The 72089-nt window shown below is 35.2% G+C and overlaps 4 protein-coding genes across 4 annotated transcripts; 2 read left to right on the top strand and 2 right to left on the bottom strand.

The window, feature by feature from the left end:
• Positions 1-34953: 34953 nt before the first annotated feature.
• LOC110904825 (transcription factor MYB1) lies at positions 34954-37405 on the top strand. Its single transcript, XM_022150694.2, has 2 exons — positions 34954-35361; positions 36564-37405. Exons 1-2 carry the CDS (start codon positions 35031-35033, stop codon positions 37229-37231), a joined length of 999 nt encoding a protein of 332 aa, XP_022006386.1. The 5' UTR covers positions 34954-35030; the 3' UTR covers positions 37232-37405.
• Positions 37406-41312: 3907 nt separating this feature from the next.
• On the bottom strand, positions 41313-41789 carry LOC110907793 (proline-rich receptor-like protein kinase PERK2). The gene has a single exon (XM_022152722.1). It carries the CDS (start codon positions 41787-41789, stop codon positions 41313-41315), a length of 477 nt encoding a protein of 158 aa, XP_022008414.1.
• A 4400-nt stretch (positions 41790-46189) lies between these two features.
• LOC110904826 lies at positions 46190-49663 on the top strand. The gene is made up of 2 exons (XM_022150695.2): positions 46190-46861; positions 49234-49663. The coding sequence occupies exons 1-2, from the start codon at positions 46443-46445 to the stop codon at positions 49475-49477; spliced, it is 663 nt and encodes a 220-aa protein (XP_022006387.1). The 5' UTR covers positions 46190-46442; the 3' UTR covers positions 49478-49663.
• Positions 49664-65987: 16324 nt separating this feature from the next.
• Positions 65988-67840, bottom strand: LOC110904827 (protein ALP1-like). The gene is made up of 2 exons (XM_022150696.2): positions 67057-67840; positions 65988-66966 (listed from the first exon to the last, which is right to left on the bottom strand). The coding sequence occupies exons 1-2, from the start codon at positions 67556-67558 to the stop codon at positions 66116-66118; spliced, it is 1353 nt and encodes a 450-aa protein (XP_022006388.1). The 5' UTR covers positions 67559-67840; the 3' UTR covers positions 65988-66115.
• Positions 67841-72089: the final 4249 nt, after the last annotated feature.

The raw sequence follows: 72089 nt of genomic DNA, 5'->3' as shown, positions 1-72089 counted from the left end.
GATTGAATTTTATAATTAAACTAAATAATAAGGGTACATCAAAATATTGGGTTGTAAACGAATATGTGCTTTACTTATAAATTACTAACGGCATATGTGTGTGTATATATGGTGGATCCCAAATTTAAAATTAATATAACTCTTGAAATGAGAATTATAGGAAACGTTGATAACAAAAATAAAATAAGTAAATCAAGATAATTTGTGCTAAACATCATACAAATAAGGTTACAACCTTTTTGCAATTTTATCACATAGTTGATGAACATCATATGAAATAATAACAATAATAATAATAATAATAATAATAATAATAATAATAATAATAATAATAATAATAATCAAAATATAAACAAACTTAATCAACGTTATTATGAATTTAATTATAACTATAAATGGTTTTAAAACTTTAAAGATGCTAATCAATTTGAAACGACAATTACTAAAAGGTAATGGTTTTAAAACTCAAAAGATGCTAACCAATTTGAAACGAAAATTACTAAAAGGTAATTTCATATGGTATTATCTATAATACCTAATAATTGCAACGCTATTGTGCGACTTAGAACCGAAAAGAAAGAGATAAGTTGATATGAAATTGATTTATCTTGGTGGAGAGACACTTCATACTTCAGCAAGGTACCCTCGCATGACTATAGTATCTGGAACCATTTACCAATGTATTGTTTAATTGTTCATAAATTTATAGTATTTTTCCTTTTTGCAGCTTCATGTATATGGAGGTGTAAAGGGGTGGGTACGAGAAAAGTTATCCATTTGGAGATAAGTCTTTATTTGGCCTATTGGTATTTCCTTTTTTAATTTCTAATTGAATATTTTTTTAACATACGATGCTTTTGTGTGATTTAATTGATACTAGGAAATATTTGAGGATGTATTGTTTGACAGGATTGGGCAGCAAATTTTAAGGGCTCCGATGTTTTCAACACGCACAAGAGATTTAAATTGATTGCGTTTATCTATACAATCATATAAAACATTTCACAAGGGTTCCAACCAAATTTAAATAATTGCAACATTTTATGTTTATAGTACAACAACTCAATGAAGTTAGTAAAGGGACAAATTAGTCTTTCTACATGAGTATAAATTGATAAATACAATTAAATTGATAACTTTATAAATTAAGTATTGTTAAATACTTGATAAAGAATTAAATCATTTGACTTAATTAAACATCATCACCTTCCTCATATTTACATTACTTTTCCGTTTCAACTTTTCCGTAACCGATGAGTTGATTGAATTTTATAATTAAACTAAATAATAAGGGTACATCAAAATATTGGGTTGTAAACGAATATGTGCTTTACTTATAAATTACTAACGGCATATGTGTGTGTATATATGGTGGATCCCAAATTTAAAATTAATATAACTCTTGAAATGAGAATTATAGGAAACGTTGATAACAAAAATAAAATAAGTAAATCAAGATAATTTGTGCTAAACATCATACAAATAAGGTTACAACCTTTTTGCAATTTTATCACATAGTTGATGAACATCATATGAAATAATAACAATAATAATAATAATAATAATAATAATAATAATAATAATAATAATAATAATAATAATCAAAATATAAACAAACTTAATCAACGTTATTATGAATTTAATTATAACTATAAATGGTTTTAAAACTTTAAAGATGCTAATCAATTTGAAACGACAATTACTAAAAGGTAATGGTTTTAAAACTCAAAAGATGCTAACCAATTTGAAACGAAAATTACTAAAAGGTAATTTCATATGGTATTATCTATAATACCTAATAATTGCAACGCTATTGTGCGACTTAGAACCGAAAAGAAAGAGATAAGTTGATATGAAATTGATTTATCTTGGTGGAGAGACACTTCATACTTCAGCAAGGTACCCTCGCATGACTATAGTATCTGGAACCATTTACCAATGTATTGTTTAATTGTTCATAAATTTATAGTATTTTTCCTTTTTGCAGCTTCATGTATATGGAGGTGTAAAGGGGTGGGTACGAGAAAAGTTATCCATTTGGAGATAAGTCTTTATTTGGCCTATTGGTATTTCCTTTTTTAATTTCTAATTGAATATTTTTTTAACATACGATGCTTTTGTGTGATTTAATTGATACTAGGAAATATTTGAGGATGTATTGTTTGACAGGATTGGGCAGCAAATTTTAAGGGCTCCGATGTTTTCAACACGCACAAGAGATTTAAATTGATTGCGTTTATCTATACAATCATATAAAACATTTCACAAGGGTTCCAACCAAATTTAAATAATTGCAACATTTTATGTTTATAGTACAACAACTCAATGAAGTTAGTAAAGGGACAAATTAGTCTTTCTACATGAGTATAAATTGATAAATACAATTAAATTGATAACTTTATAAATTAAGTATTGTTAAATACTTGATAAAGAATTAAATCATTTGACTTAATTAAACATCATCACCTTCCTCATATTTACATTACTTTTCCGTTTCAACTTTTCCGTAACCGATGAGTTGATTGAATTTTATAATTAAACTAAATAATAAGGGTACATCAAAATATTGGGTTGTAAACGAATATGTGCTTTACTTATAAATTACTAACGGCATATGTGTGTGTATATATGGTGGATCCCAAATTTAAAATTAATATAACTCTTGAAATGAGAATTATAGGAAACGTTGATAACAAAAATAAAATAAGTAAATCAAGATAATTTGTGCTAAACATCATACAAATAAGGTTACAACCTTTTTGCAATTTTATCACATAGTTGATGAACATCATATGAAATAATAACAATAATAATAATAATAATAATAATAATAATAATAATAATAATAATCAAAATATAAACAAACTTAATCAACTTTATTATGAATTTAATTATAACTATAAATGGTTTTAAAACTTTAAAGATGCTAATCAATTTGAAACGACAATTACTAAAAGGTAATGGTTTTAAAACTCAAAAGATGCTAACCAATTTGAAACGAAAATTACTAAAAGGTAATTTCATATGGTATTATCTATAATACCTAATAATTGCAACAATAATGATTAAATAATGAACTTAGTTAGAGATGGTTTAAAACTCAAAAAAATCTTCCTGCATCTTACCCCAAGTCTCATGGAATAAGGTTAAAATGATAACCATTGCATAATTAGGAACCACTTTTTAGCCCTTGGATCATATTTTGATGGTTGAGATTTTCTTGGCTTATGGTGTGGATTGAGAAGGGAATGGTTGACCCGAAACACTTTCTTATCCCAACATTTTAATCTTTTATGTAGATGATTAGCGTAAAATACAATTACAAAAGGTATTAACTTCTATAATCATCTAATTTTTAAATTAAATAATTGAAGGTGCACGTTGGAAAAATTTTGACCCGTTTCCTATTTAATCTACCTCTTTTTGTAGTTGCAAGCGTTCATTTTGAGTATCCCGAGGCGTAAAATAATGGACGAGACACAAGAAACCATGAGAACATCCGCCTTCCCGAGTACCCACGTGAAGGTAGAACCGTAATAGTAAAACCCATAATTGCTGGGATTTTTTTTTTTACTTTTTTTTATGAAGAATTTTGTTTGTATGTTCATTGTGCATGAAAAATGGTCAAGGAACCTTTATATTGCATCCATGTGTTATGGTCGAACCGTATGCAGACTCATGCTGGTAATAGAGGCTACATTTTACTGAAAACCCCCACTAACAACTATGTTTTTGTATTCATATGTAACGGGTCAAATCAAATAATTTAAGATAAAAGCAAATTGGTTATTAAAAGTTAGCTAAAGTGTAATTTAAAAGTGTTTAAAGTCCTACATTGTTTATTTGTAAAAGGTAGCTTATTAATGTATTCATATTTGTTACAATGGGTACAAATGTTTGTCGGTCAACCTGACCCGACCCGTTTCAACCAGTTCTAAAACAACACAACTGTGCTTTCCAATGACTGTTAAAGATTTTACGGGCTGTCAGAATTTGATGGGAAGAAGTGGAGCTGTCGCCAAAGGCTTTCTGACCACAATGCCCGTCGCCGAAAGCCACAAAAAGAAAAAGAAACTATCCACTTTAACTCAAGAAGTAACCGTATGCAGACTCATGCTGGTAACAGAGGCTACATTTTACTGAAAACCCCCACTAACAACTATGTTTTTGTATTCATATGTAACGAGTCAAATCAAATAATTTAAGATAAAAGCGAATTGGTTATTAAAAGTTAGCTAAAGTGTAATTTAAAAGTGTTTAAAGTCCTACATTGTTTATTTGTAAAAGGTAGCTTATTAATGTATTCATATTTGTTACAATCGGTACAAATGTTTGTCGGTCAACCTGACCCGACCCGTTTCAACCAGTTCTAAAACAACACAACTGTGCTTTCCAATGACCGTTAAAGATTTTACGGGCTGTCAGAATTTGATGGGAAGAAGTGGAGCTGTCGCCAGAGGCTTTCTGACCACAATGCCCGTCGCCGAAAGCCACAAAAAGAAAAAGAAACTATCCACTTTAACTCAAGAAGTCAATCTTCATCATTTTATGGTATTCAAATTATTCAGGAGCCAATTTCTTATCATAACTTATTCTAAGTTCTTTTATAACTTATTATGCTTTTGTATTTGCAGATGGGCAACATCAAATACGTTTTGTGCCTAACAATGTTCCTGATCTGGTTCAAACCGAACCTGCTTTGATTTCTATTTGGGAAACCACACGCAATTCCCAGCACACAGCCGGTGTTTTTCATCAAGGTTTGTTTTCCTAATTACTCTACAAACAGTAGTTTTGATAAATTATCGTACAGTTAGTTAAAACCTTAAAACCGAGGAGTTTCAAGGCCACAAGGAATGGCTGGTACGAATTTTTTCCATTTTTAGTAATTCTTTTATTCGGGATTGGCTAAACGTACCCTGTAGACGATGTGACTAAAAAGGCCACAAGCTTTTACTTCGCCTTAAGCCACCAAAATGGTTGAGCTGGCCCTGACCACCGCGGTGGCGGCCACAGGCTTCACTATTCCCTTCAAGAAATCCCCCAGCCACTCCCAATCCATAGTTAAGTTCGGTCCAGTATACCCGCACATAAATAAAAGGTTCTGTCTCACATGTCATTCTCACATATATAATGAGAGAAATGATAAGTTATAAGGAGTCGTGTATATCAATAAGTAAACAAATGCCAATCATTAAAGTATATTAGATAACTAAAAAAGCCGATGGCGTCTTAGGTTAGTGGTATCACGTGTTTTTATTCTTATTAAAGTGGTACGGGTTCAAGTCTAACAAAAAAGGCAATAGTGCCCGTCTTATTGAGTCGTTTTGATTTTAAATTTCAATGTTCATATGATTTCAATGGTTTGGTTTCATATAGTTACTGCTATTGAAATTTCCAATAATTAATGTTCATGGACTGATTATTCTCAGTGATCCATATGAGACTTTGGTCCCTACATATTTATACAACGTAATTTCTTTTTGTTTCTCTCACCGGCTTATTGGTTTTCTTATGCTTTATATGGGATTGGAATTCATGGGCTTTACATGAATGTTTTTTTAAAATCAATTATAAAAGTTGGTGTTTGCAGCTGTGTATTTTTCTGATAGATCTGAAGTCCAATGTCTGCATCGCTGGAAAAAGGTTCTTAATTCAGAACTTATTAAAGGTCCATAGACTCATGAGGTTTTCACCACATCCCCTCCTACTCTTTGACACGTTTGATCAAAACAGCTTTTATGGTCTCTTTTTATTATTATTATTATTATTATTATTATTATTATTATTATTATTATTATTATTATTATTATTATTATTATTATTATTATTATTATTATTTTCGCTGTAGGAGGATGAAAAAGTCCTTGAGCTGGTGAAAACATATGGATGGGCCCACAAAATGGTCTCTCATAACACAGTCTCTTCTCAGTCGTATTGGTAAGCAGTGTCGTGAAAGGTACACGATTTGTGTATAAATCTAAAATCTTGCGAGATGTGGATTAACTATTAAAGGGATTAATAGTTTGTCTAGCAAACTTCTTCAATTGGAAAAAACAAACATTCTACATTAGTAATGCAATATGAGCGATCTAAATGTATGATTATTTAGGAGTTGGAGAGCTTAAAGAAGGTGTTATGATAGAGCGAGTTAAACGGTTCTCCTACTCTATTAGTTATTTTATATATGTATTAACAAATAAAAATAAAGGAACTTTCTATCAAAACTTCAAAAGGTTCACCAACGGTTTGTTGGATGTTTGATTTGTACATAGATATACTCACTATTATTGTTTATAGATGTACTCACGGTTTGTTGGATGTTTGGTTTGTTTACAACGGCTTTGATGTTTTAGCGACACATGTTAGGATCAAGACCAATGCACGAAGATGGCCTTCACATGTCCGGACATGTAAAACAAGCTGTTCTTGCAAGAACTTAAAACATATATGAAAGCTGTTGTTCGTCCTTCTTTTTGTATGTGTGGATCTCTATTCAGACATCTGAATAACATGCACATGTGTTTTGGGATAGAAAAGAGTACAACTTTTGTAGTAGTTTTGATTATCAATATAAAAGAACTGGAAAATGGAACAATTATAGCATCAACTATATTAGTTTCTACATTTGAAAGGGGAAGTTTGACACGAAAAGTCGTAACTATTTTTCAAATTTAGGTTAGTGAAGAGTGTAGAATAAAACGATTGATGAACTAACACTAACAGAGAACGAGCGGAATGGTGTAAATTGTCGACTCCGACGTAATGCTCTGCTACAAATAAACATCGTCTACAAAGAAACTTTTAACAACCTGAACCCAGCGGGTCACCCGGAGTAAACGGTTCATAGGTTAAATTATATTCTTCCCCTGTACAGAAACTTTTAGGACAAGCTGGCGATAGATGTTTCAAGTCGGATCGTTATACTTACGCATGGAATACTCTGTTTACTAATATAATTAAATAACGCGCTGCTCAGGTTAGTAGTCATCTCGCAGGTTAGTTTGTCAAGCACTGTCAAACGTTTTATCACGAACAAACAATAGCTATTATGCATGTCGTGCATCGCACGGGCTTTTTCCCTAGTATATTCTAAAGTTTAGTTATATGTTCTATTTTAAAACCAAAATTTATGGTTGTTTAAATGCACCAACATATAAAAATCCTATTAATTGCATTTAATTTACTTAATAATCTATATCTATCTATAATACTATAAAAATGAGAAGTGATGTACTCAAATGTAATTTTACATCACATACAACTTTAAAAGCAATATGTACAAATAAGAACAACACATTTGAGATGGATATAATAGTAAATAACATTAATTTTTAAGACACTAGAGGGATATAATGGTAATTTAATCATGCCCCTATAGTTAAAATCTAGATTTCTTTTTTATCTTTACCCTTCTGACCCTTTCTCTACCCCCACCGTTAGTTACTGCTCTTTGTTTCTTTAATACTAATCAAATCGCACCAGCCACCTTAACTGTCAGAATTGATTTTCTCATTTAACTCTAACCTTCAAATGAAGGCCTTCAATTGAGAATTTAGGGCCTTAAGTGAAAGTCATCTCTTCAAATCCCTACTTTCTTCTTTTCTTGCTACCATCTATCCAATTTAATGCTCTTAAAGGTCTGCGATTGAGCTTTGCCCTTTCAAGCCAATATATTGAGAAGCCGGCCATGGAAACCAGCCGTAAACGTTTGCACCTTAATCTCCATCTTATCAGGTTTGAAGCCTCCGTCTCCCTTTAATTTCGGTTTAATTTCCATTTTTTATTATTTTGATCTCATTGTCAAGCAGGACCCTACATAAGATGTTGGTTTATGCTTTGTATGGTGAGGCCCCATGTTTTTGTATAACCTTTTATATAGAACCAATATATCCAAGTGATTTGTTTTATAAGCTGAGATTATGGGGCTAAATTAACTCACGTTGTCTTTGAAATTTTGCATACAAGGTGCTCGATGAATGAAATGCGGCGGCCAGAGCCAAAAGGTGTCGTTTGTTTGTTTTCTCATATGGAACTATTGTGGTTGACAATAGCGCTATTTTCAAAAACATCATGGATCTTAGTTGTATGTTTTTAATATATTAGATTCAAATTCTTTGTTTGTTTGTTTCTTTGTGATGATGCTTTTATTCATTGAATTAGGTATCGAATGGCAAGTTAATCAGGCGAGCGCTACTAGATGTAATATTATTGTGCGAGTAAGCAAAGTTATGTTTGAAGAAGACGCCTGGCAAATCCTAAGTATCACCGAGCAATATGGGAAGAAACTGAACACCCAAGTGAATGCTGTGCGAGTAAGCAAAGTTGTCATTGAAATTTTTGTTTAATGACTTTATGTTTATATTCTTGGCCTTTTTGTTGATTTTTACAAAGTTTTATATTCTTTTATCTGTGAATTTTGGCTACAGGATGCTTACTTTCAGTTGAGTTCTATAGAATTATAAAGATGTAACAGTGAAGTTATTATTAAACCAAGTATGACATACTTCTTTGCTTAAAAGAATAGAAAAAGATAGTTATTTTTATGGTCAAAGTGTTAATCTTCGAATAGAAATGAATTCAATTTTGGTTTAGATCTTAAATTTGGTATCTCAAAAGTCAAACTTGACTCTTGGGCCAGACTTTGATAATTGAATCATGAAGTCTTTTAAATAATTTAAGATAAAAGCGAATTGGTTATTAAAAGTCAAACTTGACTCTTGGGCCAGACTTTGATAATTGAATCATGCTGGTAACAGAGGCTACATTTTACTGAAAACCCCCACTAACAACTATGTTTTTGTATTCATATGTAACGGGTCAAATCAAATAATTTAAGATAAAAGCGAATTGGTTATTAAAAGTTAGCTAAAATGTAATTTAAAAGTGTTTACAGTCCTACATTTTTTATTTGTAAAAGGTAGCTTATTAATGTATTCATATTTGTTACGATGGGTACAAATGTTTGTCGGTCAACCAGACCCGGCCCGTTTCAACCAGTTCTAAAACAACACAATTGTGCTTTCCAATGATTGTTAAAGATTTCACGGGCTGTCAGAATTTGATGGGAAGAAGTGGAGCTGTCGCCAGAGGCTTTCTGATCACAATGCCCGTCGCCGAAAGCCACAAAAAGAAAAAGAAACTATCCACTTTAACTCAAGAAGTCAATCTTCATCATTTTATGGTATTCAAATTATTCAGGAGCCAATTTCTTATCATAACTTATTCTCAGTTCTTTTATAACTTATTATGCTTTTGTATTTGCAGATGGGCAACATCAAATACGTTTTGTGCCTAACAATGTTCCTGATCTGGTTCAAACCGAACCTGCTTTGAACTCTATTTGGGAAACCACACGCAATTCCCAGCACACAGCCGGTGTTTTTCATCAAGGTTTGTTTTCCTAATTACTCTACAGACAGTAGTTTTGATAAATTATCGTATAGTTAGTTAAAACCTTAAAATCGAGGGGTTTCAAGGCCACAAGGAATGGCTGGTACGAATTTTTCCCATTTTTAGTATTTTTATTCGGGATTGGCTAAACGTACCCTGTAGACGACGTGACTAAAAAGGCCACAAGCTTTTACTTCGCCTTAGGCCACCAAAATGGTTGAGCCGGCCCTGACCACCGCGGTGGCGGCCGCAGGCTTCGCTATTCCCTTCAAGAACTCCCCCAGTCACTCCCAAACCATAGTTAAGTTCGGTTCAGTTATACCCGCACATAAATAAAAGGCTCTGTCTCACATGTCATTCTCACATATATAATGAGAGAAATGATAAGTTATAAGGAGCTGTGTATATCAATAAGTAAACAAATGCCAATCATTAAAGTATATTAGATAACTAAAAAAAGCCGATGGCGTCTTGGGTTAGTGGTATCACGTGTTTTTATTCTTATTAAAGTGGTACGGGTTCAAGTCTAACAAAAAAGGCAATAGTGCCCGTCTTATTGAGTCATTTTGATTTTAAATTTCAATGTTCATATGATTTCAATGGTTTGGTTTCATATAGTTACTGCTATTGAAATTTCCAATAATTAATGTTCATGGAGTGATTATTAATGTTCATGGAGTGGTTATTCTCAGTGATCCATATGAGACTTTGGTCCCTACATATTTATACAACGTAATTTCTTTTTGTTTCTCTCACCAGCTTATTGGTTTTCTTATGCTTTATATGAAATTGGAATTCATGGGCTTTACATGAATGTTTTTTTTAAATCAATTATAAAAGTTGGTGTTTGCAGCTGTGTATTTTTCTGATAGATCTAAAGTCCAATGTCTGCATCACTGGAAAAAGGTTCTTAATTCAGAACTTATTAAAGGTCCATAGACTCATGAGGTTTTCACCACATCCCCTCCTACTCTTTGACACGTTTGATCAAAACAGCTTTTATGGTCTCTTTTTATTTTTATTATTATTATTATTATTATTATTATTATTATTATTATTATTATTATTATTATTATTATTATTATTATTATTATTTTCGCTGTAGGAGGATGAAAAAGTCCTTGAGCTGGTGAAAACATATGGATGGGCCCACAAAATGGTCTCTCATAACACAGTCTCTTCTTAGTCGTATTGGTAAGCAGTGTCGTGAAAGGTACACGATTTGTGTATAAATCTAAAATCTTGCGAGATGTGGATGAACTATTAAAGGGATTAATAGTTTGTCTAGCAAACTTCTTCAATTGGAAAAAACAAACATTCTACATTAGTAATGCAATATTAGCGATCTAAATGTGTGATTATTTAGGAGTTGGAGAGCTTAAAGAAGGTGTTATGATAGAGCGAGTTAAACGGTTCTCCTACTCTATTAGTTATTTTATATATGTATTAACAATTAAAAATAAAGGAACTTTCTATCAAAAGGTTCACCAACGGTTTGTTGGATGTTTGATTTGTATATAGATATACTCACTATTATTGTTTATAGATGTACTCACGGTTTGTTGGATGTTTGGTTTGTTTACAACGGCTTTGATGTTTTAGCGACACATGTTAGGATCAAGGCCAATGCACGAAGATGGCCTTCACATGTCCGGACATGTAAAACAAGCCATTCTTGCAAGAACTTAAAACATATACGAAAGCTGTTGTTCGAGCCTTCTTTTTGTATGTGTGGATCTCTATTCAGACATCTGAATAACATGCACATGTGTTTTGGGATAGAAAAGAGAACAACTTTTGTAGTAGCTTTGATTATCCATATAAAAGAACTGGAAAATGGAACAATTATAGCATCAACTATATTAGTTTCTACATTTGAAAGGGGAAGTTTGACACGAAAAGTCGTAACTATTTTTCAAATTTAGGTTAGTGAAGAGTGTAGAATAAAACGATTGATGAACTAACACTAACAGAGAACGAGCAGAATGGTGTAAATTGTCGACTCCGACGTAATGCTCTGGTACAAAGAAACATCGTCTACAAAGAAACTTTTAACAACCTGAACCCAACGGATCCCCCGGAGTAAACGGTTCATAGGTTAAATTATATTCTTCCCCTGTACAGAAACTTTTAGGACAAGTTGGCGATAGATGTTTCAAGTCGGATCGTTATACTTACGCATGGAATACTCTGTTTACTAATATAATTAAATAACGCACTGCTCGGGTTAGTAGTCATCTCGCAGGTTAGTTTGTCAAGCACTGTCAAACGTCTTATCACGAACAAACAATAGCTATTATGCATGTCGTGTATCGCACGGGCTTTCTCCCTAGTCCTCATAATAATATATAGAAATATATTAAATACACATATACATGATCTTCGATCATATCATGCGCGCGTTATTATATAAATCTAAAAGAATATTACATCTACAGATATTAATTGATCTAGCTGCTATGCTAATAATTTGCATTATGACTTTAATAGCAATATAATCAGTCAACATAATTGTTTATGTTCAAGCAAGAAAATAACTCCATGAATCTAAAAGAATATTACATCTACAGATATTAATTGATCTAGCTGCTATGCTAATAATTTGCATTATGACTTAATAGCAATATAATCAGTCAACATAATTGTTTATGTTCAAGCAAGAAAATAACTCCATGAAATTCTAATTTGATATACAAGCATGAGGAAACTTAAGGTATATGTACTTATCTAGCTTGTTCTTGAAATTCATGAAACACATTAAAATCATCATAACAAACGTCATAATTAGTTACAAAAGTTTATCTATGGTTTATACACTTTTGAAGGGCATTGTGAGCTAGTTGAGAAGCTGAAAACAAGACCTAAAACATCAAGTTAACAAAATTATACTTACTTTCACTTCGAGAAATATATTCTCACACCTCTCTCCCTCTTCGAGTTGTTAGAAAATTTGCAATCGATCAATTCATCTCATTCTGATATAAATGAAAAACATACGTCAAATTCTACTTCATCTCTAACTTTTCTTGTGTTGAATACACGATGTTTATAAAGTTGGCAGCAACCAAAGAATGAATCCAAAAGGATAGCATGATCCCAACTCGGTTTAAATACACATGCTATGTATATGCAAGATTTCGGATCAATGCGATCCCTTTGGATGCCTCCTTTCGCTACACATATAATCTTCACACACACAGAGGGAGAGAGAGAAGAAGAAGAAAGCCTTGAGAACATGTAAGAAGGGAGGCTTCATATAAGAGATTGTCAAAGTGATATCTAAAACCTAAAAGACAACTTTATTTCCTATTGGTATTTGAATTTCTTTCTTTTTTATTTATTTATTTAATAATATTAGCGTATCATAAAACATGCAATCAAAACAATAACTGACTTGTCCGAGACTGATACCGTCAAGATTTCGTTATAATAAAAAATAAAATAAAAAGGGCAAACAAATAAGCCTATTTAAATTTATTAATATACAGTTGTATTAAAATTGTTTAAAAATGTTAATCGAGAATACCCCAAGCACATGCAAAGGTCTCACCAAGAAAGTGGGCCACCCTTTCGTCATTAGAGATTGCCGCCAATTTGGGAATGCATATTATTATAGTTTTCTTTTCTTTAATATTATAATAATAATTATATAACATTATATCATCGGATGTGGTCCATCCATGCTCATGTTTTTAGGGATACAATCATATAAAAATGTATATAAAACAATAAAAAACTATGGATAAAATCGAACTTCTTTTGGACCTTTATTGATATTTCAATAACGTTACAACTTACGATAGTTTTATGGGTTGTAATCTCTCTTTCAAGTTAAAGTATTTTATGATTGTACAAAACCATTAATCGTATGAGACATGAAGGGTTATGTAAGAATGAGATGTCTTTCTCTATGAAAATGAATTGATTATTTTGTGTTTTCGATCAAACTAGATGATTTTCTTTGTATAGGGTCGAATCATCACAAATGGTTGGGGTGTGATCGCTTATAGATGCATTTATGGGAAGTTACAGTAGAACCATGCCAAAACTTACAATCACCGCTAACAACAATTTTGCCACTTATGGTGATGATTGGTTTTCCATGTGGAGTTTTTATGAAACTTTTAGCCATATTTGCAAATCTAAAGCATTTTCAATGCAAAAATTTTCACGTTAATCGCCACGAGCTCTGACCCTTAGACCCCATCGGGTTGCTGCCTCGTACTTTGGCAGGACGTTATCTCAGACCCCATCAAGGGGGCCGCCCCCTTAGAACCTTTTATTGTCTAGAGGTTCACCCCTGAGAATCAATGAGGTTTCATAGTACTTGAAAATCATAATAGAGTTGGTAAAATATGTACATTACATTAGCTAGCTAACGGGTATCAGTGTTTGTTCTAATTTCTCATATGGCCTTAGAGTAACTTAAATTATATACTAATAAAAATCGAATGGAATGAACAGTGATATTCAATTAATTAAAAATATATTCAATAATGGGGCGGGGTTGTAACGTGGGTTGAGTACAAACGCCCAAGTCACCATCCCGGGTGGGCTTGGGTTTCGGCGTAGCCCCTTGGGCAGGGGTTTCAGCCAGGGCGATGGGCGGGGCTATCAAGATGACATGGCGGGATCTCATTGGCCAACGGCTATGTGTTAAAAAAAGATCTAGTAAATATTATAATATGGGGTATGGGGCGTAGGTTGTGGCGTGGGTTGGGTACAAATGCCCAAGTCACCACCCCGGGTGGGCTTGGGTTTCGGCATGGCCCCTTGGGCGGGGGTTTCAGCCCGGGCGTTGGGCGGGGCTATCAAGATGACATGGCGGGATCTCATTGGCCAAGACAAGTAGCCGTTTGGGCTAGCCGTTGGCCAACGGCTATGTGTTAAAAAAGATTTAAGAATTATTAGAATATGGGGTATGGGGCGGAGGTTGTGGTGTGGGTTGGGTATAAACGTCCAAATCACCACCCCGGGTGGGCTTGGGTTTCGGCGTGGCCTCTTGGGCGGGGGTTTTAGCCCGGGCGTTGGGCGGGGCTATCAAGATGACATGGCGGGATCTCATTGGCCAAGACAAGTAGCCGTTTGGGCTAGCCGTTGGCCAACGGCTATGTGTTAAAAAAAAGATCTAGGAAATATTAGAATATGGGCTATGGGGCGTGGGTTGTGGCGTGGGTTGGGTACAAACGCCCAAATCACCACCCCGGGTGGGTTTGGGTTTCGGCGTAGCCTCTTGGGTGGGGGTTTCAGCCCGGGCGTTGGGCTGGGCTATCAAGATGACATGGTGGGATCTCATTGGCCAAGACAAGTAGCCGTTTGGGCTAGCCGTTCGCCAACGGCTATGTGTTTAAAAAAATATCAATTCACTATAAATACTCACACTTCTATTCATTTTTTACCACAACTACTCCACCTCTTCTATAATGATCTCTATCTTATTTAAAAAAAAAAAAATTCTCATCCAACCACAATACGAAAAAATGAATCCTCATAATCGAGGTTTTGACCCGAAAAATCCGTGGGCATTCCAAGAAACACCTAGCCCAGCATCCAATCGTCCAATTGCTCCCTTTTTAATGCACTCCACGATGCCGGATATGACTGGTTACGCATCGTTTATCTTGAATCGTTTGAAGAATGATGTCAGTCAGTTTACTTACTGTGTGTATAAAAGGTAATCTAAACTGTGCAATTACTTGTATTGCTACGTTGTTACAGGATTTTATGAGCTCGGTACCAATCGGTACCGAAAATACCGTCACCGAAATCCCCAAAAGTATGTATCGGTACCGAATATACCTGGTACGGTACGGTTCGGTACCGGTTGGTACTGGTACAACACCGGTATTTGAGGGTAAAAATCGGTGAACACCGGTGCCGAACCGGTACCGAAAATACGTTACGTTTTAATTCGAGCTACTTTTTGTTATTTGACATGTTTTGTCATTCTTATAGAACGATTTGGTTTAGCGCGCCGCAACGCGCGCGCATGGAAACAACTAGTATATGATAAATTTAAAAGGGAATGAACAGTACTCATTCTTTATTATATGATTTTTTTATTATAACTTATATTTATTTATTAGACTATGGGGTATAGGACGAGGGTTAGGTACAAATACTCAAGTCACCACTCCGGGTAGGCTTGGGTTTCAGTGTGGCCACTTGGGTGGGAGTTTAAGTCCAGGCGTTGGGCATGACTAGCGGTCCTCCGTGGCCGGCTCTCATTGGCTGGGTTAGCTAGGCCATAGCGACAAGGTTTAAGTTTTAAAAAATAACCGTTTGGCTTGTAATCATTCTTTATTATGTGATTTTTTATTATATCTTATATTCATTTATCAGACTATGGGGTATGGGGGGTGGGTTGGGTACAAATACCCAAGTCACCACCTCGGGTGGGCTTGGGTTTCGGTGTGGCTTCTTGGGCGGGAGTTTCAGTCCGGGCGTTGGGCATGACTAGCGGTCCTCCGTGGCCGGCTCTCATTGGCTGGGTTGGCTAGGCCATAGCGGCTAGGTTTAAATTTTAAAAAATAACCGTTTGGCTAAGCCAAACGGTTCACCCAAGCCAAACGGTTCACCCAAGCCAAACGGTTCACCCAAGTCACTATAAAACCCCCCAACCCGCTACCTACCCGAACCCGCTACCCACACTTGATACCGGCACAACGCGATGAAGGGCCGCCAAACCAGTGAGACCCGTTGTTACTGGCCGGAAGCTTTCGCTAGCTACCGGCACAACGTGGGGAACGACTGGCACAATTTAAACGCGTGCCAACACAAGTGGCACGAGCTACGACCGAAGCTCGACCGTTTTAAAACATACTACGATAGCGTCCCGCGCGATGATATAAGTCACGAAGACTGGGTGGCGATGGCCAACATCCAGTTCCGGGGCAAGGAGCGGAAGTCGTTTGACAAGCTCGCCCGTTTCGAAATCTACCTAATGCTTTAGGCTTTTTTTTATTTTGTAATCCTTTTTTTTGTAGAATTTTGTAATTTTTAGGAACTTTTAATAATAATTTTAGGCTTTTTTTTTTTAATTCTATGTGTATTTTTTAATTTTAGGTTTTTTTAAATTTTTATAAAACTGGCCAACCCACGCGGGCTAGCCACGCCCCGCCATACCGACCCAACACGTCACTTACCAGCGGGGGCTCAAAGTCCATGTGTCAACCCATGCCCCAAATCCCCGTCCCACGGTTGAAAACACCAATACCTTTCGCGCAACGCGCGTAATTTAAAAACACTAGTTATACTAAAATCATATTAATATCATACGACGCGCGGGTAGCGTTAACTCGTTAATAACATATTGAAACTACCAACATATTATTTATATCATGTTAACACATTTAAAAGGTCTTATTATAGTAGTGATATAACTGTGTTCACAGCTTTTGTTATCATTATTTTATTAATGTTAAAATGTCTTCTTTTGAATTTACTAGTGCCATAATACGGTATAAAGGTAATAATTAAGGTGATTTCAGATTTAGTACATTAATAAAACAAAACCAAAGTATGCTTCGTTTGGAAGCAAAATGGACCCTATTGCTCATTATGTGGGTTTTATTTATTAAATAACTATGATTAACAATCATGTAATCCAACATAATTAGTCCAGAAATATATTCAGATCTTCATGGTCAAAGATACGTGATTTGAGGTCCTTCTATTGGGCGCATGTCTTCGTTGTTAGACCATCACTTAAGTTATTTTTAAATAGAATTGTTTTTCTTTTTCAAAATAATAATACAACATTATACTATATATTAATACAACGTTTTAGTTACTCCACGTTAGAGGTATTTTGGGCATTTCAAACTCACATAACACACGTCTTTTACACATATATATTTGTAACGCCCCAAAAACCGGTTATCAATTAAAATAAATGAAAATGAACAAAAAGTAACCTAGTTAATGGGTTATGATAAGAAATAAGTTAAAAATTTGAATTAATGCTTAAATTAAATACTTATCAATTTAGAAGGGGGTTAATGTGTAAGATTTTAATAATTAGGGTTTCATAGTGGTAAACCCACAAACACACTCCTGTGTGCGTACCTGGGAGCGAACGAACAGAAGAAACAAGGGTGAAAACCCTTGTTCATGCTAATCTACTCAATTAATCAAGGAATTCAAGTCTAAATCAGTTGCATGTCTCAAGATTATCGATTATCTATGCATACATGGTGAAGTGGTAAGTTTAATTTTTGAAAAGATGAATTCTAGAATAAGGGTTTAAACCCAAATTCGATTTCTTGTATCTATTGTGGGAAATCTGAGTTAGAAATGCTTCCTAGGACAAGAATCATGTGTGATTTTAGGTTGCATGAAAGAATGTAGTGAAAACCCACTATGTGAAGTTTGTGTTATGAATATGAAGATTATAGGAGTGATGAATATATGTAATTTGGCAAGTAATTCAGTTTGTAGTATCCGAATGCTAGATAAATTGATATTGATTAAAGGAATTGTAAGAATTAGATTGAATAATGATGACATATATAGGATGAATTAGCAAATCGTGCTTTGGATGCTTGTACACTATGCCTTGTAGATGGTACGCACGCAATGTGTTTGATGAAATGCCTAAGTGAGTTTAGTTATGGTTTTTACATGAATACTTGTTAAGTCGATGTAACTTCTTTATGATAATGGCGTATGTGATTACTAGACACCATAATGAACTATAAGGAATGTAAAAGTAATGTTTTTGAAAGCTAAAGTATGGTTTGTGTAAATTTGATGATTAGAGGAGAAACCCGTTAGTTAGGGTGAAGATGATGACTAGAATCCCCACCTATGTTAAAGTCTTGTTGAAAAATTGATATATTATGTGGGTGTGATGAAATATTGTTAGATGAATTAGGAGAAATATGATGATGTTATGTTTAATGTTCATTTGGAATGATATATGATGATTAGTAGTAGGATTTGATGGGTTACGTATGAGTTTAGAAGATTTGTGTATGAATTAGTTGTACGTTATGCTTAAAAGGTGGTACACATACCAAGCGTATGATAAGATATATATAGTGTCGTCCGTATAGTCGATTATGATGTTACGGGTATATAATGATAAGTCGATAGTTAAGTATGGTTAATAGTTGACTCTTGAAAGTCAACTAAGTATAAGAAACATGATTTGACTCGTTGTCGTAAATGTAGGTTGATGGGAAGTCGTATGGTACATGTTATAGCAATCCGTGTTAAATGTAATGACATGATGAGTTACATGAGTTTAAACGTATACGGATATGATTATATGAGTTATGTTTGTTAGAAATGATTAATGAAGGTTAAGTGTGAAATATGTGATTGATATGATTGTTATCATGTACGAATGCATATGCTAATAGGAGTGTGATCTTGATGAAAAGAGAGTATAGGAATCATGTCAAGACGGACTCAAGCATGAAAGGATAACGGGTCAAGAAAAGGCGAGGAATCGGATACGAGCACGGACGCATAAGGTAAGTGATTCCGTAATCACTTCTTAGTTGTTCATGTAATGTTATATGCAATTTAATTATATGTGATAATTGAGGTGAAATAGGAATGAATTTTATGATGTCAATGAAGTATTAAACGGATCTTAGTTTTGATCCGAGCAAGGTAGGTGTGACTAAGAAATTGTAGCTAAGTAGTGGAATTGGTTTCTTATGTAAGGAAATCCTTTGTTATTAAGGGTAGAGCATAGTTGACTAAAATACCCTTGATAGGTATTTCGGGTAAACGACCTTAAAAGTCATTTGGAAGTGAGTTATTCGATTAGGGTAATGTCTTTGTCTATTATGAAAGTAAAGTATAGGGTTTTGTATGTTATAGACCTTTTAATGTATAAATACCCATAACGGGTCGAATAATTCATAAGTGAATAATAAGCCGATAGTGTAAGTTAAGAATTTCCTTAATCCGGATATGGGATTTTAAGTTCATATGATAGAATATGAATTTACAAGCATGTAGGAAGAAACGGGAGGTTAAACGGGTAAACGGTTCAAAAGTTATGCGCGTTTTAGTGCGTACGGACGACGAAACGGAGCTGCAGAAAAATGCAAAATCTAGAGGGCGTAGCCGACGGGCATGGGGGCGTCGCCTACGGGCTCTAGAAAATCAGTTTTTGTGCTGACGGGTTAATTACCTGTCTACGGGTTTTTGGGCTACGGGTAAATGCAAGGCCCGTCGCCGACGGCCCTAGGGGCGTCGGTGACGGCCTTCCCAAGTCCCAAAAGCTGAAATCTTGTTATTTAAGTTAATATATGTACCGTGGGCTTCGGTTTGATATCCGTGGACTACGGCGGACCTTCCAAACATGATTTTGAAGGTTCCTTGGATGTTTATGGGCTATAAAGCTAAGACTAAGACCCACGTTAATAATGTATGATTATGTAAGAGGTACGCGTGATCTAGTACGTGTTCGTTAAAGTATGTACATATATAGATAAGCAAAATTGTGTGCTTGTATGTATTTGTATACGTATGTAGAAGTTATGTAAGCATGTATGTAGGCATACACGTATGTATGTTTATAACTCCAACTGTACGTATGTAGTAGGATATGTAGTTATGCTTAATGATATGTATGAGTATATGTACGTATGTCTAGTTGTAGGAAGGATATGTAAGTATGTAGTTGTGTATGTAGGTATGTATAAGGGTATGTATGAGTGTATGTACGTATGTAGATGTATATGTATGTGGGTATGTAAGTACATATATGTGTATGATTTAGACACATTGAGGATTAACGTTATTAATGGTGTACCTTGAGAATGATAAGTAATGCAGGTACATTTATGAAGCTTCGCCAGGAAATGGATACGCAGATGAAATGCTTGAAGTTTGATAAAGAACGAGATGTGAAGTGTATGCGAATGATCTTGTTTATACATTGTGTGCTAATGTTTTTGAATGTATGTGGTGAATGCAGGTTGTGCGGGTCACGGAGGATCATCAAGGAATAAAGATCGAAGACCGAGTCACTTAAGGGATTGTACGGGGTTGTCTAAGGATGTAAATTTGTTGTACATAAGCTATGAATTATTCTATAATAGAGTCAGTTTGTTGTATTCGATATAAAAGAGTTATTTTAAAAGTGAACTTTCAAGTAAGACGTAAGGTTTATAATGAAAGAATTTTTATGGCATGAACTTCCGCTGCGACTTTCGCTAATTACGTGTTAGGGCGTAACAAGTTGGTATCAGAGCCCTGGTTTGAGAGAATCAAGTAAAAGGAGGCAAATGCTTGAACTCAAACCGGTGTGCTCTCATGACCAAGAACCCGTACAATCCAAGACTCGATCGAGGCCTAAAGGCAAAAGCAAATGTAAGTATGTGTTAGGTTATGTATTTGAAGGGAACTAATAGTATGTTATGTGCAAGGTAAGCTTAAGAATTGGGAGAGGATGATCCGTGAATGCAAAATAGGATGAACGCTAAGGCGGGCAAAGGTGCAAATAGGCAAATTAACCCCAGGTACACACTACTAATATGCATGAGTACTGATGTCGAAAGAAAGGGAAAGGGTCTCCTTGGGAGAGTAATTATTAAACGAAAGACAATGATGTGGTCTTGGGGGAGTTTTAGAAATATGCACGAAACTGAGACCCATTTCTCGGGCATAAGGCGATGATTACATGAAGGCACGAAACTAGTGTGTGAATTGCGCACCTGGCCAGTACGCAAGAAGCATATGACGTTCGTGAGACCGTGGCAATTATTGCAGGTATGTCCGGTAGAACTGGGTAGCAGGTGGGCGCTATGTTGTAGCGAATGCGAAATAGCAAACCATTGCGGATTTGGTTATGCTAACGAAGGTTATGAAAAGTTATGCGAGTCGACCGGTTCTAGCGAACAAGTCAAATAAGAATAAGCTACCATCTGTTTTGAACGGGTGATTTTGAATGCTCTAATGAATGCTAGAAGCTTAATCCGTTATACGGAATGAAAGAAGAAGTTATGTTAAAAGCGACAAACCCAATTATTTGGGTAGTGGAATGTGTATGCTTAACTCTCGTTGAGAGTGTTTATGCCAAACCCAATCATTTGGGTAGTGGAATGTGTATGCTTAACTCTCGTTGAGAGTGTTTATGCCAAACCCAATTATTTGGGTAGTGGAATGTGTATGCTTAACTCTCGTTGAGAGTGTTTATGCCAAACCCAATCATTTGGGTAGTGGAATGTGTATGCTTAACTCTCGTTGAGAGTGTTTATGCCAAACCCAATTATTTGGGTAGTGGAATGTGTATGCTTAACTCTCGTTGAGAGTGTTTATGCCAAACCCAATTATTTGGGTAGTGGAATGTGTATGCTTAACTCTCGTTGAGAGTGTTTATGCCAAACCCAATTATTTGGGTAGTCGAATGTGTATGCTTAACTCTCTTTGAGAGTGTTTACGCCGAACCCAATTACTTGGGTAGTCGAATGTGTAAGAAAGAAGAAAGCTCATATGTGGATGGAATTAAAATGATGTGATTATGATTCGACAACTGAGATGACTAACTTTAAAATCTTGTTGCTGAAGGCAGGTAAAACTTTAAGTTTTTGTTAAAACACATGTAAGGAAGAAAAGGTACGAAAGATATGTTTGAAGCCGTTAGATGGATTCAAACATAGAAGGAATGAAGGGTATGGATGTTACATTTAAATCCGTGGGACGGATTTAAAACATGTACCTCGATACGTATATATATATAAATAACAAGAATGATATATTAAGAAATGGCCATGTATTGACCTGTTATGAATAGGACTAACACACTAATGTCTTAAGAAGGAATTGATAAAGTATTGAAGTATAAACGAGGTCATGTGATAAACATCATGTTTAAATAAAATCGAATGAAGTGTGTAAACCCCTAATTTTATAATGAGATTGGCAGAAATCATGATGCAATGAATCTACCGAGGACGGTGAAAGAATGCTCATGAATGAAAGCTCATGATACCAGATGGAAAAGATCAACCCTGTTAAGATACGGATTCGTGAAGGAGCGAGTCAACTCGGGTTGTTACACGTTGGTCGGTGCCAAATTAGCAAGGTTAGTAAATGGTTTAACTTGTGGATGCTAAATAGAAAGTTACATATTGAATGATGTTTCTATGTGAACTGGTGGTACTGAAATAAATTAGTACCACCAATAGTATACATTGGAATAAATTCCAATGAACGAATCGCTAGTGATGATGTATGCTAGAAACTGGTGTTATAAACTGAAAACGACACTAATAAGAGCCCTGGATCAGATTCTGACTTATAGGTGATTATGAAAGAAATTTATTTGATTTAAGATCGAGGGACAATGCGTACAAATACGTTTATGCATGAATAAAAAAAAAAAACTTGTGCTAAGATCCTGAATGCGTCGATATTGTATTAAGCATCGTGAATGAATAGATGAAAAGGTAAGAGTAGAAGTGGTCTAGTTGGAATGAGAAAGGTTTCGGGGACGAAACCTCCTTTAAGGGGGGTAGACTTGTAACGCCCCAAAAACCGGTTATCAATTAAAATAAATGAAAATGAACAAAAAGTAACCTAGTTAATGGGTTATGATAAGAAATAAGTTAAAAATTTGAATTAATGCTTAAATTAAATACTTATCAATTTAGAAGGGGGTTAATGTGTAAGATTTTAATAATTAGGGTTTCATAGTGGTAAACCCACAAACACACTCCTGTGTGCGTACCTGGGAGCGAACGAACAGAAGAAACAAGGGTGAAAACCCTTGTTCATGCTAATCTACTCAATTAATCAAGGAATTCAAGTCTAAATCAGTTGCATGTCTCAAGATTATCGATTATCTATGCATACATGGTGAAGTGGTAAGTTTAATTTTTGAAAAGATGAATTCTAGAATAAGGGTTTAAACCCAAATTCGATTTCTTGTATCTATTGTGGGAAATCTGAGTTAGAAATGCTTCCTAGGACAAGAATCATGTGTGATTTTAGGTTGCATGAAAGAATGTAGTGAAAACCCACTATGTGAAGTTTGTGTTATGAATATGAAGATTATAGGAGTGATGAATATATGTAATTTGGCAAGTAATTCAGTTTGTAGTATCCGAATGCTAGATAAATTGATATTGATTAAAGGAATTGTAAGAATTAGATTGAATAATGATGACATATATAGGATGAATTAGCAAATCGTGCTTTGGATGCTTGTACACTATGCCTTGTAGATGGTACGCACGCAATGTGTTCGATGAAATGCCTAAGTGAGTTTAGTTATGGTTTTTACATGAATACTTGTTAAGTCGATGTAACTTCTTTATGATAATGGCGTATGTGATTACTAGACACCATAATGAACTATAAGGAATGTAAAAGTAATGTTTTTGAAAGCTAAAGTATGGTTTGTGTAAATTTGATGATTAGAGGAGAAACCCGTTAGTTAGGGTGAAGATGATGACTAGAATCCCCACCTATGTTAAAGTCTTGTTGAAAAATTGATATATTATGTGGGTGTGATGAAATATTGTTAGATGAATTAGGAGAAATATGATGATGTTATGTTTAATGTTCATTTGGAATGATATATGATGATTAGTAGTAGGATTTGATGGGTTACGTATGAGTTTAGAAGATTTGTGTATGAATTAGTTGTACGTTATGCTTAAAAGGTGGTACACATACCAAGCGTATGATAAGATATATATAGTGTCGTCCGTATAGTCGATTATGATGTTACGGGTATATAATGATAAGTCGATAGTTAAGTATGGTTAATAGTTGACTCTTGAAAGTCAACTAAGTATAAGAAACATGATTTGACTCGTTGTCGTAAATGTAGGTTGATGGGAAGTCGTATGGTACATGTTATAGCAATCCGTGTTAAATGTAATGACATGATGAGTTACATGAGTTTAAACGTATACGGATATGATTATATGAGTTATGTTTGTTAGAAATGATTAATGAAGGTTAAGTGTGAAATATGTGATTGATATGATTGTTATCATGTACGAATGCATATGCTAATAGGAGTGTGATCTTGATGAAAAGAGAGTATAGGAATCATGTCAAGACGGACTCAAGCATGAAAGGATAACGGGTCAAGAAAAGGCGAGGAATCGGATACGAGCACGGACGCATAAGGTAAGTGATTCCGTAATCACTTCTTAGTTGTTCATGTAATGTTATATGCAATTTAATTATATGTGATAATTGAGGTGAAATAGGAATGAATTTTATGATGTCAATGAAGTATTAAACGGATCTTAGTTTTGATCCGAGCAAGGTAGGTGTGACTAAGAAATTGTAGCTAAGTAGTGGAATTGGTTTCTTATGTAAGGAAATCCTTTGTTATTAAGGGTAGAGCATAGTTGACTAAAATACCCTTGATAGGTATTTCGGGTAAACGACCTTAAAAGTCATTTGGAAGTGAGTTATTCGATTAGGGTAATGTCTTTGTCTATTATGAAAGTAAAGTATAGGGTTTTGTATGTTATAGACCTTTTAATGTATAAATACCCATAACGGGTCGAATAATTCATAAGTGAATAATAAGCCGATAGTGTAAGTTAAGAATTTCCTTAATCCGGATATGGGATTTTAAGTTCATATGATAGAATATGAATTTACAAGCATGTAGGAAGAAACGGGAGGTTAAACGGGTAAACGGTTCAAAAGTTATGCGCGTTTTAGTGCGTACGGACGACGAAACGGAGCTGCAGAAAAATGCAAAATCTAGAGGGCGTAGCCGACGGGCATGGGGGCGTCGCCTACGGGCTCTAGAAAATCAGTTTTTGTGCTGACGGGTTAATTACCTGTCTACGGGTTTTTGGGCTACGGGTAAATGCAAGGCCCGTCGCCGACGGCCCTAGGGGCGTCGGTGACGGCCTTCCCAAGTCCCAAAAGCTGAAATCTTGTTATTTAAGTTAATATATGTACCGTGGGCTTCGGTTTGATATCCGTGGACTACGGCGGACCTTCCAAACATGATTTTGAAGGTTCCTTGGATGTTTATGGGCTATAAAGCTAAGACTAAGACCCACGTTAATAATGTATGATTATGTAAGAGGTACGCGTGATCTAGTACGTGTTCGTTAAAGTATGTACATATATAGATAAGCAAGATTGTGTGCTTGTATGTATTTGTATACGTATGTAGAAGTTATGTAAGCATGTATGTAGGCATACACGTATGTATGTTTATAACTCCAACTGTACGTATGTAGTAGGATATGTAGTTATGCTTAATGATATGTATGAGTGTATGTACGTATGTCTAGTTGTAGGAAGGATATGTAAGTATGTAGTTGTGTATGTAGGTATGTATAAGGGTATGTATGAGTGTATGTACGTATGTAGATGTATATGTATGTGGGTATGTAAGTACATATATGTGTATGATTTAGACACATTGAGGATTAACGTTATTAATGGTGTACCTTGAGAATGATAAGTAATGCAGGTACATTTATGAAGCTTCGCCAGGAAATGGATACGCAGATGAAATGCTTGAAGTTTGATAAAGAACGAGATGTGAAGTGTATGCGAATGATCTTGTTTATACATTGTGTGCTAATGTTTTTGAATGTATGTGGTGAATGCAGGTTGTGCGGGTCACGGAGGATCATCAAGGAATAAAGATCGAAGACCGAGTCACTTAAGGGATTGTACGGGGTTGTCTAAGGATGTAAATTTGTTGTACATAAGCTATGAATTATTCTATAATAGAGTTAGTTTGTTGTATTCGATATAAAAGAGTTATTTTAAAAGTGAACTTTCAAGTAAGACGTAAGGTTTATAATGAAAGAATTTTTATGGCATGAACTTCCGCTGCGACTTTCGCTAATTACGTGTTAGGGCGTAACAATATTTACACATTCAATAGTTTATTTAATGTTTTGGGGTGTTATAGGAAGGCTAGGGCTGGGCGCATTTTTTTCGGGGAAGCAAGCAAGACCAGATCGGTTGGGTATATATATGGTTCAAAATTAAAATGGGTCAAAATTTAAGCATACTTCTTAGGACAATTGGTGTAAATTTGTAATTATGTAATGTTTTTTTAATGTTGTGTGTTACGCCCTAACACGTAATTAGCGAAAGTCGCAGCGGAAGTTCATGCCATAAAAATTCTTTCATTATAAACCTTACGTCTTACTTGAAAGTTCACTTTTAAAATAACTCTTTTATATCGAATACAACAAACTGACTCTATTATAGAATAATTCATAGCTTATGTACAACAAATTTACATCCTTAGACAACCCCGTACAATCCCTTAAGTGACTCGGTCTTCGATCTTTATTCCTTGATGATCCTCCGTGACCCGCACAACCTGCATTCACCACATACATTCAAAAACATTAGCACACAATGTATAAACAAGATCATTCGCATACACTTCACATCTCGTTCTTTATCAAATTTCAAGCATTTCATCTGCGTATCCATTTCCTGGCGAAGCTTCATAAATGTACCTGCATTACTTATCATTCTCAAGGTACACCATTAATAACGTTAATCCTCAATGTGTCTAACTCATACACATATATGTACTTACATACCCACATACATATACATCTACATACGTACATACACTCATACATACCCTTATACATACCTACATACACAACTACATACTTACATATCCTTCCTACAACTAGACATACGTACATACACTCATGCATATCATTAAGCATAACTACATATCCTACTACATACGTACAGTTGGAGTTATAAACATACATACGTGTATGCCTACATACATGCTTACATAACTTCTACATACGTATACAAATACATACAAGCACACAATCTTGCTTATCTATATATGTACATACTTTAACGAACACGTACTAGATCACGCGTACCTCTTACATAATCATACATTATTAACGTGGGTCTTAGTCTTAGCTTTATAGCCCATAAACATCCAAGGAACCTTCAAAATCATGTTTGGAAGGTCCGCCGTAGTCCACGGATATCAAACCGAAGCCCACGGTACATATATTAACTTAAATAACAAGATTTCAGCTTTTGGGACTTGGGAAGGCCGTCACCGACGCCCCTAAGGCCGTCGGCGACGGGCCTTGCATTTACCCGTAGCCCAAAAACCCGTAGACAGGTAATTAACCCGTCAGCACAAAAACTGATTTTCTAGAGCCCGTAGGCGACGCCCCCATGCCCGTCGGCTACGCCCTCTAGATTTTGCATTTTTCTGCAGCTCCGTTTCGTCGTCCGTACGCACTAAAACGCACATAACTTTTGAACCGTTTACCCGTTTAACCTCCCGTTTCTTCCTACATGCTTGTAAATTCATATTCTATCATATGAACTTAAAATCCCATATCCGGATTAAGGAAATTCTTAACTTACACTATCGGCTTATTATTCACTTATGAATTATTCGACCCGTTATGGGTATTTATACATTAAAAGGTCTATAACATACAAAACCCTATACTTTACTTTCATAATAGACAAAGACATTACCCTAATCGAATAACTCACTTCCAAATGACTTTTAAGGTCGTTTACCCGAAATACCTATCAAGGGTATTTTAGTCAACTATGCTCTACCCTTAATAACAAAGGATTTCCTTACATAAGAAACCAATTCCACTACTTAGCTACAATTTCTTAGTCACACCTACCTTGCTCGGATCAAAACTAAGATCCGTTTAATACTTCATTGACATCATAAAATTCATTCCTATTTCACCTCAATTATCACATATAATTAAATTGCATATAACATTACATGAACAACTAAGAAGTGATTACGGAATCACTTACCTTATGCGTCCGTGCTCGTATCCGATTCCTCGCCTTTTCTTGACCCGTTATCCTTTCATGCTTGAGTCCGTCTTGACATGATTCCTATACTCTCTTTTCATCAATATCACACTCCTATTAGCATATGCATTCGTACATGATAACAATCATATCAATCACATATTTCACACTTAACCTTCATTAATCATTTCTAACAAACATAACTCATATAATCATATCCGTATACGTTTAAACTCATGTAACTCATCATGTCATTACATTTAACACGGATTGCTATAACATGTACCATACGACTTCCCATCAACCTACATTTACGACAACGAGTCAAATCATGTTTCTTATACTTAGTTGACTTTCAAGAGTCAACTATTAACCATACTTAACTATCGACTTATCATTATATACCCGTAACATCATAATCGACTATACGGACGACACTATATATATCTTATCATACGCTTGGTATGTGTACCACCTTTTAAGCATAACGTACAACTAATTCATACACAAATCTTCTAAACTCATACGTAACCCATCAAATCCTACTACTAATCATCATATATCATTCCAAATGAACATTAAACATAACATCATCATATTTCTCCTAATTCATCTAACAATATTTCATCACACCCACATAATATATCAATTTTTCAACAAGACTTTAACATAGGTGGGGATTCTAGTCATCATCTTCACCCTAACTAACGGGTTTCTCCTCTAATCATCAAATTTACACAAACCATACTTTAGCTTTCAAAAACATTACTTTTACATTCCTTATAGTTCATTATGGTGTCTAGTAATCACATACGCCATTATCATAAAGAAGTTACATCGACTTAACAAGTATTCATGTAAAAACCATAACTAAACTCACTTAGGCATTTCATCGAACACATTGCGTGCGTACCATCTACAAGGCATAGTGTACAAGCATCCAAAGCACGATTTGCTAATTCATCCTATATATGTCATCATTATTCAATCTAATTCTTACAATTCCTTTAATCAATATCAATTTATCTAGCATTCGGATACTACAAACTGAATTACTTGCCAAATTACATATATTCATCACTCCTATAATCTTCATATTCATAACACAAACTTCACATAGTGGGTTTTCACTACATTCTTTCATGCAACCTAAAATCACACATGATTCTTGTCCTAGGAAGCATTTCTAACTCAGATTTCCCACAATAGATACAAGAAATCGAATTTGGGTTTAAACCCTTATTCTAGAATTCATCTTTTCAAAAATTAAACTTACCACTTCACCATGTATGCATAGATAATCGATAATCTTGAGACATGCAACTGATTTAGACTTGAATTCCTTGATTAATTGAGTAGATTAGCATGAACAAGGGTTTTCACCCTTGTTTCTTCTGTTCGTTCGCTCCCAGGTACGCACACAGGAGTGTGTTTGTGGGTTTACCACTATGAAACCCTAATTATTAAAATCTTACACATTAACCCCCTTCTAAATTGATAAGTATTTAATTTAAGCATTAATTCAAATTTTTAACTTATTTCTTATCATAACCCATTAACTAGGTTACTTTTTGTTCATTTTCATTTATTTTAATTGATAACCGGTTTTTGGGGCGTTACATTGTGGCCGCCCAGTTTTTAGGTTGGTGTCGTTTTTAGTGAAGTTTCCCTTTAAAAAAACACACTTAGAAAATGCTTACTTTCATCTTTTTTTAATGTAGAATTGTCCATAGCAAAGACTTTTGATTTTTTAAACGACGAATTTGTCTTTATCAATGGACTATCACCCCAGCTGATACGAAACACTTTTCATATTCACAATCAAGCTAGTGTCATACAATTTCCTTTTCCAAAGGATATTAAATATAAAACTGATTTGCAAGAAGAGGGAGTAGGATAGCATCTAGAGCAACAACAATCTCAGCCACCGGATCAGAGTTAGTTGACATCCTAATGATGATCATTGTGTAAGATGCTAGATTTTGTGCACACAAATGAAACATCAATGGACCACATGAAGCAAGCTTTCTATGGTGGTCTGTAGGCCCTTTACTCAAAAAACAATTACATAAGTATTTGAATAAAAAAATCAAAAGGAGGTAATAAAATAAAGAGAAAAATGCCCGGATAGTCCCTGTGGTTTCATCTTTTTTCACCTATAGTCCCTAACTTTCTAAAACTACTTGAATAGTCCCCAAGTTTTCGATTTTTGTTCTCGGATAGTCCCTGTGTCTAACTTCAGTTACTTTTCTCAGTTAAGTGGGTGTTGAAATGACCAAAATGCCATTTCCTTAAAAGGCCAAACCATAGGGACTATCCGGGCATCTTCTTAATTTTTATTTATAAAACCCACCACCACACTTCATCTTCAACCTCCACCTCGAGGTGTACAAATCGGTTAATCGGTTTTTAAAAAACTGGTTAAAAAAAAACCGGTTTTTTTCACCCAAAATAAAAACCGGTTTTTTTAATAACCGGTTCCGGTTACTAACCGGTTTTTGAGGTCCAAAACAATAACCGGTATAACCGGTTGGGACCGGTTTTTAACCGGTTTTTCCCAAAAAAACCGGTTTTTTTTCCGGTTTTAACCGGTTTTTTAATAACCGGTTCAGTTAATAACCGGTTTTTGAAATCAAGAATAGTAACCGGTATAAAAACCGGCGGTTAAAAAAAACCGGTTAAAAAAAAACCGGTTATAAAAAAAACCGGTTAAAAAAAACCAGTTTCGGTTTTTTTTCCGGTTTCGATTCTAAAACCAGTTTTTTTGTACACCTCTACCTCCACCCACCATCACTCTCCTCCACCCTCCACCATCACCGCCACAGAAAACATGGTGGCTCGACATTGGCAGAGAAAAGTGGGTTGCCGCTTTCAGATCATAAAGAAATGCAAAACAACCAAGCTCAGATTCACATGTCTAGCAGTTTTTATTTATTCTTTTCATGCTACCATAACTAATTCACAACCACAATCATTTAAATGTCAAAACAGTAAATCATGGATCACAAAGATGTAGGGTCAACACCTGACAGTTATAAGAAATACAAACAATTTCCGGAAAAACATTCACTAACCGAGAAGTTGGAAAGAACGGGCGTGCGTGTATGTGGGTTGCCGCTGCTTCTCTTCTGAATTCAAGACCCGAAATCCAATGATGCACAATCAGAATCTGCTCATCCCCTGCTGCTCGATGTCCACTTGCCGGACCCAATCACAGCAGCCACCGCCGCCACCTAGGGTTACGACGGAACCCTAGATGCGCCGTCACTGATCACCATCATCGTTTGTCGTCTTAGAACACCGGAAACCACCACTGAATCCCTCGTCGGTCATCACCACCACAGCGCCGCCGGAAAACAGTCATGGCGATGCGAGTCCCGAATCGGAGCCAGAAAACATGGTGGCTCGACATTGGCAGAGAAAAGTGGAGGTTGAAGATGAATTGTGGCGGTGAGGGTGGAGGAGGGTGATGGTGGGTGGAGGTTGAAGATGAAGTGTGGTGGTGGGGTTTTATAAATAAAAATTAAGAAGATGCCCGGATAGTCCCTATGGTTTGGCCTTTTAAGGAAAGGGCATTTTGGTCATTTCAACACCCACTTAACTGAGAAAAGTAACTGAAGTTAGACGCAGGGACTATCCGAGAACAAAAATCGAAAACTTGGGGACTATTCAAGTAGTTTTAAAAAGTTAGGGACTATAGGTGAAAAAAGGTGAAACCACAGGGACTATCCGGGCATTTTTCTCTAAAATAAAAGACCAAGATGCAAATGTATATAAAAACAACAAATTAGGTGGGGCACCAAAATGTGGCTGTGTTCTAGTGTAAAATGTAAGAATTGTTTGTTTTGCAATGATATTTATGGCCACTAAAATGCATAAGGTATAGCTGTCTTTACTTTATTGTACATGTATATTATTCACACAGGTTTTGTTATCCATCTAATAGAGCATAGTACTGTACAAGAAAACTACCCCTAGCACATGGCATAAGAATGTTTGTGAATGGTGATAGATTGAAGAAGAAATAAGTGTTTTTCAAGAATAGATACTGTAATAGTGAGAATAGTGATATAAATCCCTTAACTTTGTCCCTTTTTAAAGAATTATTAACATCTACTCTATTTGACATGCTCTAAGAGTGATATCGGTCACTTAACTTTGTCTTCATATGGTCCGATTAGTGCATATGGTCTCCCCCCCCCCCCCCCCCCCCCCCCGCGGCTCGATAGTAGTTTTGCATCAAGTCTTGGACATAATTCACATAACACTCAGCAATCGGGACAAATACCGATTCGTGCATATAACCCTTTTGTCTTTCAGCTATCAACGCCACCATATGATGCATGATTAACCGTCCTCAGCTTTAAACGTTATTTTAACAGAATTAGTAAAATAATGTTAAAATTAGTGCACTTTCACTTTTGCCTCCGATGACCCACACATATATACATTACATGTGCATATAGCAATTGGTGCGTTCCTTCTCATCTGAAATGTAGATCGGAAATGATGGTTGTTTGAAAACTTATTTACAAAAGGGTTGTTGGTTTGAAAATATTTATGAAATTAATGTTTTTAAGTGGTGCTAATTTAAAAATATTTACCAAAAGTAGTGTAGTTATAACTATTTTTTAAACCAACACCTTATCCTCTTATATCTTTTTTTTTATCTTTTTATTCTATCAACTCAATATACTTTTCTTTTCTTTTATAACAGGTTGGTTTTAAATTTTTTTTTATAATAGGTTACTTTTAAAAAATAATAATAAGTATAAATATATGAAAAAACCAATGGGGTGGTGGTCCATTGGCAAAGACAAAACCTTTAAATACCTTAGGAGAGTGAGGTTTGGGATTCAAGTCTCACAGACGACACCATTAAAGAAATTTGCCGTTAAAAAATACTTTTTTGAAAAAGAAATATATTTGTTCCGGTTTCCACGTGCCCTTGTTCAACAATGGAGCATAGTGAACTAGATAATTCACTTGTCTATTTGAACTAAAATCATACGTTGTGGGCAAATGCCCCTCAACACTGCCAAGGGAAAGTAAAGGAGGGTGCCACCGTCTTAATTAGCGTTAGAGAGAAAGAGACAGGTCCTATGTGATGTGACTTTCAACCAATCACTAAATTTCTTTAGTTTTTTTTCTTTAATATTTTTTAGTTAAACCCTTATATTTACGTGATAGTGATATTAAACAGTTTTTAGATAAACCATCTAAAAAGAAATGAAATTACAAACTTAATAGTTAGTATAATTCTTCGTTTTCGATTCAAATCTACAAGTGGGCCTGTCACAAAAATCTAGAAGTGCTATTTTGGGCTTACGTTGGATTGTGATCCTTGAGGATACAATTCCCTTCGCACAAGCATTATCTTTAAGTTATGGCCCATTTGTATTCTTAAGGCCCACGTGATACTTTAAAATATAGACTAAATTAAGTTATGGCCCATTTGTATTCTTAAGGCCCACGTGATACTTTAAAATATAGATTAAAGCTTCCGACAAGCTTGTTAATCAAAACGAGCAAAAATAGTTCAATAATGCACAAGAGTTAAAAATGTTTATTCTTTGATTATATACCTATAATAATCTGTAACAAGTTCAAGACACTAAATTTAGTCGATTTATTTCTTATTTTATTTGTTATTTTTACACTACACTCTTAAAACAAAATCATCATAATTTGCTTTTTTAGATTTGCAATAGCATTAATTTGGACGACGACGAGGATGTGGAGTTGGCCCGACCGCCCGGTAGAAGAAGTGGGAAAAAGGGGGAAAAGCGGAGTCATCTTTGGCTAATTTCGAAATGAAGCAAGATTTAGAAGAGATGAACCGACGCCTACAAGACATTCGAGACCTCGGTCATAGGCATTTAGAGACAATGCAAGAAAGAAACGCCGAAAATAAAAAATTTATCGCGCTACAAGAATTGGGGCAAATGGAGAAAAACATAGAATTTTTGTCTAAACCGATCGATCCCCTCGTAGGAGATGCGTTGATCCTAGCGGATATGCGTCGGCAACAAATCCGTGACAAATACCGATTTTAGATTTTATGTTTTATTTTATTGCATTTTTCGTTTTTTTTTTAAATTTTGGCAATGTAAATTTTTTTTATTTAATGAAATATTATTAGTTTTAATTTGAAAAGAAAAGAAAAAATAATTGAGTAATCATTGGTTGGGGTATTATGAGGTATTATACCATTACAACCATTTTAAATAAATGCCCCATAATGCCCAATGCTAACTGAACCACATCACATGACGAATCATACCCAAAGATGAGGCATTATCTTCACCTCCCACTACACTTGTTCTTAATGAAAAGTAAAGCTTGGAGACTTTAGTTATGTTATTATGACTTTTTAGTTAACTAATAAGTATTGGATCATGTTGTTTCTAGAAAATACAACAAACTAGTAAGTTTCACTAATTTGTAGCAATGTTAGTTTTATTTACACATATGGCACTGTGTGTAAATAAAAGAAAAAGATTAGTCGTTTTAGTTTTTGGGTTTGGCTAGATTCGACACTTTAGTCTAATATTGCTAACTTATAAACTCATTTATTAAAGATAAACCATCAAATACAGGTATTATATACCCCAAAAGAATATTGTTAAGTGTTTTACATGAACCAAGAAACATAAAAACGAAAACTAATACTAGTATTGATGTTGTCACGAGTATCAATTCGATTCATTATGATACAAGTACTAGTGTAATTTCACTCGATAAGGAATGTAATTAACATATAGTTTAGGGGTCCAAGTAAAACATCAATTTATTCATATTTCAAGAAAAAAAAAAAGCCAAAATTGCAGTTAGTGAGGGTGGCTGGTGCGGGCGGTTAACAAACAAAATTGAAGTCCAAAGCGATGAACAAAGAGGAAAAGATTGAAGAGATGAAGGACGACGCAGGCGATGCGGTGGTCATGGTGGAAAACGAGATGAACAAAGCTTCCTCCAAAGAAGCAGGAGGAGAAGTACTGGATGAGCCGATGGTCGAAGGCGGCGGTGAAGAAAGGGGCAAAGTAAAGGGATCTTGGTCACCGGAAGAAGACGCGATTTTAAGCGATCTTGTTAGCAAATTTGGGGCCAAGAATTGGAGCTTAATAGCACGTGGTATCCCTGGCCGTACTGGAAAGTCGTGCCGTCTTCGCTGGTGTAATCAGTTGGACCCTGCCGTTATGCGCAAACCTTTCACTGGTAATCGCTAGCTAGCTTCTCATTTTTTTTATTCAGATAATCATATTCAATGTTGGAATCTCGAAATTATGTGTATATTTTGGGGATTACAGAAGTTCAATTTCACATCTAGGGGTTATGGATATGGTTATTAACAGGGTTTCTTGCTATCTTAATTTGTTTTTTTTTTTTTTTTTTTTTTTTATATTAGAGACATAGTTAAAGGCAAAACTTAATCAACTGGTTATCTGTAAGTGGAGCTTTGTGTTCTGTTAATGGATGTACGTATGTTAAGAGTGTGAATGAAATTCATAAGTTTGTTTCATGGTTTTAACTAGTTTTGTATTCACAAATAACATGCCTTAGGGGCTGTTTGTTTAGCTCTTCATGGAGCTCTTAATGGTTCAGACCTCTTACTGGTTCAGCACTTAATGGTTCAGAGTTCAGCTGTTTGTTTCGCGAGCAGATGTCTGAATGGTTCAGACATTTGCCTCTGAATGGTTAAGCATTATGCTAAGCCTGAATGGTTAAGACCTCTAATCTGAATTGATCAAGCATTTGCCTCTGAACGTTTAAGCATTATACTGGCTCTTAATGGTTCATTTCTCTTACTGGTTCAGCACTTAATGGTTCATGTCTCTTACTGGTTCAGCACTTAACCATTCAGAAGTTGCCAAACAACCCCTAAGATTAATAAATATTTGTGCTGTTTTCTTGAGGGAGAAACGTGGCGTGTTATTTCTAGCTAAACGGTTTGTGTAGACTGAAATATAGGCCATTTGTGGTGTCAAGGTTGTTGTATTCTTCTGCTCGCAAATAACATGCCTTGGATCAATAAATATTTGTGCGGTTTTCTTGAGGGAGAAACGTGGTGTGCTAACTTTAGCTAAACGGTTTGTGTAGATTGAAATGTAGTAGGCCATGTTGTTCTTAGACGTCGTTCTTTCATCTATATATACACATGTGCTTGTCCAATGTAAATGATACCAAATCAATATACTATTCAGATGTACTTTATCTGTTCTATTAGAGCCGATGTAACAAAATCACTCTCTTCTAGACTTAATAGGCAAATGCTGTAGACGAGAATCTTCGTGCTGGATATATGTTCGATTAAATAGTCTGTATTGTTGTTATTAGGGCAAATATGCCATGTGGCGCGGTGTTTCTAGTGATTTCTACACTTAATCATTAAATAGGTTTTTATTTTTGTGTTTGAGCAGATGCTGAAGATAGGATTATAATTGAAGCCCATAAAGTCCATGGAAACAAATGGGCGTTAATTGCAAAACTCTTGCAGGGTAGAACCGATAATGCAATCAAGAATCACTGGAACTCTACCCTCAGGCGCAGGTGCATCCTACGTAACACGTACATTACACCATCTACCATCAACTACAACAACCTCGACACCACAATCGCATCAAACGAAAACAACACATACCCCACAAAACCCGCAGAAACCGAAGACGTGACAACTCATTACATCTCTCAAGATCCAATTACGACACATCAAACCGTTTCTCGTCCAGCCCCACATTACGGAGCATTTTCTGTTTTTAACAATGGAATTCAAAATGGGGAGCCAAAGATGATTGTACCCACACAGGGCCCGTTAATACAGGCATGTAAACCAGAAAGTGTCGGTTGTAAATTTCTTAACGGCTATTCTACCGAGCCTGTGGTTCCATCGAGGTGTGGCCATGGTTGCTGTTCCGGTTCCGGTTCACAACCGTCATTACTAGGTCCTGAATTTGTTGAATACGAAGACGTTCCAGCTTTGTCAAACATGGAATTAGCCACCATTGCAGCGGATCTTAACACCATTGCGTGGATCAAAAGCGGCCTCGAAACACCCCAACCTCAAATATCAGTTGAAGGACTGAGTTAACACATTCATGTATTAATTAAAGTTTCTGGTTTTTATAAATATAGTTTACTCAAGTTGGGACATTTTGGGGGTAAAGGTGATCTATAGAGTTTTGTTTATGGTTTACATATATTATGAAATTATCTGAATATTGAACTTGTCAGCTGAATTATGAGGTTGTACGTTGCGCTTCGATATTTGTGATCGTGACCGTATTTAAGATATGGTGCTAGTACATAGTAGTAATACAAAAGCAGAATGTTGTTGGGGAAAAAGGACAGCATTCCTTTACTTGCACATTGAAGTTTGTTTGGACCTAATTATCGTGTAGCGATGATGAGCCTTTATGGGTTGTGGGTTCACGGACCACCTTTTAACGTAACGTAGGCGGTTAACGGCCGGAACACCGCCACCCGTTCCGTTAACCAGGTGTTTTATTAACGTGTTAATGACGGTTGGGGAAGAAAAAGGACTGTTTTGGCGCTCAAATCAAGGAGAAGCCGTTGGACATTGGTTCGGTAATTTTTTTAAAAGATTTTTTTATTTGTGTAGTGTAGTTAACTCACAACACCTAGTAGTTAATGACACTGTGATAAGTTGGCGCTGATGTTTTGGAGCACAAATCAAGGAGAAGCCGTTGGACGTTGGTTGGGTAATTTATTTTTTTTAAGATTTTTTTATTTGTGTAGTGTAGTTAACTCACAACACCTAGTAGTTAATGACACTGTGATGAGTTGGCGCTGATGTGGCATCACTTTTTCTTAGTTAATGGAAAATGTAGTTAACCGACAACACATTGCAATGAGGGTCTGTGGATCCCCAAATACTCCGACGCCTAAGAGAGATAGTGAGGTGCAGGTGAGCGTGAGACGCTACACATTGCTATGCTCTTGGTCACTCGAATCCAGTAATTGGTCTTTTACAGGTTGTTTTTTTTTTTTTTTTTTTTTTTTTTTGTGTGTGTTAATAAGAAACGTTATGATGGTTGAGGAGTTGTAGGTTATTAATGTTACATAGTTTTTTTGTTTAAAGGCAACTTTAGAACAGAAATGACAGTGGGCATAGTAAATATAGTTATAGACTATACACCACTTAAAACACGATTTCTACACTACTATAACTTATAGTAGAGTTGGGAACATGAAATAAAAATGGAAGTTACAGTAGCAAGGAAATGGTAAATAATAATACGTCCACATGCTATGTCCTGCCCTTCTGACTATCCCCATGTGTTGGTGTAATGTCATTTCTCAGGATTTTTTTGACTTATTGTTACATCCAGATTCTTCTACATGTATAAAACTCCAACTACAAATAATAAACTTAATAATGTTGCAAAAAATCTTATGTATGAAATAGCTAGATAGATGTAAGGGTGTAAGGAGTGGTTAAACACTTTGGAGTGGCAAACTAAAAAATCAACCAATGAGAGTGTGCCACGTCAATCAGTGAAAAGTGTTTAAACTTTGGTGAAAAGTGTTGGCAATGGTTTAAACACTTGGTGAAGTGGTAAACTTTTTTTTAAAAAAAAAGGAAAAAGGTGTGATTGGTTGAGAGATGGCATGGACCCCACCCCACAACACCCTCTCTCTCATACACTCCCTCTCTCTCTCCTGCTCCCTCACTCTCTCTCTTCTTCCTCGCGTCGGCAAACCTACACCGCTTTCAATGTTTTGCCGCGACCTATGTTGGTCGGCGGCGGTGTTTGCCGCGCGGCAAACTTCTTTGCCGATCGATTGCCGCTCCCACTCCGTATCCCCTAACCTCATCGGTGAACATTACAAACTATAAACACATCAAGCGTTTCGATGTTTATACCACACCTCCATGGTAGAGCCAGATATTGGCGTCAGTTTTTTTGGTGCTCAGATTTTTAACAAACTATCGTAAAAGTTTGCGTCTGGTCAAGTCAGGTCATATAATAAAAAACGATACCATAACAAAACACTGGGAAAAAACATATAGGGTTTTGCAATATATAAGAAATATAGTTGTTACCTACAAGTTTTCAAATTTTGGAAACATTTCATAATTTAATAAATGTTCAATAAGGCTATAGGGTGTGAAGGCATGGTTGGGTCATCAATCGTCACGTAGGACCATTAATGGATTGCTACACCACCCCCTTGTCTCATCCACCATGATTTCCATGAATTAAATCATGGCAACCATGGTCATACTTTCCTTATTTAATATTTCCTTTTTTTCATAAAAATAAATTAAAATAAGATAATAGTGGTTTGAGTCATGACCACACCCTTAGGGGACCCGGGGTGGACAATTCTTCCGTGATGGAAAATTTTCACGCGTGAAAGATACAAAACACCACTGCCACCTCCGTCTATCACGCTCCATTTTTATAACGCGTGGTATTTTTCATGCGTGATAGTGTATTGGGTGATGAGGGAAATTGTTGGTTGTGGGGAAATTGTTGGGTGTGGTGGTGAGTGATAGACATTTCCACTAAAAAAGGTTGTGAGTGATGGAATAATGGTTGATGACGTGGCGGAACTTGATTGGAAGTTGTGAGTGAGTGATGAGTGATGACCACCCCTACCCCCCTTAGAGTAGTGGTTTTAGATGATTGATTAGAAGTAGGTGACATGACGCTAATATGGAGGGTCAATGGTGATCATGAGAGTCCACACCTATGGCCAAACAATTGCAACTTTTGCAAAAAAAAAAAACTTTCAATTCAACATATACATACATCGTTATATAATCAACCCAACCATCTGATTACGTAAATATGGCTTTACATGTTTAATTGAATACAAACATCCTATAACACTTGTCGTTACAACATGTAGAACTAATGTTAAATTCAATAATCTAAGCTACGCCAGTGCACTCAAAGCCATTTTTGTGGATATAATTAGTTATGTTTAGCTTTAATTTATTTTATGTTGATAAAAAAAGAGGACAAGTTTGGAGTTATATTAGGTATACTGTTTATAAACAATAACGATTAGATGTTTCAGTGAGAACCATATATGGATACACAGAAAACACTTCATGATCCGACATATTATAAGCCTACCAACTGTTTACACCACATTGATAGATCACCATCACAAAACGTTGCAAAATATCTTCAACCAATTTTGGGCATCAACCCAAAATTTTATTTTAATTAAGTATTGAATGAATAATGATTAACTGATTACAATCATATTCTATTGGTACCATTATAAGACGATGGGGTGTGGGCTCGACATGTTGATCGGGGAGCTGAGGTGGAGCGAGTCCCCGATAAACAATTTGACCGTTTGAATATAATGCCGTTGCAACGGCTATAATTATAAAAAAAATCAATTAATTTATTTTTAAACCCTATATAAACCTTTCATTTTTACCTAAACCCTCACTACACTCTACGCTTTCTATAAAAAATCTCCTCCTCTCTCATTATTTTTTAAAACAAAATTTCACACTCTCCATTTTTTAAAAATAGTCGCCATGAGTTCTTCATCGGAGGAGGAAAATGCGGGAAATTTTTTACTTAGCGCCATGCTTGAGACGGCGAAAATTATTGCCAAGATGGAAGAAGATGACGAAGACGAAGGAACTTCACATCTCGAATAACTTCCGTGTCGATCTCGTTGACGACGAGTAGTAGTATTTGTAGGTTTATTTGTTTTTTAGTATTTAATTTTAGATGGTACTTTGTGTTTGTTTTTTTATTTATTTGTAATTTTCTGAAATTTTTATGCAATTTTATGGAATTTATGTTTGTTTTTTTATTTATTAGAAATTTCCTGAAAAAAGTGTATAAAAATAAAATTAATAACGGGGAGTAGTGATGAGGTGGACTCGATGGTGAGGTGACGCCTATATGGCTACGGGGAAGGGGGAACCACATTCAAATGTTCATTGACTAGATGCCAAAGCTACGAGTGAACTTCGATTCGAGTGGCATTCAGTTCATGCGTCATTATATATTCACAGTTTTTTTTAAGTTATCTTTAGGGTCTGTTTGGTATGGGGTAATGGAATGGACGAGAGAATGGAATGGACGAGGTAATGGAATGGACAAAGGAATGAAATGGATCATTCCATTCCATGGTCTTGTTTGGTTACCATGTGGTAATGGAATGAATCATTACCTTGTAGTGTTTGGTAGGCAGGAAAAGAAGAAGGAATAAAATTGGTGATGGGTGGCGGTAGTGGATAGCGGCGGTGGGTGGCGGCGACGGTTGGTGGCAGCGGTGGTGTTAGTGGCGGTGGTAGGTTGTGGCGGCAATGATGTTGGTGTTCGGTGGCGGAGGGTGGCGATGGTCGGAACTGGTGCTAATGTTGTGGCTAAGGGTGGTGGTGGCAGGTAGGCGGTGTGAGTGGTGGTGGCCGGTGGTGGCGCCGTTGTTCGGTGGCGGAGGGTGGCGACGGTGGTGGCTTGTGGTGGCGATGGTCGGTGATGTTTAGTGGTTGATGGTGGTGTTGGTGCCAAAGTTCGGTGGCGGAGGGGGTGGTTGCGGCGGCGGATGGTGGCGGTGGCGCCGGTGTTTGGTGGCGGTGGTCGGCGGTGGCACGACGGGTGGCGGCGCCGGTATAAGTTGGTGACGGCGGGTGGTGGTAGCATTTGTGGGTGGCTAGTGGTGGAGGTGGTGAGAGGTGTTGGTGATGATTGTGGGAGAGGGAATGGAATGGAAAAAAAACAAGGGGTGTGGATGGAATGAATTTGAGGGAATGGAATGGCAAATGTAATGGGTGATTCCATTACCTTGACCAACCAAACACATTTTTCCCCATTCCCTCGTAATAGTCCATTCCATTCCCTCACTCATTCCTACATACCAAACACTACCTTAGTTTCTTAAGAATAACTGCCTTCTATCCCATAAGCTTTTTAATAACTAACATCTCAAATACTTTATCATAAAAAATAAATATATTATCAGGTAGAGGATCCTGTACAAAGTGAGACTTTTGTGAGAAGTGTAAGAAATAATTTGGGAATGACAAGTGTCCTTTATCTTAATTAATTCAAAAGGGTGTATTAGTAATTTTCCATTATTATCAATTAATTGATTTCCAAAGATAACTGCCAAAAACTGGCGATGAGATATATCAGGCGATATATCAGGGATTTGATTCGAATTCGAATTGTTCTATACATTTAATTGTTTACGGTAAGTTCTTGTTTTAGTGTTATATTCCCCAGTCAATAGTGTTATATTATGTACAGGCCATCTTTAATCTCCTTTTCATAGTGTTTTATCCCCATCAATAGTGTTTTATTCTATATAGTGTCTTACAGTAAACAGATAGTGTTATATCTTTCTATAGTGTTTTATCATGTAATATACTGTTCCTTTCATAGTGTTTTATCCCCATAAATAGTTTTTTATTCTGTATAGTGTCTTACAGTAAACAGATAATGTTATATCTTCCTATAGTGTTTTATCATGTAATGTACTGTTCCTTTTCATAGTGTTTTATCCCCATCAACAGTGTTTTATTTATATATAGTGTTTTACAGTAAACAGATAGTGTTATATCTTCCTATAGTGTTTTATCATGTAATATACTGTTCTTATAGTGTTATAAAATTTGTTGTGAAGGAAATCGAAGAATTTATTCTGTACGAGAAATTCGCTGATTTTTAGGAGATTGATGGGGGTTTTGAAACGGTTACCATAAATTCGCTGATTTTTAGGAGATTGATGGGGGTTTTGAAACGGTTACCATATTTGAAACATTGGAAAAGTCACTATTGCCCTTCAATTTTACATAAGGTCCTTCTAATTAAAACACAATTTACATTTTTATACCCTATTGATCTCAACCATTAGATCAAATATCCAATGGTTTAAAACACTTCTTACCCTTCTCACACTTTAGACACTTTTTACCATATCCCTACCCTATATTATCATGCATCAGTCAACTACTTTTGATGTTAGGGTGTACGGGGTGTAAGCGGTGAAGGGTTCGGTGATGGTAGTCCCCGATCGGGAACACCGCCGCCATCAATGCGGGGTCCCGAATCGGGGGGTGATTTGGGTGTGGACTCACCGCGTGAAAATGCACGAGAATTGAGGAACGGATCTTTTCAACGGTCGGATTCTTTAATAAAAAAAAGTCACTTTTTTTAAACATATATAAATAACCATCTCATTCTCACCATTTTTTTATACTCAAACCATCTCATTCTCACACATTTTTTAAACTCTCCAACCACACCCACTTCACTTTTTATTTTTTATACTCTCAAACCACACCCCCTTTACACCGAGCAATGGAGAACCGACCCCGCGAGGCCAAGAAAAAAACTAAGGGACGGGTCTCGAAACCGTCTCGAGATGGTTCGAGCGGTGCAAATGCTCAACCACAACCCCCTTTCGGATACACTTCACAACCCCCTTAAGCCGCACGACGATGTTCCGCCAAGTATGTTGCCGTTCATACTCGCCCGAAAGCGAGAAATCGCTAACAAGTACGGGTGGCCATGCGATTTCTAAAATTTTAATTTTCTAGTTTTAATGTAATTTTTATTTTCTACTTTGAATGTGTTTTTTATTTTCTATTTGAATGTATTTTTTTTTTAATTTAATGAAATGTCTTTTATTTAATTTATAAACATCCATAATTTTACAAAAAAAAAAAAAAAAAAATTCGAACTCACCTAAGAGGGGAGTGCCGCCATCAAAAAGGGGTATTAGGGGAGTGTTAGAGGGGAGTTGACGTGGCACTTTCTGATTGGTTATGTGTAAGAGGGGGGACTCACCTAAGAGGTGAGCACCCCTTACACCCTTAGTATATGTGGATTTATATATTAATTGAAGAGTTAATTGCTCGGATGGGAGGTTTCATATTTTTCCTAACTTTTGAAAATAGTAGTATGCTTTCTATGGTTTGTTATTTTGTTATTCGGATAGTCACCTGATTAGATGTTAATTGGTTTGGAAATAGCAGGTTCGTTCACCGATTTTTTACCGAATATTTTTTTCATCCGAAGAAATTGCGGAGGAAGAAGCGGTTACGAGTGTTAGTGCCCTCGTGATTCAAGCCATGCAACACGTTAGCCGTTCTCCTCCACACCCCGTTTTGAGGCGCACTTTTATTTTGCAAGACCCGAAAGCCGCAAAAGGGCGTTTGATGAAAGATTATTTTGATCCGACACCGGTTCACGGCCTCGATGTTTTTAGGCGCCGGTTTAGGACGAGCCAAAAGTTATTTTTTCGCATTAATGATGATTTGAAAGCTAAGTATGACTACTTCAAGCAAAGAATGGATGCGAAAGGATATATAGGATTCACCTCGATTCGAAAAGTAACTTCCGCGTTATGTATACTCGCCTACAGAAATACGTACGACATCAATGACGGGTATAAGGCTTTATGAGTACACCCTTTTGTGATATAAAGTCGCATAAAACACCCTCTTACACTTTTCGCCACTTGTCACATGATAGTCTCTAAAGGCTTTATGAGCAGACGTGTCTTGTTATAAATCCATGTGGGGCGTGGAGGTGGACAGCTACGAGAAAATGCCATTAATGTCGTCATAATTTTTTTTATTAAGGGCGTAATATGTTTTTGAGAAAAAACAAAATCTCAGACTAAAAATATCTATTCGTTTATTACAAGTTTTGAATGTTTAACAAATAGTTAAGCGTTCTCTAACCTCAGTCCTCATCTTCAATCTTATAATTTTCACTTATTTCAAACCTCATCTTAAATCTAATAATTTTCACTTTTTAAATGGAGCCATGGAGGCCCAATTTCTTTTATCTTCTTGGAAGGTTACAAATTCTACTAATTATATTGTTTTAGTTAATAGTTAATAACTATAATATTATATTTTAATAATTTCAACTATTCGTTTTTGGCCACCAACAGTCTCAGTTTCATAAATAATCACTGACAGTCCAAACTATTAATATATTGGCCTCCATTGGAAAAAGTTTTCTAAAGGTACGGTCTAAGGTTATAAAGAGGTTTGGGACGAAAATGTTTAGTTTTCCTGCCAAAAAGTTGAGTTTTCCTGGCAAAATAAAGTTTTTCGGTAAACAACGAGTTTTCCGGCGACCTCAATAATTGAGGCTTTTACTAGAAAATGTTAAAGGTCCGTAAGAAGGTTACAAAGAGGGTTTGTGACGAAAATATTGAGTTTTTCGGCCAAAAACGTTTTCCGGAGACTAACAACGTTAGGGTTTTATTAGTCAGGATCCATTAGAGGCCAACATGTTGATAGTTGGGACTGCTAGTGGTTATTTTTGAAGTTAGCACTGTTGACGGCCAACAACAAATAACAACAAATACTTAAAATTCAATATTCCTTATTAACTAGATCATTTTAATGTATAACTCATTTTTTCATTGAACGATCTCTCATTCAATACTTTCATAACTCATTCAAATATTTGAGTTTTCATGCAATACGATGTTTTTGCTTCACCGTTAGTGACTTACCACATTATATTCTAGTTCTTCCATACACCTCCGTTACAAATGCTCTTATATATTGATAATTTATATTATTGTCATCTAGTTTAGTTTTTTATAACTATATTTAACATGCAATCATTTTATGCTTATGTTCAACTCCCTTTATTAAGTTGTGCGTTACGGTTTCACAACCCCATGCCACATCATCAAGTTGGTCATGAAACACCAAGGGCCTAAGTGGGCTTGTCGTGAGAGATTTCACGAGCAATGGTTGTGCGTTTGTAGACTTCGTGTCAAAGCCAACAAAAAATTTTCGTGTGTGACGAGGGCATGGAGACATACGAAAGCATAACACACAACCTTATTTTTCTGTTAGACAAGGACGATAGATATTATATATAAAATTTTAATATGTTCGAAAAAAAAAATATCTATGGTATTGAGAAATTGAGGTAACCAAAAATACAAAATGTTGAAAAATAAATAAATAAATTGGAGGAGGCAAAAATACAAAATCACAAGTAAAATAAAATAAATTGGAGGAGGCAAAAATACAAAATCACAAAATCACCCATCTGTATCTGTTCCCGTGCTCTGTGCTACTATTTAATTCATACATAGATTCATTCACCAGTTTCTACAACCTCTCTCCCTTTTCAACCATGGCTGTCGATTAACCGGAGAAACAACCACACCACAACACACAGATATATATATATATATAGAGAGAGAGTAGATCATTCATTTGATTTGAAGGGTGGGTGCTTCCAAGCATTCATGGTACTATCACTTCCACTAAACCATTACATGAAAAACATCTTTTCCTCTCTTTATATCCCAAAATGGCAACTTTACAACCAACCCATCTCGATTTGGAAGCTCAAGACCACTCCCGCCGTCATTCCACCGCGGCCAGCGGCGGCGACGGTGGTTCTGATGTCAGCATTGAGATTGTAGGGGTGGTGGTGGTATCTTCTTCTTCATCTGATGAGGAGGAGGAGGAGGAGGAGAAAGGGAGGGAATCCACGGTGTCAGATTTCTCGGTGGTGGATCTGGAAAGTGGTGGTGATGGGGCCCACAATGATAAGGTACATTTGTCAAAGATTGAAAGGGATTGTAGGATTTGTCATTTGAGTATTGATTTAACCAATCAAGATTCTGAGAATGGGATTCCTATTGAGTTGGGTTGTTCTTGTAAAGATGATTTAGCTGCTGCTCATAAACATTGTGCTGAAGCTTGGTTCAAGATTAAGGGTAATAAGTAAGTTTCATCTTTCAACATTCAATCTTTTTACTACTTCTTTTTTTCACATACCCATTTCAATCTTTCTTGATCTAAACCTATGTTTCAATACCAAATATTGTTAAAGATTCAAGCTTTGTTGACTAGTCAACATCCATATGTTTAGGGTTTTTGTTCTGTTTTGGAAATAATGTTGCTTGCTTGTGTGTTTCTTGTTGGATTTAGTTTACCTTTTTGTGCATACAACTTACCTATAATGAAAGAGGCTTTTACATTTTAATTAGGAAAAATTAAAAGTTTTGTCATTTATCTATATACCACTTTTCAGGCAGTGTCCTTTTCAATGAATTTTGACAGGTTTTTGCTAATTTTGTTGCAAGTTACGTCCTTTGAGCGTAACCCAGTTAAATTTTTCTGTGAAATCTTATTACAAGTTTTGTCCTTTAAATAAGTAAAAAAACTAAATCACCTATGTGTAATAAGATTTAGCAGAAAAATTTAACTGGGTTAGGCTCAAAGGACGTAACTTGCAACAAAATTCCCTGTAAAAGGCAAAACCTGTCAAAATTCGTTGAAAAGGACACCGCCTGAAAAGTGACATATAGATAAAGGACAAAACTTGTAATTTTTCCATTTAAATATTGAGGTGATTAATAGCTAAATGATGGGATTTATAAATAGTAGCAGCCAAAGAGACAAGTCCAGGTGCAATGTAAGAATGAACAGTGACAAATCTTGGTGAAAAAATGTGTAAAGTGAGGAGTGAAAACTACAAATGGGTAGTCAACACTTTTGAGAAGAAAAGGAGGGAATAATGTTAGAAATAAAGTTGAAAAAAAAGCTGTTTATATGAAATTAAAAGATTCTAAGAGCTAAAAAGAAGCTGCCAACTAATAATCTTAAGTATGTTTTATGTATGCAAACATGGAATCTGTTTATTCGTCTTTTAATCGTGTGGGAATTTGCTTTGTTTCTTTACTTTTCGCTTTCGCTTTTGTCATTTCAAGGGTGCTTTTGACTCAAATCAACATGAGCACTTGTAAAAAGCTTATCGAGCCTTTCGGTTTCTGCTTATTCGTTTGATATGACATATGATTCTTGCGTTTATCCTTAAAGACGACATCTTTCCTAGTGTTTGGATGTTGGTTTCGTTGACGGTCACTTGCATCGATCTTTTTGTTCGTTGGTTTCCTTTGTTATGCAATCTCGAACCTTTTTAAACAACTTCTTCGCATCAGGTACTATACAGCACTTATTTATTTTAAAATCATACTTTTCTTTTTTATTGTGTGATTTAGAGTAAATTGCCATTTTAGTCCCTGAGTTTTTGTCCAAATTGTCATTTTAATCCAAATAGTTTTTTTTTTCTCATCTGGGTCCTGACTTTTCCTTTTTCTTGCCATTTTGATCACATTGCCTAACTTAGTCTGAAAACAAGGTTATAATTAGGGGTATTTTCGGCATTAAATTTTTAGAAGGTTTAGAAATTATGTTGTAAGCTACCTCTGGTTATCTCTACACAACAGTTATGCCAAAAATACCCCTGGTTATAACCAGATTTTTAGACTTAGTTAGGCAATGTGATCAAGAAGGCAAGAAAATTGAAAAGTCAGGGACCCAGAGGAGAAAAAGAACTATTTGGACTAAAATGGCAATTTTGACCAAACCTTAGGGACTAAAATGGCAATTTACTCTATGATTTAAGAAATGTCACTTCTTATTCCGGTTCTTGCTACACATTCTTGTCACTCCTTTCTCTTTGACTTAAAGTAAATTATGTTTAGAGTAAGTAAGTAAGTTCATATGAAATCTGTCAAAATCTTGGATAATTTGTAAGTTAAGTCATATGATTACTTTCCAAACAATAATATCTATCTGTCATTGTATACTCGATATTCTTGCACCTAACTTCCCAAAGTTTTAGTTTGTGTTTCACTCATTAAATGCTAGAAGTTAGTAACAGGGGCGGAACCAGAGGGGGGTCAAGAGGGTCCGTTGACCCTCCGGTCACCGGAACTTTTTGAATTTTTATTTATAAAATTTGAGTTTTTGAATAACAATCATTGAGATGGACCCCCTAATTTGAACCAGTATAGAATACAAGCTTATGATGAACCCCTAACTAAATCGTTCTGGTTCCGCCACTGGTTAGTAAATGTCAACATGTAAATGAAAAAAAAAACATGATCAATTATTGCATTTGTAAAAATGATGGTTTGTTTGGTTTGAAAAGACGGATGTCGTAATGAGTATAAACCTCATTATTGATGGTTTGTTTGGTATGAAAAGACGGATGTCGTTATGAGTATAAACCTCATTATTGAATATTGATTATAGCTATATATCAATTTACTTAAATGATATACTAATTTGACTTGTAACAACCTCAGAACATGTGAGATATGTGGATCAATTGCACATAACGTTGCTGGTGCAAACGAGGCTGAACTAATGGAACAGTGGAACGAAGCTAATGACGCCATGTCATCGGGTACCGCGCCTGGGGGGACCACAAACGCCACATCAGATAACCGTAACTTCTGGCAAGGCCATCGGTTCCTCAACTTCTTGCTAGCTTGTATGGTTTTCGCCTTTGTCATTTCGTGGCTGTTTCATTTCAACGTCCCATCGTAGACGCATGCGGATTTATTTAAGGAAAAAACATTCAATGAGCTAGTGTTTGGATCTTTCTTTGTAGCATGAAGAAATCAAATGAATCTTTCTTGTTGTTAATCATTGATGGTGATGCACTCAGTAGAGTGTGACTTTAAGATGTGTATGAAATGTTGTTTCTTATATATTTCTGTCTCATTCCTTCTATTTTTAGAGAGTATTATTGTGTACAATGATTCACATAGGGTTTATATTTGTAGGCAAAAGATCAAATACAAATAATCTTAACATACTAAACATACAAATTGAAGGAAAACCCAAAAAGACAAGGTGGCATTTTTGTAATTACCACCAACTATCAAAGTTACAACCAAAAATACCTAAAAAAACACAAATTTTTTTTAACATTTTTTATTAAAAAATCGCTACATTTCGTTAGCAAAAAAAAAAAAAAAAAAAAAAAAAAAAAAAAAAAAAAAAAATTTGGCTGCTACTAAAAGTAGCGATTTTTTAATAAAAAATGTTAAAAAAAATAAAATAAAATAATTTGTGTGTTTTTTTTTTATTTTTTTAGATTTTTTTAGGTTTTTTGGAGGGTTTAGTTTTTAGCATTTTAGCTTGGGTGGTTTGGGGGGGGGGGGGGGGGGTTAGGTTTTTTTTAGGTTTTTGGGGGTGGGGGTGGGGGGGGGGGTTAGGTTTTTTTTAGGTTTTTGGGGGGGTGGGGGGGGGGTAGGTTTTTTTTAGGTTTTTGGGGGGTGGGGGGGGGGGGTGGGGGGTTTAGGTTTTTTTTTTTGGTGGGGGGAGTGGTTAGGTTTTTTTAGGTATATTTGTAGAGTAACTTTGATAGTTATTGATAATTACAAAAATGCCACCTTGTCTTTTTGAGTTTTCCTTCAATTTGTATGTTTAGTATGTTAAGATTATTTGTACAAGAACTTTACCCTATATTTATATGCTACTTTTTTTCAGGGTTTTTCATGGACCATGTGGGCCATGTGGGATTGTGGGTTACTTGCCAGTTGGCCCATGTTACTTTTGATATGCACTTGGGCCCCATGTTGAGTGGTCTTTTTGGGCTTTTTTTGGGTTCTGTGTGCTGTTAGATATGTTTTTAAAAAGTATGTCAAATTAAAAGTGTACAGAAACCAGTTTGGGCCCAAACCGAACTGTTTTTTAAATGGGCCAAACAAGTTCGTGTTATAAAGTGATTTTAGGGTTGAAAAAACCAGCCCACTGAAACCGATTTGGATTGGAAAACCGGATATCTTTTGGATCAGTCCCAAATTGATTCGGGTTGGAATTGGTTCTCAACACATAAGTCTGAACCTACGCCAAACCGCCGGGTTAGGTTGGGGCTCAAACCGGTTTTTTTAGAATCGGGCCGGGTTGAAAACCAGTTCATCGGGCCCAAACCAGGTTTTTTTTGTACACCTCTATGTCAAATGCCTTTCATATGTATTTATTGTATTCTATTACTAGGTTATAACCCCGTGTATTACACGGGTTGAGTAAATAAATTTATATACTAAATAATAAAACATTATATCTTTAAAAACTTCTTTTTATTGCACAGGTTGAATAAATATAATTTTATATATTAAATAATAAAAAGTTATATATAAGAACCATATTGTACGGGTTGATTTAATGTAATTTTATATACCAAATAAAAAAATTATATCTTTAAAACCACATGTATTACACGTGTTGAATAAATGTAATATTGTTTACCAAATAATAAAATAATACATCTTTAAAAAATCTCATTTATTATACGAGTTAAATAAATGTAACTTTATATACCAAATAATAATAAAAGTTAGTAAATGTAATTTTGTATAGTGAAAATAAAAATATTTAATATATTAATACAAAGTTTGGTTTTCGTGATAAATAATTTGTTTTATTTAAAATGTTTTAAATTAACAATTTACAATTTCGGTTATTAGAAAAATAGAATAGTGGTATTTGAAATTTAAAGTAGGATAAAATTTAATATTAGCTCATCATTCATTTATTTATTTAATTAATATAAGATAAGTTTGAAAGTGAGACGAGAAAATCATAAAATAAATACCTATAATAAACGACATGTGTCACACGTTATGTTTTATTATATAGTATAGTATATATAAAAATTTAAATTGATATAAATAGATTATTTTGTTGTAGCAAAATTTGTTAACGAAGTTTCAATAAATTTAACCCATTATTTAAAACTCCGTAAATGTATAAATGATAAATAAATTTAGTTAGAGTAAATTACGATTTTGGCCCCTGTGGTTATATCACTTTTACCATTTTAGCCTAATTTTTTTTAACATCTGAGCCCACGTCTTTTTTTTCTAACCCTTTTGGCCCCTAATCTTTCTAATCTTCTAAAAGGCGGGCTGAGGTGGTAGGTAGGGCTGTGAACGGTTCCGAACCGGACCAAACCGGAAACCGCTACATGATGAATATAAGAACTGAAACCGAACCATTTAAAAACTTGTTTGGTTCAGAACCGCGTTAAATGGTTCTTGTGTAAACGATTCTTGCTAAAACCGGTTATCAATTAAATCTCAAAATTAAATAAATAAAGAAAAATCAAACCATTTAGAAAAATATAACTAAGATTCTTAGATGACGACGTTTATGTTACTTTGGTGAGCATGATAGCTACATATTTGATTTGAGTTTTGGCTTTCAACCTTAGAAATTAATGTTCTTTTTAGGGGCCAAAAAGATTATAAAAAATACGTTGAGGGTTCAAATGTTAAAAAAAAAAATTGGGCTAAAAGAGTAAAAGTGATATAACCACAGGGGCCAAAATCGTAATTTACTCTATTAGTTAAATAAATAATATTATAAATGAGAAAGAGATTAAAATAAATAATAATTATCCATAAGAAATTAAACTAAATAATATTTAGTAGAAGAATTATATATAATTAATTATTAGAAAAGATTAAACTAAAATGATAGTTATCTATAAAATATGGCCTAATATAATGACAAGTGTCTAAAAATGGTTTCTTTTATTATATACTATAGACTATAGATATAGATCACCATTTTTCTTGTTTGTTTTAACGTGGCTCCATCTTGAGTGGACATTGATCATTGATCCCTCTCTAATTGGGCTTGTTTTCTTCTCTTGGGCTTTATTCTTCTCTAGTTGGGCTCCATTATTAGTTTCTTTTTATTGTGGCAGAACTTTCTTAACACTTTTCTAATTTAATCATTTCCAACTAACAATTGTCTTTTTTTACACTTATCAATATTATAATTAGATCATGATCAAAACAACGCTAGATCATAAACCAGATTTAAACTCTGATTTTTTATAACATAATATATATAAACTAATCTAAAGATATCTCATTTTCCCATATGTTACAAAATTGTATATGCAATTTTATGTTGATATGTCTAATACTACACAATCATAGATTATCTCAAATTTTTCGGACTATCAATCTCGGAAAATATTATGATACGTCCGAAGAGAATGCATAGAATTGTCTTATAATACGTATACTTATAAAGACAACACGTTTTTAGCTATTATCCATGAAGATATATTTTTTGATATGAAACGGGTTGTATTGGGACCTTATTATGAATCAGAACTTGATATTTATATCAAAGTGTTTACAAACCAGTTAAGCACACACTAGAATTAGATCAGATGACCCATAACTCGAAGACAATTGGTTCATAGCTATTATCCATGAAGACATGATTTATATATATAAAAAAAACAGTTGTATTGGGATCTTATTATGATTTAGAACATGATATTCATATCAAAATGTTTAGAAACCAGTAAAGAACAAACTAGAACTAGTTGTAATGGCTCATAACCTGAGTCTCGAAGACAACAACTTTATAGCTATTATCCATGAAGATTTCTGGATTTTTATATAAAAAACCACAATTGTATTGGGATCTTACTTTGAACTAGAACATGAAAAAAATAAATCAAAATATTTACAAACAAGTTAATAACACACCAGAACTAGTTGAATGACATAACTCAAAGACAACGGGTTTATTTTTATAAAAAAAAAAAAATTATATTGAAATCTTATTATGAATTAAAACAAGAACGTCATATCAAAATGTTCAGAAACCAGTTAAGAAAACACTAAAACTAAATGAAATGACGCATAATTCGAAGACAATATAACCAAAACATGACATTTAAACATAAACGTGTAGAATATCCACAATCTTCACTGCCTGGATGTAGTTCAACAACTATAGGTCCAAGCTTGTTGTTATTGTCGATTATCCAAAACTACTAGTCAAGGCTCTAGAACTACAACCTAGGTAAGGATCACAAGGTAACAAGCCAACAATTGTATCAAAGACTTTGTTTCGTTTAACCTCTAAGATACGAATCTACAAATCTACAATTTCGATTATTATTTTTTTAGTAAAGGCATACCATATATTAGAAACCAAATCCGACTAACAAGAAACTAGCCAGGCTAAAAATCAAACATTACAAAAACAATAGAGGGTTTTATAACCACTCGACCCATATAATGTTAGTCTTATGGTTTATATCGACTATTTTAAGTTTTAACACAATAATATTTATATAATGTTTCTTTACAAACTTTTACACCAACAACGTGCATATCATTTGTTTTCTTTCACAAATGTCAAATAACTAATTTCTTTTATTAAAGAATATATAAAACTCTACCTAACTAAACGTCTATTTTATATGAATGTTTGAAAAGCGACTTGATCGATTGGTATTAAAAGCCCAATGTTGGCTTTAATCATCTGGGTGGATGACAGACTTGATCTGTTGTAATTAGTGATGTCCTTTTGTTGCTCAAATTCAAACTCTAGAAAAAAAATATTCTGTCTTTAATTTTCTTTATATCCTACGCCCATAACAGCACACATCCACTCTCAACTTTACCAAACTTTATATGTTTCCATCCACATTTGCATCCATTTTTTTTTCAAATACGTTGTCGTTTGATTCGCTCAAGTCAATAAGTTAATTGACCGGTTTTTATAATAGTGGAATCTCATGTCATAAGTCATGTATCGACAGTTAATACGCGGTTTTCATCATGAATATATTGTATATTGTAATGATGAGAAATATGAGTTTAAATGACATTAACTCTAAATTTTCTTGAACTATAATGCATTTTGTGAATAACTTGGGTCGTTTTTATATATCACTAGAGTGAGAAATTTGATTATTTTATACTAGATAGCAGTGGCAGAACTAGAACGTTAACTCAGGGGTATCCAAAAAAAAATCACCGTGCAATCATACAATATTAAAAAAAGTATAAACATACAAAATTACAAACAATACAACTAATCAAACAATTCAAGAACTCAAGAAGAAAAGAAATAAAAAATACTCACAATGTGTGTGTGTGTAAGATTTGCGGATGATCAATCAACTCAGTTTGCGGATGTTTGATTCAACAGTTGAATCAACGATTTGCCGTTTGCGGATGAATGGATGATCACGATCATCAACACTTCTTCAATTCTTTTGCCTATGGCCCTCTGCGTCGTTCACAATCACAACCCTTTGAGTCGACGTTTGGTATCCCTATGATCAATCAACTCAGTTTGCGGATGTTTGATTCAACAGTTGAATCAACGATTTGCCGTTTGCGGATGAATGGATGATCACGATCATCAACACTTCTTCAATTCTTTTGCCTATGGCCCTCTGCGTCGTTCACAATCACAACCCTTTGAGTCGACGTTTGGTATCCCTACGACATATAACATTATAACTGGTTTGAGCTAACATATAACATTATAATTATAACTGGGGTTTAATAATAATTGGTAGGGCTTATTATATATAATCTTCATTATTGAATGCTTACTCTTCATAACTGGGCTTTAATAAACTGATTTGCGCTTATTATTTACAACTGCAATTTAGGCTTACAATATTTTAAGGGGTGTCCTCGTGGTTGTTTAGGAGTGTCATTTGTTTAAAAACCGAAAAAAATTACATTACCAGTACAAAGTTGAGCCGTAGTCCGTGCTACGGCTAATTACTCTCAAGGTCCGCCCCTGCTAGATAGAGTAAGTAGGTATTATATTCACGGGAAGCATATGGTTTAATTTTTTATGATCTGGCAATCAAATAACTTTTATGGTGAATTGGTATTGTATTTACATAACTTTAAACTAACTGCTTGCAACTAGAATGAATAAAAAACGGTCTTTGAAATGTCTCAAAACTAATGGTGACGTCGAATAGAATGACATACTCATATGTGCACACAATTATTGTTCTCAAAACTTAAGTGGGTCGAAGAATTTAGATTTCATCAACAAAGTGTTTTTGAAACCCTTTATAAATTAGAAGTTAGATTGATTTCTTGATTATCAATTTATCACCATATTGTTGTTTATTCTCGTGACTAAATACTAATGATTTCATGTGATTTTGAAATTGGCTATACCGCTATATAAAGAAGAATTTTACTAATAATAGAGTAAAATATATGGATGACTATGAAAAGGCATATAAAGTTAATTTTTATTAACAACTAGAAACTTTGGTTTAATATAAGGGTTTGTGTGGGTGGTGTCATAAATTTGAAGAGTTCTTAAAGTTCGAATCCAGTTTTCATTTCTTTTCGGTCTTCGTTTACATTGATTCATTGAAGGCCATATATCCAACACAAGGTACATTTTATAAAATTTCATTGGTTAACAAATTATTGTTAAGGTCACATTCTAGTAAAGGTTTCTCATAGTTGATAAGCCACTTGATAATAAAATATTGTTCTTAACAACCTTATGTTAAGGACTAAATATGAATTAGAAGTATTCATAAATCATACATATGATATATACTAGTGCTTTATTGTTGGTAGTTTATTTCAGTAACATCAAAAGATGGGACCAATTGGTGCCGTTGATTAAAAATTTATTTTCGCCAGTCACGGCGTTGCAAACGAAAACATTTAAATGCTGGAATTTTCTACTTCAGTATCATATCATAGACTTTCCCCACGTCACCATAAATGATAAATATTACAAATGAAAGAGGACCACACTTTCTTTTAAATTTTTGCTACGGATTCATTGGAAAACACTATAAAAGTAATGAATCGAGGAACACTTTTAAAAATTCAACTTTTTTTTCATGTTAAAAATCAATTTTTTCTTAAAGATTTTCGACGTTTTTTCTTATAAATATATATAGAAACATTTTTAACAAAATTATAAAAAATGTTTAGAAAACAGTTTAGAAAATACATCTATCTTATAAAATTAACTTAATATGTTAAAAACATTTTTTTTAAAATTTTTTTCGGCGTTTTTTCTTATAAAAATGGGTAGAAACTATTCCAATAAAAACCATTTTTGTAAAAAAATTAAGCCTTTTTTTAACTGTTTTTTTATATTTTTAGTCTTTGGATTTTTATTAAAAATGCTTCTAAAAGCATATATAAAGAAAAGCGCCGAAAAAAATTAAAAAAAAAAGATTTTTAACATGTTAAGTTAAATTGTTAAGAGTGTTTCCCGATTCCCCACTTTTTTAGTGTTTTTCAATGAACCTCACACTACTCATGTAAACTTAAATAAATATTATATATATATCTAATTGCGTAATATATCATATATCAAAATTAATATATGTGTATTACACGGTTTAAAATAAATAAAATATTACAAAACAAAAAAAAAAACAAACATAAAATAATTTGAAATTTGTAAAATCCTACTATATATACAACATTTATAGTTTATTATTAATTTCGTAATAAATATCTAACAGTAAAACTTGCTCATCAAAAGACCAAAACATAATAAACTGGTATTAAGCATCCCCGCATTACGGCGGGAACATAAAACTGTGCCAAATAGCATCAATGTCACACCACCACGAGCGACCATCAACAATGAATTTGCGACGAAGAAATTAGACCGAAACGTAAAACATAGAAGATAATAACTAAGTCGATCTAGGACCGCACGTTATGACGAACTTGTCGAACGGGGAAAAAATAGATGGCGTACAAACGTTTAACCACACACGCACGTTGCATCATATTAACTCACAAAACTTAGAACGAAGCATAAAACGGAACGTAAAAAACGTTGAATTACACATGCATGTTGCGCAATATTAGCTCGTAAAATTTAAAACGAAGGGTAAAATGAAAAATTTAGCGAAACATGAAAATCATAGGGGACCAAAGTGGAAAGTAAAGAGGTTATGAGGTTAAATTGGAAAGTTGAAAATTTTGGGGTTTAAAGTAATAACTTAAATAGTTTTGGATTAGAAAGAATTCATGAAATACTTTTGGACTAAAAGGAAAAAATCAATTTTTTTTAAAAACTCCCCAAACATAATGTACAACACTTTATGCACAAATAATTCGACAATTTATAGTATTTAAATAAGAAAACAAATGAAGAATATAACGGTTGAAAAGTCAATAATGCACCATCAGGGACGGATCTAGCTAGCCCCAATTACATGTTTTCTAAGAACCCATTTGATTTGCAACTTTTAGTAAGAACCTATATATATGAAGGGTTAAGGTCCCAAAAACCTCATATCAAGTACTTGGGACCATACCATAACCTCACCTCTTGGCCCTTTTCTGACCTTGCGCGGCCGCGCAACTGGTCCTACAGAAAGAGCTTAGAAGAAAGATATCAGACAACACTTGCGCACCAAAGGAAGTAAGCAAGTCCTTGCGCCATGTCTCTACAGCAAAAGGATAAAAATCCTAGAAAATACTTCCGCCTAAATAATACCCAGACTTGGATATTATTTACTAAGTCGATACCACACAGTAAAGAGTCACACTGGATTATGGCAATAATCTTCTAGAAAACTCAATCGTGCACCACCAGACGGTTATAACCGTCCAAGACACGTGTCATCACCCCAGGTCATCCTAGAATCACGATGATGGCATGGAATTGGAGAAGAACCTCCACTTGCCCACTTTCCACGTGGCAATTCCCCGGCCTTTGATTAAGATCGCGATCTGTGTGCTTCCACAATCCGATCAAAAGAGTTAATGGAATAAAAATAACCGCTTACGGGGTTAGCATCTTCCATTAATAATTCATCAACGAGTTTTCCCGCCCAAACTTCCGGCTATAAATACGAGAGTAATTCAGGTATGAAGTTCAAGTTACACACACTTCGTCAATACTTCTTCTTCCTCATAAACACAAACTTATTCTCACACCGGATTCGGGTCAAGGAGAGAACCCCCCTTCTTCCCTTGACGAGACTAACGGTGTTCTGTTTTGCAGAGTTTATCGGAGAAGAAGGTCTGTCCAAACGAATCAGACGAGAGAGAAACCACCTTTTTATGCAGATCCAACCCCCTAGATAATTTGATCCCGGTCATTTATCTAGTGTTTCTTCATTGGTGCCCAACAATTTCTCTGTTTCATCAGTTTTTTCTCGTTCTCGATTCATTTGATTCCATTCAGAAATGGAGGAAACTTCAACTCATCGTGAAAACGGCCCTCGGCCAAACTTTGTTAACAATACCCAAGTTGAGGGTATTGTAGAAGAAGCCTCGGATGACAATGAAGCACAGTTTGCTAATAATCATCCAAACGAGCCTATCACCCCAGGGGCACAGCCAGAGATCCCTATAAGCTCAATTCTGCCCCCCAGGAGAAACCCCAATGAGAATGCTCTAAGAGTTTTTTTTTTAAGAATTTCAAATTTTAGACATAAATATATTTTTTTAAATTATAAATATTAGGACGCTGATGAAATAGTGGTTAACCAAGGGAGGTTAATTCACTGGTCTCGTCAAGTAGGGTTAATCCCTTCTTCCCGAGGATCGGTGGCTGGATCATCCGTTGATCTGTCTCATGCACAGGGAAAACACACCGTGACTCGTAACAAGGGGATGGGGTGGGTGGTGCTCCTTGTTACCACTCTCCGGCGTGAGAATCAGTAATTTGCTTGAGAGCAAAGCGTGTGATAGTAGTAGGAGTGAGAGAGTAGATAAGCGATACCTCAAACCTGGTCCGGGATGGGTATTTATAGCCGAGGAGTGAAGGAGGGTAATTGAGTGGCTAGACTGACAACGCGCAGCCCCTTGCAGATGTGTCAGGCTTGTCGGTCACGGAGGTGACGCCACGTCCCACTGTGGCTGTCAGTCTGTGTGCCAGTGTTGCTTATGTGTGGGTTTACAGATGACTGCCATTGGTGCCACTTGCTGTTTTGGCCACCTGAGTCAAGGTGTCAGTCCCACTAGTGTCGTCAATAGGATGCGGTGCTAGGCCGCATCACTATCTGCGGTAACCGCGGTTGTTTCCGCGTCCCTTAGTTTGACGAAGATGTGTATAGGATGTGGTGGCGTGGTGCCACGCCTCATCGCTATGTGCGGTAACTGTTGTTACCTTATCCCTTGTCGTGACGAAAATGTTTATAGGATACGGTGCTAAGCTGTATCGCCATGTGCAACATCCGTTTTCATACACATGGTTAGTCTTCTCATCACTTGACCGATTGGATTCGGTAGTTGCGTTCGCGCGTGCCTGCACGAACGCAGATAAGTTCTTGCTGGTAGGAGTATTTGATAAGGGTGATGGTCACTCGCGACTGCTTTGGTGCGAGATTTGGGACCATACCCCTTCAGACGCAGAAGCAACGGGCTTACAACCTAGGCCCAGGCCTAGGGCCACCAATTTTATATTAGGTTTTATGTATACTAGGCCCATTACTAAACAAATCAGGCCCAAATCATAGATCTGATAACACAATGGCATGCAACTGACGTGAAATCAAAGCTAGTAGACAACTGGTGAAATATTCCTCGATATTATCGGCGTGAATAATGAAATCGGCAATTATCAGAATTCAGAGGGCGTCGTTTTGGTTTCCTATGCGAAGAACACCGGTTTACAGGTAACAATTAACGACGACTATTTTGACCTTTTTACATTCTAATCGCTAAACAATCTTATATCTATTGAATGAATCGAACCATGAAACGTGAACAAAATTCAGTTTGGTGATTTTGCGATTCAGTTTGAACTCAGTGTCTCACTCCTTTTTGCGATTAAGTTTGGAATTTAGTTTGGTTGAACTTAGAAGTTGGAACACATTGGCAAAGGCACTCTGTCATTTGCGATTAGTTTGGAATTCAGTCAGGTTAGGCATCCTCCTTTGTTGTTTAGTGAATTAGGGTGTATTTGTTGATTTATTTTTTTTGTTTAAGGTTTCTGATTATTCTATTATTGCTGATATTAAGTTGTAGCTTAGTAAATTAGGGCTTGTTTGCTGATTTCAGTTTGTTGTTAGGCTTTTAGGGATTATTAGCAATATAAAATGGAATCCAAACTTTTGAATCTGGTTATACAAAAAGGGGAAAAACGTGAACAAGAAGCTTTAATCGAATAACCAAGGGGGGCACTTCCAAAATATACAAAACCAAATTCCATAAATAATGAAGCTACAACAAGTGAACCTCCAACTGATGGTACACCTACAAATATGAACCTAGAAATGATATACCTATAAATAACAAACCTCAATTTTATCAGACAATTTGCCTCAATTAAAGCTAGAAAAATAGATTTTATTTAAACATATACTATAATAATAGAAAAGATATAACTTTCGAAAAAAAAAATAACTACACTGAACTTTTTAGTTTATAATTTCCGGTCCCAAGCCTGGGTAAAGGAGGAGGGTTTTGTTATTAAATATGTTATTATTATTATTATTATTATTATTATTATTATTTTTTTTATTTTTTTTTTGTAAAAGAGCCTCCACTTTGTAGTTCGCTACGGGCCTCCGAAAACGTAGGAACACCCCTGCGCAGAAGCTACTGTGAGTGCTCTAAGGGGTTAAAGAATCAAGTAAATTTATATTATTTGAAGATCATAGGAAGTGAGTTAACTTTTATTAGAAAAAGTAATAAAAAAAATATAATAACGATACTCTCGTTATTCGTGGGAAAGGTCACAGTACAACACCGACTACGGAATTACATGGAAATTAATATAAAATTACAACTTTATATGTACCAAACTTGATTCAAAACATGTCTTTGATGGGTACTTCAACAAACACTCTTGTGGTATCATTGATTTGAGTCTACACCACGTTGAGTCTTCAAACTTGCTTCTTGACTGCAACAATTAGCACACTAAAACATTGATGATTTTGGTTGAGGGTTGTGTTTGACATGTGCCATTTAAAAAAGATTATGCATCTCTTCTCATGACCAACGCGTCTATTTCCAGGATACAACAGCCGAAACAGTAGTTATACTACCGGAGATAACTCTCAAGGTTGAGATCACACTGGGTATGATGGGACTTACGGAACATAGAAAAAGATGAAGTTGCAAAGAGTTTTGAGAGTACTCCTCTCATATTCCTATGTTAACAATTGTTTAGACATCTTAAGTAGAAACTCCGTCGTAACACGACGGGGTAAAACTTTAGTTATATATAAGTATTGTTCTTCTTGTTAATAATGAACGGATTTTTGATGGATAAATGATTAAGAAAATTATAGAGTAAACCTCAATTTTCATCCCTGTCGTTTGCTGATTTTAACAGTTTCAGTCCAATAGTTTAAAAATTACATTTATCATCCATTAGTTTGCTGATTTTAACAGTTTCATTTCACACTAGTGTTAGATTTTAACAGTTTCAATCCACACCGGTGTTAGTGGTGTGGACTTAACCTGTTAAAATCAGCAAACTAATGGACTGAAACTGATAAAATTAGCAAACTAATGGATGAAAAAAATTCAATTTTTAAACTATTGGACTTAGAGTGTTAAAATCAGCAAACTACAAGGACGAAAATTGAAGTTTACTCAAAATCTATACTATATAATAAAAGAAACCTGTTTTGCGACACTTGTCATTCTCTCATTTAATTGATTAAAATTATTAATAATACTAATAATAATAATAATAATATTTAATCTAATCTAATACAAATAATAATAATATTTAATCTAATCTAATACAAATTCTTATTATTAATTCAATAACCTATTGTTAAACTAAAACTTCAATAGAATCTTAAATCTTAGCTAAACAAGTAAATTCATAATAATATTAATATGTTAGACTAAATATATTATTGATATATATAACTAAAATTATTGTCAATAATATTAATAATAGGTTTAGAATCAAATACAAAGATTCAAAAAATAAGAAGTCGTACAAAGGGTATCAAATAGACTCTGATTGACTTTATTCAACCGACATTAAAGCCGTCTTATTGAACTCTACGACATTAATTAATATGTACCAGTTGATGGGTTACATTTATATTAACTCATTTATGTCAATGTGGTATGTAAATGTCTCTGTCTTTGTTTTGCATTTACAAGAAATATCTATACTATATATAGTTTAAATTGTTCAACCCGTGTAACACACGGGGAACTAACCTAGTTATATTATACTAGATAGTATATTTGGACGTATTCTCACGAGCAATAGATTGTTCAAAGGTGATCGGTTGTCAAATTTGATTCTACATAAAGATTTTCGAAAGTATATTAAAATCATAAATGATCTAATCTTGATCTCTTAAGGCACTTTCAAAAGTATATTAAAATCATAAATGATCTAATCTTGATCTTTTAAGGCACTTAATATATCATATATTATCATGTTTTAGGGTTGAGATCCTGTACAAACAGTACTAATTATAAGAACCGTAAGAACAGATCTGAACCATTAATAATTTAAATCAAGGGTTGATATTAATTATAAATAAAACTCTTATAATTAAAAATTACTACTAACAAATTAGGGGTAATTTTGTAAAATTGCTAGTCATTTGACCATTTTCCATTAAATACAAATTTCACCAAGGTTTTTTAAACTAAAATAACTTTTATATGCTTTATTATTTTAAAAAAAAAATATATATCATAAAATCAAGTATTTTTTTATCTTTAATATGAGTACCATATTGCTATACTTTTTTTGTATTTATAAAAGTGATTTTTAAAAAAAGTTAACAAAAGGTGTTTTATGATTGTGCTGATAACGTGCTGATTATGTGTTAATTACAAAATAATACAAACAAACACCAAAAGTAGATATAATCAGCACATCTGGTGTGCTGATAATGGAGAACGATTGAGGATGTTGTGCTAATGTCGTTTATGTTGATAATGGAGAACGATTGAGCACGATGTGCTGATAATGAAGAACAATTAAGGATGTTATGCTAATTATATAGTGTTGTGCTGATTATATTTTTTGTAATTATTTTTAATTAGTTATAAATATATATGGTCAAAAGGTCTAAATTACCCCTAAACTATTTTTTTATTGATGGACACTTGTCAATTTTGTGTTGGTTCTTACAGTTCTTACAAATTTAAGTGTTTGTATTTGATCCCACTCCTCATGTTTTATACCCTAAAAAGTATATTTATACTAAAAACGAATTTACAGCTCACGAATCTAATGAGTTTTGGATTCACGACCTTTTAATTAACAGGCATTATAAGAATATTTGTTACATTAATTTATTCTAAATTATCCTTTTTGTCCAATTTTAAATTTGGGAAATCCCGACAAATGCCACTATCAAATCCTATTGATGACAATGAGGTAGTGGTGGAGTGATTTGAGAAAGACTTGGTGTTCCTTGTGACCCACATGGCCACATTCAACTCTCACTCTCCCCGTTTTTCAAACTAGTTTTTTCCCTATGAAATAACATAAGTAGAAGTCTTAATAATTTTCTAACAAAAGGACCTTGGTAGTTTTAAACAAAGCATTTTAAAAACCAATATATTGTCTCCATGATAACATTTGGGTTTTACTTGATTAATAATACCATAGCATGGTTTACTGACTAGAGTTAATTACCACATTGATATGAGTAGATGATTCTTCACATGAACTACACATCATGCAAACTAAATTTCATATACTCAATTCTGATTTTTAGGCTTACTTTGAAATTGCATTAGGCTCATATTGAAGTGATTTTGGGTTGATTTTAGACTTACTTTACTTATATCAAATCTAACATGAATATATGAATCACATAGTTGTGTCTTGTAATTTAAGGAATCTTTCGAACAAAATACAAAACTTGATACATTTATGTTGAATAAACCTACATAGAGTGTCCAACAAATCATGCATTTAACCATTTATCCAAGTCAACATAAATTGACACGGGTATTTTTTAACAATATATTTGGTTGTCCATAATTTGAAGCTAGCAAAGTAGGAAGTTTTCAATACACGTTAAATCCCCTGTATTAACCTAGTGGTCTTGGCCGGTCCTTTGAATTCGTGTATCCTGTTTGAGTTCGAAAAAACGTGTCCTTAGGTTTTAACGAAATTGGGTATTGGTCTCACTAAAGGTCTAAACCTAATGCCAATGTGCTTAGGGACCATTAGGTACTGAGTTTGATTCTCAGAGGGGGGGAGGGGGGGTTTTTCCCAGATTTATTGGGTTTCCTCCGAATTGGTGTATAGTGATAATTGCCTAGTGGAGATGGATGTGATCGGGTGGTTCCGCTGATGACACGATAATACTCCAGTAGTCCGCCAGTGATCCAAATTTGCCGTTCAAAAAGACCAATGTTTTAAAATCCGGTTTTTTAATCCTACCGGATTAGGCACAAAAATGGTTTAACCGGTTGAACCGAATTATATCAGGTGGTTCAACCGGGTTGACTAATTAACTGTATAATTCCATAAATTACAATATCAACTCAAAAAATAATCCAAAATTGGATGTAGAAGTAAATCTAGAACGAATGATGGAGTGATGGAAGTCTGGAACAAGTCATGAATGATGGATTGATGAAGCAAGTTTTGAATTTTGATCGATGGAGATAAAATATTAAAAGTCGTTAGGTTAAAGTTGAGAGTAAACATGAAGATGGGCAGATAAAAAGTAAAATCCTAACCCAAAAACAGACCTGAGCCGGTACCGGTATAACGGTTCAAACCGATATACCGGATTTTACCGGCGGTACAAAGTCGATGCTGTTTCTCCTACTTACCGGGGTGTTTCGTACCGGATTTAAATCCAAAAACGGTAATACCGGTATAACCGGCCGGTATTTACCGGTTTTTAAAACATTGAAAAAAACAAAGAAAAAGAAGAACATTCCATTCCAATCAATAATGCATATTCAATACAATTATCCAAATATCCTTTTAAAGCATACAAATCTGCACCCAAAAAAATATTTGCAAAAGGATTGAGTATTTAGATTTTTAATGGTATAGTTGGAAATAACATATCACCTCAATGAAGCTTTAGATTCTACTCCAAGAAAAGAATGGCAGGCTGGTAAAACGTTTTCTAGTTAACAACTTAACATCCATCAAAATCAGATAAGGTTAATGTAGTTTTCCTTGACAAAACCACTTTTAAGACCATGCGTAATGGTGTAACATTATAATGCCCCCACCATGGGGCGTTTTGCGCCATGTGGCAGCCCAGTCAGCAAGGGGCATTATACCATAAAATGGTGTAGTGGGGCATTATTCAGATAATGCCCATGCAATCATTTCCCAATTATTTTTTTTAAACTTTAAATACTTTATTAAATAAAAAAAATACAATACTAGAAATAAAAAACATAAAATCCGATTAAATAAAAAAAATACTACAAATAAAAAAATTAAAATCCGAATATAAAAAAAAGACTAGTTTTCATCTTCGCTTTCTTCACCCTCGTCCTCCGTTTCTTCCTCTCCCTCCGGTGGAACATACCGAACCGACCATGCGTGGTGTAGTAAATCAACCATTAACTGGGAATGGTACGGTTCGTAACGCAACTCTCGCGCGTTATTCACTCTTTCTTCCATTGACGCCTGCGGATGCTCTTCTTGAACGGCTTCTGGCACATAATTCTGGCATATTGCCTTTCCTTCGTCTTCCAAAATCATGTTGTGCATGATTATACACGCGTACATAGCATCTCTCATTTTTTGCTTGCTCCATGCACGACAAGGATTTCTCAAATAATGCCAGCGTTGTTTAAGAACCCCAAAGCATCTCTCAATGTCTTTTCGTGAAGACTCTTGAACCTTTTTAAAATATGCTCTTTTTTCATCAAAAGGATCACTATACGTTTTCACGAAAATCGAATACCTAGGATATATTCCGTCGCTCAAGTAATATCCATGAGGGTAATAGTTTCCATTTGCGTAAAACGACGCTTTAGGAGCTTTGCCAGAAATCCACTCCTCTAACAGCGGAGATTGTTCAAAAACGTTGATATCATTGCATGACCCGACCACGCCAAAGTAAGCAGACCAAACCCAAAGGTCCTGTGAAGCAACCGCCTGAAGAATAATAGTGGGTCCTTTTTGGTCACCACGTGTGTGTTGGCCTCGCCATGCAGTCGGGCAGTTATCCCAACGCCAATGCATGCAATCTATGCTCCCGATCATACCAGGCAAACCATGCTCGGCATTATGTACCTCGTAGATCTTTTGAAGGTCCTCCCATGTAGGCGTTCTAAGATAACGCGCACCGTACACATCAATTATACCTTTATAAAAAAAAAATAGTCACAAAAAAAAATTAAAGAAATTGTAAACATAGACAAAAAAAATAAAAGTGTAAAGTATAGGAATTTTACCGCGACAAAAATGCTCCAAGCTATCTCTCGTTGTTTTCTCCCCCATTTTTAGATACTCGTCATTGATGTCGGTAGTGTTTCCATAAGCAAGGATTCGTAACGCCGAGGTACACTTTTGGATACCGGTAAATCCAAGTTCCCCTCTCGCATCCGCTTTTTGTTTAAAAAAATCGTAGTTGGCTTCCAAGTCGTGGACTATACGTAGAAATAACCGCTTACTCATTCGGAAACGACGTCTAAACATTTCGTTCGAATATGTCGGCTCCTCGTCAAAATAATCCTTCATCAAACGATCGTGTGCCCCGCGTCGGTCTCGTTCAATATAACCTCTTTTACCTTTTTTGGCTTGTGGGCGACGACAATGCTCGGCATATCTCATCGCTAGTTTACAAGCACCCGTAACCGCCTCTTGCTCAACCTCCTCATCGGTTGAACCATCGCCATCCGCAAAAAACTCGTGATAGCAATAGTTTAGCATGGAGGAAGAACTAGGAGAATCCATCAAGTTTTTATAAAATTCTTGTATTTTTTAGAGAGTTTTTGTGATTATTTGAGTTGAAAATGTTTGAGGGTATATATATATATATATAGGGGGAAATAAAAAAAAAAAAAAAATAAAAACTAGCCGTTAGCAACTAGCCGTTTGATTCGTCCGTTCCACATTCTCGAGCGTTTTAAAAATCACGCCAAAACAAATTTTTTTCAAAAAAAACGCCGGAAAACGCCCCGTGTAATGGCGAATCCGGCGTTATGCAGCGTTTTTTTTCAAATTTTTTTAAAAAAAACGCCCCGTTACGGGGGGTCTAATAATGCCATTAGCTTAGTTTTAGTTTTAGTTTTGGTTTTGGCGCATTAAAAAAAGCACAAGTGTTAATTTTACGTTATCAGTAATTCAATGGATGATCACAATTATGATATTGATTATTGAATTTATGGGTTTTAAGTTAATTGACCAATATTTATCTATTAAGAAAACCGACCATTAGTGAAGTATCATGTGAGAATTGTTTCCACTTTAAGTCAAGCATAAAACTACATGTATTTAATACGTAAACCAAGGTAACATTTTTAGCATTTTGCTATTTTAATTTGTGTGTGAAAATGGTCTCATGTTCTAGTGACATTAGATGTTTATCTTTATTAAAATTATAGGGATTCAAGTCTTACAAAATGGGCAATAAGTAGATTTTAGTGGTATGTGTGTTTGTTGTTCAAAAAGGGAAAACGTGTCATATTCTGTGTGACTGAACATGCCTCTAGGTAACTATACGAGAAAAGAGATTCTTCTAATTCAAATTGGTCTTCTTGCGGATGTTGGGTCGCCCCACATAATTTTGATGATAAGATTGTAAAAACTATAAGAAACCCGTTAGAGGAGGTACTAAAGCCAAACCCATAACGACCACCTTCTATCAATCAAGTTAGCATGAATCACTATGGAGGAGCAAGCAAACTACTCTCATAGCATCGATCCGGGAAGAAAGAGAAAAAAAGCCCTTTTATTGTAGAGCTTAGTTTTAATTTGAGTAAATTTCAATATATCAAATTATGTCCTTTATCTTTAATAACCTCAGAAAACATCCTTAATGTTTGAAAAACCATTCAGGTTATGTCCTTTACCCTAAACCTTGTTTGTTTTACCAGTTAAATCAGGTCACGTGAGAAGCACATGAGGGCATTAATGTCATTCTACCTACCACCTACTAATTACAGTCATATCTTCTAAAAACCCTAAACCCCAATTTCACCCACCATTGTTCCCCCAATTGCTCATATCGCCCCTTAGGTTTCTTCACCGATTGCATCGACGATTTCCACGACGAAACAGAACCATGTCTCAATCGGAGACTTGGTACATACGAGAAGGAGTTGATCATGATGAAGTGATGCAGCTATACGGTAATGAAACCTAGATTTCTTTCTATAAACTTATAATTTTCTACATTACATTACTGATCAAGCTCGAAATTGTTGAATAATGCAGAAGGATTCCCTAATCTTTTCTCCTTTCGGATTCATCATGGTGGTAGGTTAACACATCCTCCTGGTCGCACTTATGTTGGAGGTAGGATTAACTACGTTGACCTAATTGATATCGATTTGTTCTCTGTCCATGAGGTGTCCTTAATGATTAATGATTTAGGTTATTCAGTGAATGATCATATAATATACCATTACCTTAACCCTAAAAAAGATATGGATAATGGTATTGAGGAGTTAGGCACTGACAGTGATGTTTTAAGGTTCTCTGCACATGTTGAAGAGCATAAGCTAATTGAGTTGTATACCACGCATGGGTTAACTAACATAAAGGAGTATTTCAACCCACCAGTAAAACCTCTGAACCCTCTTACTATAGAAGAGATAGATGATCCTGGACCTTATGCTCTTGTCCCAGCATCAATAGTCTTTAAAAGTGTAGGCAACCATTCTAGTGAGGATGGACAATCAAGTGTGTTGGGGCAGTCAAGTAGTGTAGGTGGACAATCAGGTGTGTTTGGACAATCAGATGTAGGTGGACAGTCAAGTAGTGTGCTGGAAGAAGCTGATATTGGTGACTTTGATTTCGATGATTTCCTGGAGGATAATGTGCATGATCAGCAACATCAAGATAATGTGCATGAACAGGAACATCAAGATAATGTGCATGAACAGGAACATCAAGATAATGTGCATGAACATGAGGTTGCCCAGGATAATGTGCAAGATCAGGAGGTTCCCCAGGATAATGTACAAGATCAGGAGGTTTCCCAGGATAGTGTGCATGATCAGGAAGAAGAGGATCAAGAAGATGAAGGTAGTGAAGAGAATGATAGTGATAGTGATTTTATTGTTGATGAGGATAATGCCATGGTAGATCCTGAGGTTGATATGACAGATTATAGGTTGAACATTGATTTAGAAATAGAAGACAATATGGCAGGCAATCATCAAGATATAGATTTGGGAGATGAAGTGTTAGACAATGATAAGTTTCCAAGTGGCTCAGATTCTGATGATGTTGAGACTAGCCTTAGGAGACACCACCTAAGAACCATTAGAAAGGAACATGAAAACTTGGCAAACTTTTACTTAGGCCAGGTATTTAGTACCAAAAAAGAAGGCAAGAGGCTGATTAACAAGTATGCTGTTGAAAATAGGAGGTGTATTAAGATTGTGAAGGATGATAATACAAGGGTAAGGGCAGTTTGTCATGGCATGCTACCAGATTTTGAGATTGATGATAATGGTGTCCATATTGATACTCAAAGAAGCAGAAGAGGGAAAGAAAAAGTGGCAGATGTGCAAGGTAAAGGAAAAGGGAAACAAAAGGTGGCAGATGTGAAAGGTAAAGGAAAAGGGAAACAAAAGGTGTCAGATGTGAAAGGTAAAGGAAAAGGTAATATCAGGGGTTCTAAAGTAAACAAAAAAAAAGGAGGGGGCTGATGTGAACAACAAAGACAAGGAGGGGGCTGATGTGAACAACAAAGACAAGGAGGGGGCTGAAGTGGTAAATGTTGGTGGAAGGGGGAAGAAGACAAAACCTGAGGAATATTTATGTCCTTGGGCTTTGTTAATATCTAAAGTTAGTGGTACTGAATCTTGGATGGTCAAAACATACATAAGTGAACATAAATGTTGTCAATCTAGAAAAATTAGGGCTTGCACAGACACCTTCTTGTCTGAACAAATGATAGAACAAATTGAAGAAAATCCTAATATTCCAGTTACTGCTGTGCAAGAACAGTTCTAGAGAAGATATGCAGTTGGTGTTTCTAAGCAGAAGGCATACAGGGCAAAGACAAAAGCAAAGAAACATGTTGAAGGAGACTACATCTCACAGTATGCTTTGCTAAGAGACTACATTCTTGAGCTGAAAGATAAGAATCCAGGTTCTACTGTTAGGTTAGAGGTTGAACCACCTTCTGATCATAGGGAAACAACTAGAAAGTTTAAAAGGATATATGTATGTTTGGGTGCCTTAAAACAGGGTTTTAAGGCCATTGGGAGGAATCTGTTGGGTCTGGATGGTGCATTCATGAAGGGACCATTCCCAGGTCAAATACTGAGTGCTGTGGGTATAGACCCTAACAATGGAATATACCCTGTATGCTATGCAATTGTAGAGGCTGAAAACATCAACTCCTGGACTTGGTTTCTAGAACTGTTAGGAGATGATCTGGATCTGCACAGAAACTCAAACTTCACATTTGTATCTGATAGACAGAAGGTATGTTTAGTAATGTTGTATACTTTGCATTTGTATCAACTCATATACTAACTTCTTGAATTGAACAGGGTATACTTCAAGCTGTTAACAGGTTGTATCCCAATGCTGAACACAGATACTGTTTGAGGCATATTCATGAGAATATGAAAGTCACTTTTAAAGGGAGTCTGTACAAGGAAATGCTTTGGAAGTGTGCATGTGCAACAACTGTTCCTGAATTTCAGATTGCAATGGATGAACTGAAGGCTTTCAACAAGGAGGCCCACCTATGGTTGTCCAAAATCCCACCACTGCATTGGTCTAGGTCATATTTCTCTGGTATGTTGTAAACTGTTCTAACTGTCTTGCATAATATATTATCTAGAAGTGTTGTAAACTGTTCTAACTGTTCTACAGGCAGGGCAATATCTGATGTGTTATTGAACAACATGTGTGAGGTTTATAATGGCAAGATCTTGGATGGTAGAGACAAGCCCATTATTTCTGCCCTTGAATACATCAGAGAGTACTTGATGAGAAGAATTGTCAAAGTTTTAAAGGTTATAGAGAAAAGTGAAGGCCTGCTTACACCCTTTGCTGCCCTAAAGTTGGAGACAATCAAAAAAGATGCTGCATTTTACCATGTACAGTGGAATGGAGGGGATATATTTTCAGTAAGTGGTAAACCAAATCATGCAAGGGTTGTGGATTTGGCTAAGAGGACATGTGCTTGCAGAGCTTGGGAGATCACAGGTACTTTTGTTGTATTGTTTACTTGTTTGGTGTGTAGTACTAATGTGCTAATCCATTTAATTTACAGGAACGCCATGTAGGCATGCTGTTG

This window comes from Helianthus annuus, chromosome 14 (genome assembly GCF_002127325.2).
Source record: "Helianthus annuus cultivar XRQ/B chromosome 14, HanXRQr2.0-SUNRISE, whole genome shotgun sequence".
NCBI lineage: Eukaryota > Viridiplantae > Streptophyta > Magnoliopsida > Asterales > Asteraceae > Helianthus > Helianthus annuus.
Note: the sequence above shows the minus strand (reverse complement) of the source record. Positions and strands in the feature narration are given on the sequence as shown.

Coding starts and splice junctions, on each gene's coding strand:
- LOC110904825 (XM_022150694.2), top strand. CDS start 35,031: ATGAACAAAGAGGAAAAGATTGAAGAGATGAAGGACGACGCAGGCGAT. Junction 35,362..36,563: donor TATGCGCAAACCTTTCACTG/GTAATCGCTAGC, acceptor GTGTTTGAGCAG/ATGCTGAAGATAGGATTATA.
- LOC110907793 (XM_022152722.1), bottom strand. CDS start 41,789: ATGCTACCACCACCCGCCGTCACCAACTTATACCGGCGCCGCCACCCG.
- LOC110904826 (XM_022150695.2), top strand. CDS start 46,443: ATGGCAACTTTACAACCAACCCATCTCGATTTGGAAGCTCAAGACCAC. Junction 46,862..49,233: donor TTCAAGATTAAGGGTAATAA/GTAAGTTTCATC, acceptor TAACAACCTCAG/AACATGTGAGATATGTGGAT.
- LOC110904827 (XM_022150696.2), bottom strand. CDS start 67,558: ATGGATTCTCCTAGTTCTTCCTCCATGCTAAACTATTGCTATCACGAG. Junction 66,967..67,056: donor CTTGGAGCATTTTTGTCGCG/GTAAAATTCCTA, acceptor TTTTTTATAAAG/GTATAATTGATGTGTACGGT.